Here is a 72,089-nt window from a genome sequence, read left to right as displayed (position 1 = left end):
CGAATTTACTATTTCTAATTACTTATCGTTTATAAAAATAAAATGCAGGTTTTCATGATGACCCAAGTTGCAATACCAAATGATACTATCGGTACCAAACAATACCAACATAACCGACAATTTTTGATACTAGTATTGCGTGATCTCGATATCGATACAGTAAGGTATCGCAGCGAAACCAAGCGATACCAACATTAACGATACTTTTAACACCAATATCGCTTGATTTCAATACCGATACTGTAAGGTATCGCACCGATACCAGAAAATAAATTGAGACTCGAGACTGATTATCTAGTGTCTAGTGATTATAAGAAGAGTGCTTAGCATAAAACACTATTCCAATTTAAAATAAGTTTGAATTGACTTTTAAATTAACTTAAATTTTAGTCGATTAATGTATATGTCAACGGCTTTATGAGTCAATGATATAGCCTATAATTATCGATGAAAAATTAGTTAATAATAATATAATTATTAAATATCGTCCATAACTAATAGGCAAGTTAGGAAGCATATATTCGGGACCATAACAAAAATGTATTCATAAAACATTCTATATAATAAAAAACGTATGTGCCGAAATAATAAAGTTGGATTATTTTATCCAATTGAGTAACTTTCTTTTGAAAGTCAACCAATCAAGGTAAATTATTTTATGTGGTTTGCAGACATGATATTGAAGATATGATCACACCTATCCAAAAATGGTCCCAATCTCAATTTTCAGGACCAAAAAAACGACCTATTGGACATTAATCTGCAAGTTCTCTTGTATCACCAGATGTAAAAATTAAAATCTAATCTCTATAGCCTAAGGAGAAAAACACATTTAAAGTTTTATAGCTCTTTGCGCTACTGATTGCACTTGGAGCTCCGTTGTAAATCTATTTTGTTTTTTTTCACTTTTGGGTTATGGAGTTTTTAAAAAATATCAAAAACTCTTTACATATATGTATTAGCTATAACCTGACAAAAAATCAGCTCTTTAACACTTGTGGTTTGTGTACAGGGACCTAAAGTATAGAGTATAGCACTAAAACCTCTTCAAAAAGAGACAACGGATGCTTAACGTTTTTATTATAACCTTATTATTGACTATGGAAGTTTCAAAATTTAATAGAATGAGACCTTAGCATGTATCTTTTAGGCAAAAAAAATAGGAGCTAGATATCTTTTATCTGTGAAAAGATATAGCTCTTAAAGTAGAAACCTCGCCTTTGAAAAAGCGGCCAAAATGTAGCAGTGTTTTTGTGGTTTTTATGTCTTTTAAAGATTCAAAGTTACATTAATTAACTAATCTAGTAACAATATGAGGTGACTAGTGGATATTGGATTCTATGGTTGTTAGACATCACATCTGTGTGTACTTTGTCTGCAAAAAGAGTGCTTTTTTTGACCTTGTTTGTACAAAAGTAGGAGCAAAAAACACATAGAGAAATTTTTTTCTAGTTGTTCTGAATTTAAAACGCATAAAAACCTCTTTTTGTTTTAGTAGTTAAACCCACAGGTTTGCTTTGTTGTTTTTTCTAAACATTATTAACCAAATATTGGAAATACACACAATAATAACAACTTCTTTTATTTAAATAGGAAATATATCTTTACTGAATTGGGTTTTAATAAGATATCAAACAGAAGAAAATCCCATATAACCTTAATCTCCAACTGAAAAAACACATACACACAGACATGAAATGATTTCCTTTAAAAAAAATTACTTTATGGTGTTGTTGTGATATTTATTACTTTTTCTTTAAACTGCTGTTGATATTTTTTTATTTAGTACTTGCAAAATAAGCTATATACTTCTGAAAAAATTTTTATAAACTTAATAAATATAGTTTTTAATGTAAACAAAAATTTCAGACAAGAATATTTATTATCAACAAATTTTGTCTCAAGTATTTCTAGAATGAAATTCTAGAAATCACTGTTTAACTGTTAAAAAAAAAAGAATTATTCAAATAATCCATTTTCAAAGATGCTTGCTGTTATAGTCAATAACACAATTCAGTAACTGGCTTCCATAACTAGGGTGATCAGGGTTTCTTTTGTACCTTGCTCATTGAGCACTGAAGATTGAATGCAAGGTTTCTGTTGATTGCTCACTAAAAATGCCCAATGCCGAACCCTTTAGAGCAATAAATTCAGGAACATGGTAGAACACTGCATAGGCTTTTGGAGTGACTGAAACTGAGAGTTAAAGATATGAGTTCTTAAAGTCTTTGATATGTTGAACATATGCAGTATTTAATGTCCTTCCAAAACAGGAGCTAACAACACTCTTAAAATGTTGAAATATTTTTACAAAACCAAGCATGTGTTCTGCTTTTTTGCTTTCAACAATTCTTTGCAAAACATCTATGTTCTTCAAAAACTTATGACAATCATTTCCAACAAACTCTCCACCATGATAAGGTTGCAATTTCAATTTGAGAAGTAATGGCCAATCTTTGCCTTTAGGCCATATCTTTAGCATTGATTTTTAAAGATGATTTGCAGTTCCAAGGAGAAGATGAAGTTCCATTGGGGGAATAAACTCAATAACTTGTTTGACATCTTCTTGGTCAAACAATGGATTATGAACAACATTATGAAAATCTTTTGCGCACATTTTTCTATTCCCTTTCTCAATGAATGCTTTGTATTGCATCTTAATGGATCTGAAGTTTCTTGGAGTTCCCTGTTCTTTGAGGTCATCAGATTAAACATCACACCAACAGCAAGGGTGTTTTGCTTGAGTGAGATTGAATGCCACAAATGATATTGGCTAACTTCATGTCACATACAATAATGAAAGGCACATCAATTTTCCCAATTAAACTTAAAATTTTTTTGACATTTTCATAAGTTTCTGAAACATTTTCAGCAACAGCAACAAGTAGCTGACGCTTGACACTTGTTTCTTTCCCATGTTTTACAGTCAGTAAGCTTTTGTCATTTGAGGCTGAAGTTTTTGTGACATTTCGACATCCAACATTGGAGATAACACTCAAGCTGAACTTTAGAAAAGATCCTCCACCATCAATACCTAGTTTGATGAGAGGCAATGAAGTGATTGCTCTAACACTGAGAATTGAGTTATAAAAATCTCCTAAACTCTTGCAATGAACAACATCCACCAAATCTTCAGTTTTTGTTGGTGGCTTTGTAAGTGAGATTTTAGAAACTTTGATTAAACCTTCAACTTTTCGACCAGCCATTGTAAAATTTTCCCTAAATTTTGTTTCAACAATTTTTGAATTCGTAGTCTTGTTTAATGTTACAGCCAGTTCTTGCATCTTTTCATTTGAAAGACCAGTATTGATTTGAACTTGAATCATGTCCAAAGTAGTTAGAGAAGTTCTTGATATGCACTGAGCTCTGGAGGTACCTGGAGTAATAGTTAATGTTTTACCACTTTCTCTGCTCAACCTAATTGTGCCCTGTGGAGAGGATACCTTTTGAGTTATTACAGAGGATGCAAATTTTTCAGCAGTTCTTGAATCATTTGCTATCATTTTCTTTAAATTTTCATACATGGTGGTTTGCGAACAAACATGTGTTATTCCTCTTTTGACTACACTGAGACAGTTTGAGCATAGTTTATCAAAGCTACTTGATGTTTCTTTCAAACCTTGATTGGTTAAAAAAAGTGAGCTTTGTAGAATGTCCTTTTAGTTTGCCAACTTGGCAAATTAAACAATTACAAGAATCCAATCTTCTGGTCTTTGGTCTAATAATCACTTTGTTATAGTCATGAGGCTTGAGAAGAGGCAAGTTTCTATCACTCTTGCCATGCTTTTGTACCATCGCTCTGCAGGAATTGCATATGCCCAATGGAACTCTATCATCCTTAAAGTCAATAGAATTTCCAGAAAAAATATCTAGTATCCTTTCCTTGATGAAATCAGTAATATGTCTATCACATTTTGAAAAACACAAAAAGCATACAGATTGCCGACAATTATGATGAGTTTTTCTTTTATATGGCATTTCAATGGTTAAAAAACTGATCTTTAAAAAATAGTTTCAGTACAAGCCTGTGTTAATAAAAAATCTTTTTAGTTGTTTAGGTTTTAATTAATTTAAAGTTGCGGCTTTTGTAATTACTTAACAGCGAATAGATGTCTGCAAATATAAGTTTATTAGGTGATTTTACTTTATTTTTACATACTCATAGACTCATGTCTATAAATTATTTTGGTTATTTTAGGGTATAAAAAGTACTGATAATTTGATTTTTATTTACCAGTACTAAATTAAGATGCAAGTTAAAAGTAAAGTTTAGGAAACCATTGCTTGCTACATGCACAACTATCTACAGCATGGTTTATTGTATTCAACCACTTTCTTTTAATTATTCATCTTTAGGAAGACTTAAGTTTTTATTTTTATTTTATTTTGTTAGTGAAACCAACTGCACAACAACTTTTTAGAATTAAAAAAATAAATAACTCAATAAACTGCAACTGATTTTTTAGTTTGTTTTCCCCCAATTCAAGATGGTTACTTTTAAAACAATACTTTTAATACGGAGTGACGTCACGGCGACTGGATGGGGATAGTAGTAGTTCTTAGAAAAATCATATTTAAACCAACTACGTCATTTCGAAGTTACGTATAACAACAAGTTAAACTAATTTGCTAACAAGCTAAACTATTCGGACCTTGTAATTACATCGATACTGGTTGATGGCACTATTTTATCAGTATGATAAAACAGATATGGCCATTATATTTATTTTTTTAAACTCTTTTTTAATATATTTTATTATATTTTTGCATATCCATTTTCAAAAGTTTCAACGATATTTGATAAATCTCTTTAATTATTTTAGGAAACAAAAAAAATAATAATCTGCGCATAATGTATTGTGTTTTTTAAAAAATGAGTATACGTTTTGCATCAAAGAATAAAATTTTGGGAATCTTTTGTCCTTGAAAAATTAGTTTTTTTATTAAAGTTAATAAGTATTAATGGAGTGTGCAATAAAAGAAAAGAGTTGCGAAACTGTTGGATCCAGTAACTTAAATATTATTCAGCAATATTATAAAGATGCTCTTAAGTAGTTTTTCTATTTCTTTTTTAATTTAAACATTATTCTTTGTATTTGAACCAAATATCAAAATATGTTATAGTATGTTTATATACTTTTATGTAATTTTTTAAGTAAATAAATTTTAATGAAAGTTACGAATCTTAATATCAAAAAGGTTTTTATTTTTTCACTTGCCCAATACAGTACTGCAAATTTAAAAGATGTCTGAAAAACTTTTATGGATATAGGTCTGTTGCTGCTGGATTAAATCTAGAAGAAGGTTCTGAAAAAATCAATGAAGCTATTGCTTCATACAGAAATGGTATTTTATTTATATATGTATGTATATATATATATATATATATATATATATATATATATATATATATATATATATATATATATATATATATATATATATATATATATATATATATATACATATATATATATATATTGTTAAAAATTTTGAAAATGTTGTATTGTTTTATAATTGTTAAAAAAAACATACTGTTTAATATATAATAATACAATTATGCACACACTTAGGGTTGCCATTCTCCTTATTTTTCTGTAGGAGAGCACAGCGCTAAACTAATTAAAATTTAATTTTTCACTGCGTTCTCCTAAGGGAAAAAGAGGAGAATGGCAACCCTGCACACACTGACTGGAAAGAGAACCTTGTTCCAGTCAGGGGTGCAAGCGTAATATAAAATTTTATATTACGCTTTAATTAAGCTGAATACTAGACAACATTTTTTCGATGTATACAGTAGCTTTTTATACTTGTATAAGTGTTATTTAAGTTAGTAATTTTATGTTTATTTGTAATTTAGAGTGTTATGATGTTACAAATAACTGTTAAATGCTTAAAAACTACATTATAACTCTTCAATTAAAAAAATTAGAACTAAAAAATAATGATCATAAAATAGTTTGAAATTTTATCTATACACATATATGCTAAATTTCAATTTTTGGTTTGTTGGTGACCTTTTTCAACAAGAAAATTGAATTAATGATTTTTTGTATTACTTTTATACAAATATTCATTGATTTATGAGCCAGGAACATGGGTAACAAAAAAGTTGTTATATATATACATACATACATACATATATATATATATATATATATATATATATATATATATATATATATATATATATATATATATATATATATATATATATATATATATATATATATATATATATATATATATATATGTATGTATGTATAAATATAACAATAATATATATATATATATATATATATGCATATATATATATATATATACATATATATATATATATATATACATATATATATATGTATATATATATATATATATATATATGTATATATATATATATATATATATATATATATATATATATATATATATATATATATATATATATATATATATATATGTATATATATATATACAACTATTTTCAAGAAATAAAATATAATTAACTATTCAAAACGTTTACAAAATTTACGGTTTACAAAAAAAACACTTTTTTCTTCAAATTCTTTTAGAATTTTCCAATTTTTTTTCAATGGCAAATTTCAATCGCAAAATATTTGAATAAGAGAATTTTAAAAGACTAAAATTCTTTTGTTTAAATAGATTTCTTTTTAAATAAAATTCCTAAAAACAACTTGCTTCTTTATAGAAAATATTTAATCTTAAATAAAATAAAAATATAAAAAAATGGTGTCGCGTTTTTCATATTCTATCCAATAATTTTTGTTAAAATAATTTTTAGTTAGAAGCATAGGGGCTGTCCATTAATTACGTCAACAAAATAGGGGGGAGAAAGGGTCAGGAGTTTTTGACAATTTTTGACAAGAGGAAGGGGGGGGGAGGTCAAGAAAAGTTGACGTCAACAACGTTACTTTTTTAAATAAATTTATTTACTTCGTTACTAGTTGTGCATATTTACTTAGTTACTAGTCATGCATACTGGACAAGAACAAGGGTATCAAAATGAGACTATTTCATGCCAGGATTAGTAAGCTATCCAATCATAGTCACCTTAGCAATGGGCAGATATAGAAGCACTAGAAAAAGTTCAAAACCGTGCTACAAAAACTATTTCTGAGATTAAGCATCGCACGGCCAAGCAGCGAAGAGTCATGTTAGGTCTTACGACACTTGAAGAAAGAAGAATAAAAGGTGATTTAATTCTGATGTTCAAGTTCATGCATGAATTTGATGAAATAAACTTTAACGTGTTATTCAATCGTCCTTGGTCGTCAAAGTATATTATGCGTGGTCATAATCAAAGACTTGCACAGCAAAGAGTACTCAATTGCATGCGAAGAGAGAAAATCTTCACTAACCTATTTCACCTGCCGCAAATAGTAATTGACGCGACCTCCGTCAACATTTTCAAAAATCGACTAGATGAACATTTAAATTAGTTAAAAGAAAATTTTTAAATGATAACTGAAAATAAACTCTCTCCACATATGTTTCCAGAGTTTTATGTTCTTAAAGTATGGTACTTGTGTCGCAGATGTGCACAAGTATCTTAAGACTGTTAGTATAGAGATGTCTGATGCAGCACATCTTTGTTGGTAATTTAAACATAACATTTATGATTTTTCGAAAGTGTTTAAAATTATTACGGATTATTGTAAATTTTTCAAATGATTGACTACTAAAATAAACTAAGCTAATTTTAAAAAAAAGAAAATTAGGCAGCGTTTGTAGTCTTGTGTTACATACTTACCCAACCTTTAGTATTTTAATGACATCTATATTCTACTTTTTTTAAACCTTGTTGTGCTTTAAAAATACCTGACAGAACTAAATGAGCACACATGAGATGTTTACTTGTAATACTATTATATTTTCAAAGTTTGTGTTTGTTGGCCTGATGTAAAAACATTTAAAGGTTTAGGTAAGTACATAATCTACAATACATTATTTAAATGTTTATACCAGAATCTGCAATCTGCTGCTCGCAAGCAGGTTGCCGACCCTGGTATAAACATTTGATGTTAAAATTTCAATGTTATAATGCGGCTCTCCAGCTCCATGCATAAATACTATAATATTGAAAACGAGATATTAGTAGCTCTTTAAAAACTGGAAAATTTTTATAAGTTATAAACTTTGGATATTCCGTCTTAAAAGATTGCTAATCCCTTGTTTAAACAAATTATCAAATGCATTATTTTGTTATACTAGACTCCATTAGAATTAGTTTGTTTTTGATGTGAAATTGGATTAAATCTAAAGTTAAAGTAAGGACGATTGACTCATGTATATGTATTTCATAACTTACAGATTAATTATATATATATATTTTTTTTTTAAGTTTGAAATTATTAATTGTAATATAACAACTTAAAAATGTAAACTTGTTTTGTTAAAGAAGATCTTGAAGATCTTATCAAAAATTTCAATAGTTACAATTTCTTTATCAGAGTAAGAATTTCAGACAACATCGAAGAATACTCTCCTCCATCAAAGTTCTAATGTTTCTCTTTGTTCTTTTAAATTCCATAACTGGAACAATTTTTTTATTATTAACATAATATCGACTTGCAATTCTTCGATAAGTTAAGTGAATTTAACTTTTTTTACCTTCTATCATGAACTGGAAGAAGCTTAAACCAATAATGTTGCATGTAGTAATAACTTTTACATTCACTTTTTGTTCAGAGCGAACCTTTATAATTTTAAATGGTTATATATTTAAAATATATTTATAAGTTAAAAGTTGAATTAAGTTTTTTGTTGTCAACATTTCACTTTTAAACACTTTTTCTTGAAGTTGTAAACTACCACTATTACTACTATTTAAAAATGTTTTATTTATTTGTCAATTTTTAATTTTATTTTACATAAGAAAGGATGGGGGGGGAGGGTAAATTAATTGTTGACATAAGTTTATAGGGGGTCTCCGAAAGTTTGACAAGGTGTTGACAAGGGGGAGGGGAGAGATAAAAATTGCCATAAAATTGTTGACATCATTATGACAAAAACATTACTGTTAAGAATTGCCAAAAAAAATGATAATTTTTATATATACATATATATATATATATATAAATATATATATATATATATATATATATATATATACATATATATATATATATATATATATATATATATATATATACATATATATATATATATACATATATATATATACATATATACATATATATATATACATATATATATATATATATATATATTATATATGTATGTATATATATATATACATATATATATATATGTATATATATATATATATGTATATATATATATATATATATATATATATATATATATATATATATATATATATATATATATATATATATATATATAGAGTTCAGCATCAGGTTGGCAAAAACGATTTGATACTAAGGCCTTACCATAAGACATGCGGTAGTGGTGTAGTGGTAAGAGCGCTCGCTTTGTAAGCGAGAGGTTTGGAGTTCGACTCCCACCACGTCCCTGGAAGTACCGCGCTCAATTTAGTTTCTCTGCGCAGCGGCCTTGCTCGGCAAGGTTCGTGTTTCAGAGTTAAAGGGTTGAGAGAGGGTTGCACCACGAATAACAACTAAAAAAAATTAATAATAAAAAATGCAAAAAAAAAAAAAAAATGAGTAGCCTCCTCGACTGTAGTGGCCCCCTTTGGGCCTTGGGGAGATGAATAGTCTAAAAAAAAAAAAAAAAACGACATAAGAATGAGGTCAGCAATTTTTTGCCAACCTCAAACACTTTAAGGTCATTGCCGAATGCCAACCCTAATTCCAAGGGGCTGTTTTAACAGTTGTTAAGAACAGTTTTTTTTATCACTGTTTGTGATAAAAAAAACTGTTCTTAACAAGTCTTTATTTTTTTAAATGACAAAATTAAGGTCACTTTATGTAAAAACTGTTAAATTTAATTAAGGAAACTAATTAGGTTTTATGGTTTTTTTAAAAAACCATAAAAACAAAATTTAATAGACTGGAATGTTTTTTATTTTTTAAATAAAAATTAAATCATTCTGAATGTTTTTATTTTTATATTTTTACTGTTAACATAAATTGGCTGGCAAAAATTAGAACATGCGAGGAGTCCTACTATATTAACTGACAAATAGGTAGAACATATAATGAGTGCTGCCACATCAACTAACAAATAGGTAGATCATGCGAGGAGTGCTGCTTCATTTAATGACAAATAAGTTAAATATGCAAAGAGTGCTGCTACATTGACTATTAATTAGGTAGAACATGTGAGGAGTGCAGCTACATCGACTGAAGGTTTTGCATGTATGTATGTATGTATGTATGTATGTATGTATGTATGTATGTATGTATGTATGTGTGTTTGTGTGTATGTTATATGTAATTACAAAGATATGGACAGTTATAAATGCCAACATGTAAATGTAGTAACTATTTTGACTTTTTTTTCTTCAGGTTTACGATTTTGTGAAGCAGGAATTAATTTGCCTTATGCAGCAGAAAATCTAAATAATGAAGATAAGGAAAAGTATAAAAAAGTAGTTGCCAGTTTGACCAGGTATTTTAAAAAAAATTAGTTGCCAGTTTAACCATGTTTTTTTTTTTTTTAATGGTTTATCAGTTTTTTGTTGGGTAGTTTTATACAAGTTTTATGTAAAAAAAAACTTGTTTTGAAATTTTAACTTTAAAAAGTTAAAATTTTAAAACAAGTGCTTTAAATATTAATCATGTATATCATATATTTTTTTCATTTATTTTAAAAATAAAAAATCTCTGAAAAAAAGTTTTTTTTTTTTTTGAAAGTCTATTAAGTTTTTTTTTTTTAATTAGACATTCAAGATTTTACTTTATAACAATTATACATGTGTAGAAGAGGTCATGTTGTCATTAACTGTCAAATAACTGTTTTGTTATAAGAAGTGGGAAGCAAAAAGCTGTGCTTATATATCATAATATATCATAATCATCTTCATCATCACATTCATAGTGATTTTAAATGTTTATATAATAATAAGGTATTAAAACATAAAATTTGTGTATGCAATTTTTTGAATTTTTTTATTAATTAGAATAAGCGAGGAAATAAAGGAACGTCTTGTGATCCTCAATAATGATGAGGATGTCACATCTTTTGATGAACTTAACAATCTTTCTGTTGTTAATGAAATGAATAGTAACCACAACAAAAATAAAATTTGTAGTAAACAAGATGATCTTCCAGTTGATGAATCTAAAGATAAAACATGGCAGGACGTACAAGAGTTGTTACGAATTGAAGAAGGTATTTTTCAATTTTCCAATTATATTAAATTTATTTGAAACTATTACTTGAATATTTTTGAGTTTTTTATTATTTCATTGTTTTTAACTTCCAAATGTATCATTTAAGCTATTTTAAATCTTATACAAAACGTTTTTAATTTATTACTATTAATCTGTGAAGGTGTAAATATGCTACATGTTGATAACAAAGGATCAGTCAGCACTTGGATGTTGCCTTGTAATATTGAGATCTTTCAAATAATAAAACAGTCTATAGGTAAGGAAATTTTTATTAGAACTGATTAGTATTTTTAATGAATCTTTTTTATATCTAATTTTTCCTCGGTTAGAATAGAAAAAAGAAAATTTGGTAAAAGCATTCTGGCAAGTGAAAGGTAATAAATGAGATTTAAAAAGGTGATTAAGTAAATGACAGGAAAAGTTAAACCTAGCTGGTAATCTTCCATGTGATAGTGTTGCAAGTATAATCTAGGTGATGTAAATCTTTTAAATTTGTTATGTTCTGGTCTGTAAAACAGACCAAAACATAATAAATTGTATGTATATATGTACATTAAATATTTTGTCAAGTTTTAATGATAAATGACTAGATTGCATCAAACCTGGAAAGAGTCAAACCTGCGGGTATATTGTGAAGCTTAAGTGAGTTGGTGGTCAGAAAGAATTTTTTAGGCTAGATGTTACAGGAACCCAAGTTGATGTCAGAATCTATTAGTATGTTGTAAAAAAGCTAGTGTAAAGTTTAAGGTTGAATGAGATTATAAGGGCAAATATAAATAAATAACAAAAATAATAGGTAGGAGAATGATTTGAGGCCGGTTTTTTTTTTGAGCATTTGTGTTTGGACACCCATTTTGCATAGGTTTTCCTGTACTGCAGCTTGTTGTGAATAATGCTATGAACAGTTCTGGCTCTCTCTACTTGTGTTTATTTTTTTATTTATTAGTTCAACATAGGAGCGCCTATTGTCCCGAATTAATGTGTCAATCCAAGATTTGAGCAGAGAAGTCCTAACTTAGACCAGTTATTCAAATGGTTGCTTGTCAGAAACTCTTGTACATCCACTTTGAAATTGTTGTACCCATTTAGTAAACATTCAAACAATTCAAAAATTTTCTCCATGCACTTTTAACAAATCTTTCGTGGATTTATCACCTTTCTTACCTTCTGCGACTTAAAATCTGCACATTGAGATGTCATTGCAACTTAAAATCTGAACATAGTACAGTATGTTTAGATGTCATCGCATGTTTGTCAACTTTGTCTTAAAAGTTTTGATTTAACTATTTTTGAGTAATAGTAAATTGTATTGTTAATTATTTAATGACCCTTGGATATATATATATATATATATATATATATATATATATATTTATATATAAATATGTATATATATATATGTATGTATGTATGTATGTATGTATGTATGTATGTATGTATGTATGTATGTATGTATGTATGTATGTATGTATGCATGTATATATGTATATATATATATATATATGTATGTATGTATGTATGTATGTATGCATGTATATATGTATATATATATATATATATGTATATATATATATATCTTTTATAGCTGATTTAGATAAGCATTTGCTCACTAGTTTTGCTTATCTTTATAGCATACAGCATTTTCAGAAAAAAAAGAAAAAATAATGAATGAAAAGATTTCTGCCCCATCCCAAACCCTCAGTCGATGTAGCAGTACTCCACTGTAACTCAAGCTATTTGTCAGTCAATGTATGTACTGAAGCCCCCGGCAGCAGGCTATTTCAGTATGACCTTAAAGTGCTTATCTAAACTAGCAGTTTAAGTTATATATATATATATATATATATATATATATATATATATATATATATATATATATATATATATATATATATATATATATATATATATATATATATATATATATATATATATATATATATGTATATATATATAAATATGTACACACACTTATAAAGATGCAATTTCTAATATAGTTAACAAAAAATAAAATTACTTTATTAGACTTTAGTTTTTTAGAAAAGGAATAGAAAAACAAAGAATAATAAGAAATTTTTTTGCAGTAATAAATCTTTACTCATCTAAATAATACGTAAAAAGTACGTAATCAAATTTAAAAGCACATTTAGTTTGGTAATCTGATGTCATATTGAATAAGGGAGCTGCAAAAAAGCACTATTTTTTTATGCTACATGTTTAAGATCTAATTGCTCCAAATTCACAGGTAATTTTTTTTTAAAACTAGTTAAAATGAAATTGTTACATTATAAATTTAAGTATTCTTTTAAACTGTGTCTATTATCTCAAAGTGCAAAAAACAATATTAAAACTTAAAAAAAGTTGTCTCATGTATTTGATGAGTTTTTATACAAAAAAATATATATAGTAAATTTTATTAGTTCAAAGGTTTGAGAATCAATCAATTTTATTTAAATTACACAAATAGTTAATAAAAAAAAGAAAATATCTTTTAAAGTTACTCTAATAGATTTGTTTCTAATTTGCATTATCAATGAAATTGTACTGTTTAGAAATATCTTTGACATTTTTGCATCCATTAAAAAGTTCTTTTGAACCATCTTTTTGGGTCTCAGTATAAGTAGATTTAATAAGTCTCACAAAAAGTTTGTCTTGTTTGGCAACATTTGTTACAAAGGCCATATTTTTACAAATTTCATAGTACAAAATTTCTACTGTAAATATTATCACTTGTGTTTGGGTGAAATGAGCTGCCTGCGGCTGATTCTGTTTAAATCAGTGAAAATTCTCTACAAAGTCAACATGGAAACAGTATTAAATGAATCACTCTTGGAGGTCATTATTGCAAATTAGTTATGTTAAGTCGACTCTAATTAGTTTGCAAACCTTTTTGTGATGTTAAGTTAACATACTTATATATTTTAAAAAAGCTATGCAAATTTAAGTATAACATATTGACACAATAGGTATTAAATCTAAAAAAAGAAAAAGATTTTTATTATCTTGTATTGTTTTATATCAATGTCAATTATCATTTCTTGTTATATCAATCATTAAATTATTTGATAATTTTATTTACTTTAGATACTATAGAGATATGCTTTGATGGCTCTACCATTTTATCATATATTTTTTTATTTAGAAAAAATATTTTCAGCATAGCACTAGTATTAGTTCATTTAGATTTTTTAATTTTATAATGTTTTTATTTAGAAAAAATATCACCAGCAGGTTTCATTAAATGTGGAGATTGGATCTACCCTTTGGAGCCTGGTAAATCACCAGTTCTTAAAACAAAAAAGAAAACTTATATGTTTCCTGATTTAAGTGAATCTAGTCAGGTACAAAACTCTTTTAAAGTCTCTTTCATTCTTTTAATTTTTTCTAAATATTTTTCTGTTCAACTTTTAGCTTATTACTGACATTATAAAAGATTTTTATTATAAAAATATTTAGCAACAAGTTTCTGAAGCTTCTACTCTTCCTTGCATAGGTATAATTCTTTCTGAAATTGTTCCAGAAAAACTTGTTAAAAGATTTGAGAGAATTTTGTCTTGTTATTGTGATTTTCGTGTTGAAAAACCAGTGCGTCCTCCTTTGCCGTCGATTCAATTAGGTAAATATTATAACTAAAAATTTTGATATGTTTATTAGTTATGCTACAAAATTTTGTTAATTTTTATCAAGTTAGTTTAATCATTTTATAAATTTTTTAAAGATAAATTTATTATCTTAAATAGATTTAAAAAAATTGTTTCAATCTGAGTTTAACTAAATTTGGCTGCACAATTGAATGGTGAGATTGATGGTACATTTTTTTAAGACCTAACTTACATAAAAAATTTTTTCTTCCTTTCCATTATGTTTTTATATTACCTCTTACTTGCATTTTACTTGTCTGTTTGACTAATCTACATATATATTGGTTTTTCATGCAAAAATAAACATCAGTTTATTTGAAATCATCAAGTTGAACTATCCAAAATGTTTTCCCTTACATGAGGTGAAAATATAACCTCTTGTAAGAAAAAACATTTTGGACTCAAAATTTTATTTTTGATTTATTCCATGTAAAACAGGGCAAAAATTTAAAAATTATTACTTACTCCCTTAGACATTATTCAAGTTTCAACCATTGCTACCAATCAATTTATTAACCAATCAATTAAGCATGAAAAAGTGCAAAATTTGAGTATCTAACCATTTAAAACTTTTTGATATTCAAAACCACTACAAACCATTCAAAAGTTTTTGAAATTCAGCCTAAAATGCCCCTTTTTTTTTTTGTCTGTGTACTGACATATGGATTTTGTAGTGGTAGCTTTTCATAAATAATTTAAACTCCATTGCAAGAAACCGACTGGTCAGTTTGTACCTGATTATTTTTGATGTTGAATACAAAAATATGGAGAAAATAAGTCAAAGTGAATTTATAATTTTTGGTTGTCATTTCTTTTTTTCTTTTTTTTTTTTAATGGTCATGTCAAATTTTCTGTTCTTTTACCTTTTTTTAGTTGTACTTTTTTTAGTTGTACTTTCATTATTTTCTGTTAAAAATTTGTTGGGCTCATATTTTTTATTATAGATTTTTTAAAGGTTTTGAAATGTTTTGAAATGTTTTGAATTAAAAGAAAACATTTTTTATTATCAATTATTGATTTATATGTTAATATTTTATTTTAAATGATAATGTGGAAAAATGGGCTAACAATAATCAATGTCATCATAACAACTTGTCTCCATCATAAATATGTTTACTTGAAGTGTTATGAAACTAAAACACATTGCAGTCTAATTTATATCCAGTGAAATTTTTATGCAATCCATTTTGTAGTAATATTTTTCATCTCTCAAATTAGTATTTTAAAGGTGTTGACTAATACAACAATATAATTGTTTTGTCTTTACAAAATCTACTTGGGTACAAAAAAGGTAAATATGCAGTAAATATACAGTATAAACATATGCAGATACCCCTAATACTTATGCAGTAAAGACAAATCTGTAGTAGCAAATAAAAAGCTTTGTCTACAATGCAGATGTAAATTTGCATCAAATGATAAATCAGAATTAAATGAGATGGATATGACATTTATTGAAGGTGATATGAAAAAAGAAATTATGCTGAAGGAAACAAAGTCACTGCTCCACAGTGCTTTGTGTTAACCTGAAATGTCTTATCTAAATGTTTACTTAATCAAACCCTCTTCAAAGCCTTCACTTGAAAAAAGAAAGATAAGACAAGTCAAAGAAGAAGTTATTAAGAACTTTGCAACTGTTCTGGATGTCACTAAATCTGATCTTGCTGCGCCAAACATCATTGAAGTTCCTAAGGAAGTACAAACCAAACCTGCTAATCTAGACTATTTTTGTTGAAGACATGAAAGGAAACTTAAAGTTTATAAATTCAAATTTTGATCCCAAGACCTATCAGATAAGTAATTAAAGAGTTTTTTAGTTTCCAAATTTAAAACCAAATTCTAAAGGCAAAGTTTTTTACAATGAAATTATTGGAATGATTGTTTGCAACAGAGAATCAAAAGTTTGCTTGACAGCATCTGATAAAACTGAACTATTAATAAAAAAGCTTCCATTAATAAATATCACAGACCTTCTGTGTGAAAAGCTTGATAATTGATTTATTGCAATATCACAATTAAGATTCTGATTGAGAAAATTTTTTGTATTATTTTTTTAAAGTACCAAAAGTTCTAAGAGTCTCTTTTTTTAAATGGTTTCATTTTTTTCACTTGCATATATGGCAAGCTTGTGTTAAAAACTTTTAAAATTAAAACTACTTTTAACAACATATGGTACCACAACTAATGACTTTTAGCAACATATGGTACCACAACTAATGACTTTCAGCAACATATGGTACCAAAGCTTGTAAAAAATAAACTTTTTCAGAATCTTTTTTATCTTTTGAATATAAAGAAAATTCTGAGGTTCTTTATAATCAAAATAGCCACTTTAACTTTTTAACTATAACTTTTTTCAATTTTCTTATTTTTCAACTTGAACGAGGGTTTCCAATTGATGATAAAAAAAATGGTAGTCACTTAATAATTTAGCAATATCATGTGAATTAGTTGTAAGATTTTGTCATTTTGTATACTTAGAGCTTCATTAGTTTCTTCAACTGATTGTTTCCTTATATAACTGTGAATGGTTTTTGCATTTTTTTTAGAACTTATTACTAAACTTGTTTTATCAGCAATTTTCTCTAACTTTTTTGACAAATGATTCCTAAATAATTTATAACTGTTTTTTATTGTGATGTCTTTCCATTTCATATTTCTTATGCTTCATAGATTGTTTTGTTTCTAATAATTTTATTAGTTCCTTAGTCATCCAAGATTTTATTTCTCAAAATAAATGGTATGCAGATAGTTTTTAAAAAAATTCATTCCAGCCAACATTATATATTTGCCTTTGTTATAGGCATAGTAAAATCTGGTGTCATTTTCTTCATTATTAAACTGCTTTCCTATGTCTAGATACCAAGGTAGGTAATGTTACCAAGTTAAAACATAATGACCACTATTATTGTTTACAAACAATGGTTGCCATGGTTGATTTTGTATGCCAAAGGATGTATAGTTAGTTATTAAATTGAAAACAATTATTATTAAATTTGATAACTTGTACGAAGCAGTTGGTTAAAAAACTGAATGGAAGATTCATCATTTTGTTTATTGGCTATTTAACTATTTTTTAAGTTTAACTACCATTTCTGATACTGTAGTAAAAATCTCCATTTGAATTAATATTATTTTTTACTCTAGGTATATTTCTCCTGTTTCAAATTAAATCTTTTAGTTTAGGTTTGATCTGGGTTGTTAAATACTTTTTCTTTTGAGCATTTTAACTTTAGGTTTTCTTAATAATGCATTTGTTGCAGCTTTGTCTCAGCTGTCTTTCTCAGTCTCTTTGTTTCAGCTTTGCCTTTAACATTACAATAAATAGAGCATTATTACCATTGTTAGGCTTCAGTTTTACAACATTTTCCAGTTTGCAACAGAGTTGATCATATTAATTTCATCACTTGATTTTGTAATCTTTATCAAATAACTTGCTCCAATTCAATGCGTTTCTGGTTTTCCAAAATTTTAATTCTTTCATGTAATAATTCATTATTGTTTTCAAGCTTTTTTATTCTCTCCCAGATATTAATATCCCTCCTCTTCCAATCAACTGTTCCATTTGCTAGCTCTTTTATTAATATTCTAATAATAGTTTGTATTATATATAATTTATTTAAAGTTTTGTTTATATAATTTGTATAAAATTCTATTTTTTTTATTATATAAAAACATTTAAGCACTTATTTTAATGTCTTTATTTAATAAAATATGCAAATGATTTTTGTTTATTATATTGTTATAATAATATATTATATGTTATCTAGTGTAGTTCATACTATACAATGTGGTTTATTTTTATTTTATTTTTAAAACTAGATAACTTAAACATATATTTTAATACTAAATAACAAAAACATATATTTTTAAAACTTGAAAAGAAATTCTATTTGAATTTTTTCATTGTCGTTTTCTAAATCTTATATTTTTTTTAACAAAAAATGATTGGTGAAACATCAATCTGTTATACTAGGAAATTCATCCTGATTGAAAAGTATCATTATATTGATGCTTTTCAATCAGGTGAAAATCAACTTGTTGCTCCAAGTGCACCAAGTGAAGATCAAATTGTTGTTGTTCCAAGTGCACCAAGTGAAGATGTTATTGAAGAGATAATTGCATCACCAGCATCAGGTTTTATTCAAAATAAATGGCCAGACAGGATTACTTCTGGAATACGAATTGGTTCACAATGGATTTCATGGGGTTTTGTCAAAGGTGCAGAGTGTGCCACTTCTTTAGTAGAAAAAGTTAGTTTTGTTAGAATTTTAAGTTGTAAAAATGTTTTATAGCTTTCCTTTGTAAAGTAGAACCAAAATTTCTGATTTCTAATACTTTAGGGAGCGCAATCATTACGAAAAAGAATTAAACCTAACAAAGAGCTCACTTTAGTTGACCCAGATCTTTCACGCAACATCCGTCATTTATATCAAGCTACTGGTTCTATTGTACAAATAAGCACATTTTTGCTTTCAACACTTGGCGCCATGACTGTTCTGCTAGGCAAAAAATTGGCGCCTCATATAGAGCATCATGGACAAAAAGTGAGAAAAATAATTTAAAAAATACTTATACTGTAATAAATAAATATAACAATTTTACATTTATTTTTTAAATTATTTTTTATTTTAATATTTGCTTGTATTGTTTAATGTTTCTTTCAGTTAATTAACAATAATTTAATATTTATTCACATCTTAATATTTATTCACTTCTTAATATTTATTCACTTCTTAATATTTATTCACTTCTTAATATTTATTCACTTATTAATATTTATTCATTTATTAATATTTATTCACTTATTAATATTTATTCACTTATTATTATTTATTCACTTATTAATATTTATTCACTTATTAATATTTATTCACTTATTAATATTTATTCACTTATTAATATTTATTCACTTATTATTATTTATTCACTTATTAATATTTATTCACTTATTAATATTTATTCACTTGTTAATATTTATTCACTTATTAATATTTATTCACTTATTAATATTTATTCACTTATTAATATTTATTCACTTATTATTATTTATTCACTTATTAATATTTATTCACTTGTTAATATTTATTCACTTATTAATATTTATTCACTTATTAATATTTATTCACTTATTAATATTTATTCACTTGTTAATATTTATTCACTTATTAGCTTCTTCCAGCTAATTATCAATATGAAAGTAATGAAAAAAACAAACAAACAGTTGAAAATGTCAAAAAAGTCGCCTCTGCAAGTTTAGAAGGTATAAAAGTCTGATTTTTTGCAAGGTTAATAAGTGATTTTTTTGTATTTCATTCAGAATTTTTGCTATGTATTAGGGTTTGGCTTAATATTTTTGGCTCTTGAACAAGCTGGTGCGAACTTGTATAAAGGAATATCTTTAGCAACTGTGCAAACACTTGAGCACAGGTAATCAGGACATGTATTTGTGTGTGTAATATCTATAAATACTGTTATTATTTTTGTTTTTATTATAATTACTATTATTAATATTACATTTGAATTAAGGTGGTTCGATGTGGTAAAATTAAATCCAGTAAAACAAAACAAAATTAATTAAAAGAAAAGCATTTTTGTTTTAATAGTAAATTGGAGTAAAATTTTGACCTTATTATTTTTCTTAGTAAGATTTTTTTTGTTTAAGGTATGGTAATGAAGTTGGAGAAATAACCCAAGATGCAATGGGTGTTGCTGGAAACACAATGCAGGTATTTTTTAAAGAGATTTATCAGAGACATAAATGGTTTTGTTTTTGAAACATTTTTATTTTTTTTTTGTTACTTGCAGGCATATTGGAATTTAAAGAAACTTGGTGCAAAGTAAGTTTTATCAAAAAATTTTATTCAAAAAATTGTTGTTGTTTTACCTAACTGTTTATCATAATCAGAGTTATGCAATTGGGGCATGCAAAGCTTCTTACCATAATGAAAGCAAGTCGGAGAAAGAAAATTCTACAAAAACTCTGATTTAAATGTGGGTAAGGGTAGATAGAGCTCACAAATCTCAGGTGGTTATTCTCTAGGGTAATATCACAATAAAAGTACTCAATCTCAGGTGGTTATTCTCTAAGGTAATATCACAATAAAAATACTCAATCTCAGGTGGTATTCTCTTGATCTCTAAAACAGTTTATTGGTAGGAAGGCCAACAAATTGTAAAAATTGCTTTTAAGTAAGAAAAGGGCAAAAACCTGTCCAAACAAGTAAAATCATGGATATTATACTTTAAAAAATAATCACTCTGGTTCCACAAATTTCTTTTAAACTAATATACTAAAAAATATTTTTATGCAGAATATCTAGATCCTTGAGAAAATAAAAATTCAAAGACATTTCTCATGACAAATAGATGAATTAATATATGTCCTGGCAAACACATACTGATTCACCTATTTTTTATGAAATTAGGTTTGAATCTTTTTAGGTTTGAGTCTTCTTTTTTTGTGATTTTATTTAACGCCACTTAGCTTAATCAGCTTTTTCTTTTTTTATTGGTCTCTTTTTTCCAAGACTCCATTCTAAGTTCTCCTTTTAAATCATATTTTTAACTGAGATTTCTGACCTTATTTTCTTGTCTGCTTTAATACAAGCATCTCTATTTCCCATGGTTTTTCTATTTGTGTGCAGCCATATCCTTTGTAAGTATTTCTTTTTAACCAAAACAAATCTCCTGAGAATATATAATATTTTATTATTGCAAGAAACTGATTTGAAAAGTATTGTTGCTAGCACTGTTTTCATAATACTTACATCTTGCATTTTATATCCAAAGTTAGGTTCTTAAGAAAATAAGAACATCTTAAATAGTGTTATTACATTACATAAAGTGGTAATATAATTACCACTTTATAGTGGTAATGACACTTTTAAGATTATGACAGCAACAGCATTGTCATTAGCTATTAAACCTAATGATAACACTCTTGCTGACCAGACTAGATCAGACAAACAACAGATCAATTCTTAATTATCCCAAATGTTCTGAATTCCTCAACTAAAGTTATTTATCACTTAATCCTTCTACAATCTTCCTTCTATTGTTACATAGTAAACAATGTAACTCAGGAACATCTATGCCAGCCTATTTGATGAAGAATGGATGTGATACTATTTAGTAGAAATTCTCTGCCTACCTTTTTTTACCTTAAAAACTTTCTACAATATAGTAGTCTAATGCATCTGCCCAAGATGCAGTAGATTACTATATTGATCTCTTGCTTTAACTCATTAAAAAGCAGATGAGTATTTTAAATCAGTTCTTTCTCTTCTTTTTCTTCTTCTTCTTCTTCTTCTTCTTCTAGTTTTTACGTAAAAAAAATATTACAAAGCAGCAGGACTTGGAACAGTATGTGGAACTATAGTTTCCCATGTACCATATATACTAATATATGTGTGTTAAAAAATAGGAAAAACTTTTCTTGTTACTTTATTACTTACTATGTTTTTTAAATAAGTTAATGTTTTATATGCATCATGTTTTGTTTATAAAATATTACTTTGTTCACAGAATACATAATTAAATACAATTTTTGTAAAGATGAGGAGGATGCAGCTTTAAACCGAACTAGCTTTAAAAAAATGCATTCGTAAGTTGTTCTTGTATTCAAACTAAGGAAATTAAATATTTTGTGAAGATAAGCTGTACCATCCCAGCTGTCACTTGCTGCCTCTTTTTCTAACATTGGACATAAATTGGTCAATCTATATGATTGGTTTGTTTTTGAACACAAAATGTAAACATTCAGTATAAAAGTTATATTGTTTTTCTGACCACTTTTCTTATAGATAATAAGTTTAATGTTATTTATAAGATAGAATAAATCATAACTTTTACGATTAAGCAGAAATTGACAAAATATCAGATTATTTTGTTTAGAAAAAATATTTGTTTTTTATTATTTATGATTGATTTATGAATGTTGGGACAGTTTAGAACATTTTTCATGACACGTCTTTAATTCATTTTAAATTTCTCTCACAATAATTTTCTATTATGCGGGCCTAGATTCTAATTTTTTAAAAATAAAAATGATTAGAAATTATTTTAAAAAATCAAAATTATATTAGCAGTTATGCTGTGGTCAAAAATTTAAACAGTTTTATGAAGCAGAACCAAGTTTTTTAATTTTTACAATATAAAACACAATGCTCATTATTAGCGCAATACTGAATAAAGAAGTATTAAAAAGTTTGTTACCCAATATCAAGCCAATATGCTTTGGTAAATCAAGACCAAGATAGGGTTTAGAACTGTTTCACAAGTGTTTAATAAAGACTAGGAGAGAATGTTGAAAGACTGCCTTGTTAAAAGCTCTAAAATAAGTTATGGCTTGACATATAAACAAGCAAAGAATTATCATTTCATTATGCTATGAAACTTAGCGAATGTCCTGCTAAATGGGTAGGAAATAAGAAAGCAGGTATGGAAACTAGAAAATACAAGCTTGCCTTGCTCAGCAAGCTTGTCACCCTCAGCAAGTTTTAATTAGCACAATGTAAACAAATTGACAACTATGAAAAAAAACGAACTATAAGGCCATTGTTTTTAAAAGGACCAGAACATATAAAAAAAATTTATTATGCATCTAGTTTTTAGCACATCTGATAGCATAATTATTAAAAAAACAAGGTGACATCACTGATGAGCAAAGCCAAAAAGTTGTTTCCTACGTCCTTCAATCAAACCACACTAAAACATCTAAATAACTAAGACTCCAAATGCTCTACCTCCTAAAAAAACAAAACAAACATCTTTTACATAAAACAAAACTTTTAAAAGTACAAATTTTAAAGATATTTTTTGATGTTATTATTTAATTGTTGTTATTATGTTAGATGTTATTATTTAATTGTTGAATTAAATTAACCTTTAATTATTTTGATTTTTAACACAGTTTTTGTTTGTAAAAGATTTTTGCTGTTATAAGTATTCTTATAAAGATTCTTATAAACATTAAAATAATTGTTAATAATTTTTTATTAACAATTGTTTTATTTTATCAAAAACTTAGACGCGCACACAATTTTTAAAGAGTAATATTTAGTTTTATAAATTAATTTTTTTTTGTATTTGTTTCCATGTTTGTTAAAAAAAGAGTTGTTAAAATAAATTGATTTATTAAAAAAAAGTTTAAAATGTGTTTAAAGCTGCATCCTTTTCCCCATTTAAAATTATATATAATTATATTTAAAATCAAATAGCTTCAATGACCAAAGTTATTGAAATGTGCTGTTAATTGGGATGTTTTTTGTAAATTTGAGCCTCTGGTTTCTGATAAGTTTTTTAGGTGTTTTTTTGACCAGTGGTGGATCAAAAGTTTTTTTGTTTTGTTTTTCAAAACACTTTAGTTATCTGTCAAGAATCTTAAATCCTTTGAAATTTTAGAGTACATTAAAGGTTTTAGTTAATCTTACATTAATGTTTTGAAAAACATGCTCTGATCTTTTTAGCACAATATATCTTATATAAAAATTAATTTTTATTTTTTTTAGAGCTGTTGCTAAGCGAGTCGTGAAAGATACTGGAAAAGCTTGTGTTTTAGATCACAGCAGTGTGCCTAAATAAAGTAATAATAGCGTACTACGTGTTCAAAACAATTACGAAGCATTTAGCAGGTTGTCAATTGCTAAATTGTAATTGTATTCATCTTTGAACTATTTAATTTGGCTATTATTTATTCATTTTTTAAAGTTGGATAAACCCAGAAAAAAAAGTCAAATATAAAATTTTTTTATGACGTCATTTTGGTAAAAGAAATAAATTTTTGCGTTGTAAATTTTAATGAAACTAAAGTAATTATAAAGTGCGTAAACAAATTAAACTGAGAATTATTGATCGATTTTTAATGATAGCATTTTTTTATAACTAAATAATTTTATCGCTGCACTTTTTGAATTGTGTAAACTTATTTTTAAAATAATAATTGTGTAAATAACGTTTTTGTTTATTAAGTTAAATCTATTTTTTTTTTTTTTTTTTTTTTACAAAAGCGCTGTATTTTTCGTAGCTTTGGATTTGGTCATACATTTTTATAAAGATGGTTTTCTAATTAAATTTAAAATCTTTCAATAAATTTTAAGCTATTAACAGTTGTGCATAAGTAAATCAAATTTTTGTTAAATGACGAATTTCGGGTGCTTTTTCGTTCCATCGTCTTGATTTTGTGTAAGATTTTCATTTGTACATATTGGTACGAATTATTACGCGTTGGCGTTGACTTTTTGTAGTTTCGTTTTGTTTGTCTTTTGACAACTGTACTAAATTGGAAAGGTTTGAAATCAAAATACAATGTGCTTTACTCTTTCACTTCTACTATTCATACATGTGATATAATTCAACAGTAGTAAAAGAGATTTATAAATTTAAAAGTACATAAACATATTGAAATTAAAACAGATTTAACAGTTGATCAGATTGAAAAACAACTTTTTTTTAATGTCTTTTAAAAGAGAGCTACAACCTAAATGGTATAAATGCATGGAACATTTAACGTCGTTTTCTTTAGATGATTGGAGTTCTGAGTTTTTTTTATAACACATTTTTAAATCGTTAATTCATTTTATCTATCTTTTTTACCAATAAAGGTTTCTATTTTCAGGTGACCTGGGAATAAAAACTGCTTCTACTCACCAATACTATTCAAGGTCACCAAAAATTTTACGAACCTAAGGTCACAGTGGCAATTAGACATGCTTTTTTAGGATTTTAGAATTTTAAATAAAGTTCTTTTATTTACTTTATTAACGAAATTTAAAATAAAGCCATAAAGGAATAATTGTGTTATTTTCATTAACTTTAACTAAAAGGACGTAGTAAACAAACTAAATGGACGTTGTAAACAAACTGAATGGACGTAGTAAACAAACTAAAAAATTCCTCCGATTCTCAAGAATGGAAAGTGTAAAATAAAGAAGCGATAAAAAATAACATTGATTATAACAATATAAACAAAAAGGCCTTGTGAAATGAAAGCTACGTTCAGGAACAACAATCTATGGGTGAGTATAATAAAAAAATCTGCCAAATCTAAAAGATATGAATATATTAATCGAAAAAGATTTCTGTCAAGAAACAAAGCACACTCAAAAAAACCTGAGAAACAGGTTTCATATACTTTTGCATGCACTTTGTACGACAAAGTAATTGTTGATCCGTATGATTTTAAAAATTTTTCAGATTTTTTTTTTAATGCTGTTTACCTCCCTAAGGCCGAGGGACTGCTATAGTCGAGGAGACTATTTTATTTGGGTTACATTCCTCATAAAAAAGATATGGAATGAATGACGTAATGAGTTGAAATTAAATTATCATCGCTCCTGTTACATATAACTATCAATAATACTGACATCTACTGGCAGAATCGAATTTCTAACGAGTTTAACTGGTATTTTACTAATGTGAAGTTAAATATTGTAAATAAAATTGTACCGCCAAATAATTTATTTAAAACCTATTTAGATTTCTTCAATAATTTACCATGCGACAGTGGATTCACGTTAAATGAAATCGAAAATGCTTTTTCTACTTTAAAACCCATGAAGTTCAATGCCAGGCTTCAATGAAATTTCAATATGGTTAACTCAAACAAACAAACAAAAAACATTATCGAGCCTTTGTTTCATATATTAAAACTCTCAACAAATGAAAGAATATTTCCAGATTGAGCAGCCGTGGCACAGTGGTTAGAGTTCTGACTCAGAACACAGAGGCCCGAGGTTCGACGCCGGCTCTAGCTCTATAAGCGACATTGGTAAGGAAGGAGGCGTGAACCTCTAGTTAACTTCTGGGAGCACCTAAATAAACTTAAAAAAAAGATAAATTAACAATAGCAAAAGTATAACCGATATTTAAAAGTAATAAAAATTTTGTTATTTCCGACTATCGCGCTATATCTTTATAACCTGTTTTCTCAAAAGTATTAAAACATGTCATGTATATTGGTTATTTTACAGAAAATAAACTTTTTAACTCTAGATAAATGTTGTTTCCAGAAAGACATTTCAGCAGAGCATGCTATTATGGAGCAAGTTGATCAAATAGCCAATGGGATAATAATTTAATTGATTTTGTTACTTCAAACATGATAAATACATTTTTAAAAAAGTTATTTTTCATTTTTTTTTTATATTTTGGGCAAAAACATGCTAAAATCTTGGCAAAGGGATTTCAAAAAGTAAAATGTATTATGTTCTAATTTTTTGCATTTTTTTTTCTTTTATGTATATAAATGTCCTGAAATTTTTGCTGAAAATTTTTTTATTTTAAATCATTGCAAGATTTTTCAATGCGCTTAATTTAAAATCAACTTTTGATTTAATAGACCAAAGCTTTTTCTTTTTAAATATTTGTTTATTTAATTTTTTTTTATCTCAGGATATATAGCTCATTATAATGAATGTCTATACAAAATTTGTTCTTGACAATCTGACAACCACAGCTCCCGCAGTCAATTTTTTCCAATGCTTTTATTAACTCCTCGTCTCTGTTTATCTGTGAGCATCAAATCTTGCAATCATTTTTGTTTGTTTATGCGACACAATGGTCGCAAAAAGTGACCAACGGAGCCGTCCAGTTACGAAAACCTGGGAGATGTGAAAATAGAAGTAGATTGTAGATGATGTCATTGAGTGAGAATCATAAATGAATGTAAAGAGTATTCTGCAGGAGGATTAAAATGTTAGGTCTCAGGGATAGGGTGAACAATAACTCACGCTCTAGTCATCCTAAAAAAATGATGAAACAATGTTTAGTCTATGACTAAATATGTCAATATAGATCCACTGGTTTATAAACTGCAACCATGGCTAAAATTATCGCACCGTACAAAAACAATAAAATAAGTAGATAACAAAATAATAAGAAAAATGATAAAAAATGATAGTACGGGCAATTTAAAAAGAAAAAATAGGCTAATAAATGTGCTACTATTTATGGTCTAATCTCTAGATAATAAACTGAAAACTGATAATCACCTGTGTGAGATAAAAGTATATAAATGTCGTTAATGTAACAAATTCACAATATAAAGCTCACAAAGCGCTATAATACGTGGGTGTAAGAGGTAAAAAAATGTTGGTGCCATGGTAACCAATCAGAATTAAGTAGTGGATAATGGTGATCCCCCTCCTCAGGAATGCACTGCGATCACCAATGACGTTTCGGAAAGCCCGAGACCTGCACTAACGCCACTCGTCAGGGGCGTGTCCTTGCAACAGATCTCACCGCCTGCACTCTACGTCATGCTAGTCAATATTGCAATATAACAGGACTACACTACAAAAACCAAAAATTCCAATCCCTATCCCAGTTTTTAATACAGCTCCAACATTTTTAGAGATCTCATGAGGGTGGTAAGGGATGCGCGTGGTGTGAATATAAGCAAATATGTTAATACATAGAAATATCATGTACACTTACATTAGAATAGACAAACGTGTACACATCCATGTATGCGTATGTATAAAAATAAACAATTTAATGTATGGAAATAACACAAACCAAATAGAAAATAGAAATTAATAATTATGAGTAACTTACCGTTTCTTTTATGGCTGAAATGTGTCTTATAAATATAATAAGTAAATATCACTCATAATCATCGAAACTAAGAATGTTTGTCGTTAGTATAAAAGTTAGTAGAAAATATGGTAGAAAATCTGGTGACTCCAATAGTATGAGAAATATAAATCTTGCCTGATAAGTAGAGACAAAAGTTATCACACAAAACAGACTCAAATAAATTAAAAAATGATTAGCCAGAGATAAAAAAAATACAGACATGTAATCAGTAGGCAGAGAATAGTGAAAAAATAAACAGATGAGACAATAAATGCGATTTTTTACTAATAGCTTATAACCACTGAAAAACGTAACGTTTAAAACCAATATTGTTGACAAAACGACCTAACGAACGTTAATGAACACTGTATAGTGCTAACCAAACTAACTTAGCGACGTCAGATCAAGAAAATTAGTTAGAAAAACCTTATGAGATTGTGATATGCCTAAACTTATCTAGTGGTATAGTTCAGTACATACAAACCAAGAATACATTTGTTATAAAAATACGCTAATACGTTTTTAGTGAAAAATTTTCGCGCTGTTATGCTTCTCATAAATATGCGGTCTCATTCACACGTAATAACACAAATCTGAATAAATATACAAGGGTAAGGTCAAAAAAAGATTATGAACAAAGTATATAATAAAGAACAAATATTTGATAAACTGATTTTAGAGACGGTTGATGTCTACAGGTGTGATGGTGTAGTGCATTAGTATGTATCGTTTGGTCGTCTCGTCTGGTCTCGTTATGTTTTCGTTCACTTTCAAATCGGGTGAATAGAAAGCTAAACACACTCACTCCTTGCGCTTATGGGCTAGCACATCAGAGCCAGACGTAAGACCTACAGAATGGATTTCAATTGATCGAATGCACACATTGGTCACCGTAGGCCACAAGCCATCGCTCTTAGTCAAAAGAGCTACTGCCCCGTGCTGGTGTGGAATGATGTGCTATGGAGTGAGATTTATCTGTGAGTATCAAATCTTGCAATCAATTTTTGAGTCACTTCCTGATGATAGGTTTTCTTTAAATGTTGCTTACATACTCTTGCTTGATGACAATATAATATTCAATAATTAGTTGTGCAATGAGTCAATTAGTTTAGTTAATTTTAATTAAGTTTATTTTTTATACGGAAAGAAGAAGAATTTTTAAAATAACTATACTTTTTTTTTCCACTTAAATGCGTGTTTAGCTTATTTAAATAAGACATTACCTACATAAACGGAATGTCAGTGGTTCGAGAGCAGCCTTTTCCTGAATTATTTTTGTTTTTTTACACACGCATACAGACGAGTGTTAACAAAATAAAATAGTAATACCAGAAAAAATTGATTGCAAAATGTGTGTTTTAATAACATATAAAAGTATTGGGTTTTAAAAATTCTTTTTTAATTTTACTTGTTTTTGACTTTTTTAGTAGTCTACCACCTAAACACAAGATTCGGGCTGTTCTAATTTGAAAATAAATCTAAACCCTAATCCTGACCTCAAATAAATATTTCTTTTATCTGTGGAAATGTCACACGGGACATTTTTAGAAATGAATCAACCCATGTTCAGACGTAATTGTGACAAGCGCAAAAAAGCAAACAAATAATTTTATTCTACGGTGTCTTAATTTCTGTATTTTTTCTGGCATCTTTATTTCTGAAATCAGTTATACTTTGAATAGTAAAAGGGGCTCTATGAAAAGGTTGTGATGAATTGGTATAAGTGCGCCAAAGTCATTTGGAAATATTGGCATAAGTGAAAGCTGGCATAATAGCAGAGCAGTTGCAAAAACTGGCATAAGTGCAAGCTGGCATAAGTGCACAAAAATAATTTCCAAACATTGACATACGTTCGAATTGGCATAAGTGAAAACTGGCACAATAACAAAGCAGTTGCAAAAACTGGTTTAAGTGCAAATTGAAATAAGTGCCCCAAATAAAATAGTAAAGGATGTCCAACTTACAGACATTTTTGGCCCTTTTTTTTTTAAAAAACACATATTTACGCACAAGGATGTTAGAAAACAATTTAAAACTACATTTTACAACTTAAAAATAATTTTGAACTCAAAATATTTTTTTATACAAATATATATATATATATATATATATATATATATATATATATATATATATATATATATATATATATATATATATATATATATATATATATATATATATATATATATATGGGGGAAAAACGCCTGTGATGACATACCAGTCATATTTTCATAAATATTGGTTATGGCAAAAAAGTAATCAAACCAACATGTCTATATTAAGTTTACATTAGTTTTAGTAAAAATACGTCCCTTATGCACAAATAATGTTTCTATAATCAACAAAAATTGATTTTGGGATGTGCTGTTGTATTTTAAATCCCTTTAATTATTTAAGATTGTGATTTTATTATTAACTGCGCAGAAATGAAATTTTCATGCATTTTATTTCCGTGTTTTGTGCATTTATCGGAATACTTATTTTAATTTTACTTATTTTTTTCATAAAAACAACATATTTGTTAGTGAAGTAAAAAGAAATTTTTACATCACTAAAAAATTTTTGGTTCAAAAAACACATATAATGCAATATCTTTTATACGCATGCGCGAAATTCTACGCTGCAGCTGTGTGGCACAAAAGGGTTAATTTGGATGATTACGCATAACTTCTTGGGTTTCTTAGGGAAGACTCTAAGGTCAGATGAAATTGTCAAGTTACCCTTGATGCTAACCAGCCCCATTTTCCCTTATGCCATCATAGGAGCAGTATTTGCCTATGATGGCATACTTGTGCTTTTTTTTAAATAAAAATAACTAATAAAAAAAATAAAACTGATTAAAACTCCTACGGTTATTATTGTTCTACATGTAACAAAAAATGTATATAATGATAATAATAATAAATGCAAACAATGAAGCTTCAAAGTTAAGTACGTCTTAAAATTCAATATAGAAGATGTTTACATCATAAAACAAAAATATAAAGTAAAATGAGTGAAAAGATAATTGTTTTATAATAAAAACATTTAAATAAAATCAAATACACAAGTTTTCAAATACACAAAAATACAATCTCTCCTTTCTTTTCCATTTCGAGTCAACTCTAAATTCAAAATAAAAACAAAAAGTTTTTGAGTAAGGAAAGATTTTAATATTTAACAAATTAACAAATAATAAAAAACACTCATTATGTGCAATGGTTTTAACAAAACCATTGCACATAAAAGACGTAAAAAGTAAAAATCAAACCATGTCATAAAGACGAAAGAGTCAAAATCAAACCATTACCATAAAACGGGGTCAGTACTAGGGACAGTAGGATGAAAAGAGACAGAAATCAGAAAAGTTTTTTCGGAAGTCTACAAAGTGACGGCGGCATCTAATAGACCAGTGAAATATTTTTTCTTATTATACATGATTCAGACTCATATAAATGGTAACATTTTGATTTAACTGCAACATTAGCTAAAGAGTACTTAACATGCGTCTAACGTTAGATGGACTCCATTCACCCCGAAGGAAAACAGTTGTAACGTACATTGTCCAGACCACTGTTATACCTGGTGTGGTCAAGGTATGTATATATAAGACCTATATAGACTCTCGAAGGATCATGGGAAAAGCTTTCTCTTTTATCGCAACACCAGATATGAACTCTTACATAGCGACTAGTTAAGAACGAAAAAGACAACAGAGAAAACTCTATTAAAATCAATAATATTGCAATAAAGTTAACTCAAACAAATCTATTCAAACTAAGATATTAATTCAGCTAACTTGATACAGTTAAGAAAAAAACAAAAGGGATAAGCAACAAACTGAAAGAAAATAGTGAGATACTGAAAACAAAAAGTACGCTTAGGGAAATTAAAGACTGATTAGGAAGGATGAAAGTAAGAACCGATGGGTTAAAAGAATGCGAAAGTGAAACTGAGAGTGTCAGTGAATCAAATGTAGAGAAACATTTTGAGGATTCACATAAAACACAAAATAAAAAGTGACAAAAAAGTTATCAAAACGTCGTAAACCTGTTAAACTATTGTTGGTATTATAAAACCTGAGAAAAATTTAATAGAAAAAGACATCTACATAAACAATTACTGTGCAGAATCTACACGTATAAGAAAAGAACTTTAAGAACAACTTTAAAAGATACAAGTTAAACTGGATGTAATACCTTATAAAAAGTTTATTATTCGCGAATGAAATAAAAGAGAAAAGTAGCTAGTTTATGTCTTTATTTTATTTCTCTTGTATAAATTATCATTTTATAAATCTGTGATCTAAGTTTAAAGAATTATAACTTTCATTGGTAATGAAATATATATAGTTAAACGTTTACAAATAAGAAATAATCTATTTTAAGAAATTAGATATTAGCTTTTATAAGAATGGTGAGGGAATGGAAACCATATGCTCTTACTATTATGATTCCAACTTTTGAGCAATTACTGCTAACATAGATGTTAATGCTATCCAACCTACACTTCAATACTAAGAGGATGCAAAAATATTTTGAGAAATTTAGAGCCAAATTAAGTTTTTCAAATTAAATTTCTAACAGAAACATCGTGCCGAGATACAGAAGTTAACCTTCAAATTATTAATTAAAAGTATATTTAGTTACTCATAATTATTTGTCCATTAAATTAGACGTTCTAAAAAAAGCAAGCGGAGGAGTGTGCATTTTCATCCCTCACGGTGGTTTAATTTTAAGCATTTGCGGACATTTATTATGCGCATGCGTTACTTTAAAAACAACAACAACATCGTAATTTTGATTTTTTTTTTTTTGTAATGGTCTTTTACCGTAACCTAATAAAAAAGGTCATATCTTTGCTTTGAAGATGTATAAATCAGATATAAACTATAAACTGATAAAATGTGTGGCCAAGGAAAACATATTTTATTTGAAATACTTAATTTATTAATTTTTATGTGACAAAATACGCAGGAAAGTCGAAAATTATTTTATGGTCATCCTTACTACTAAAACATAATAATTAAGCACTTATTAGAATTTTTATGATTTAAAGCTATATATATTTAAAAAAAAGGTGGTTTTAACTTTATAATAAAAAAAAAATCAGAGTCCGGTTACTTTTTTAAGTTTAAAAATTTTGTACATCAAATCTTATATTTTAGCAATAAAAAAACACGTAAAAATGAGTCACATGAAACAAAACTAAAAACATTATGCAGAATATATGGAGAAAGTCTAGATAATGATGGTGTTCTTTTGACAAAACATATTGTTAGAATAGAATTTTGTTTTTTTATCCGAATTGATAAGGACCACCCAAATAAGCATCCTCAAAAAATGTGTTATAGATGCTTTTCAATATTAAGAAATATTAAAAAGGTTCAAACACTGAACTAAAATTACGATCTTGGCCTGAAAATTGCAATGTAACTGAATGCGTTTGCTTTAAAGCCAATAAAGGAAGAAAAAAAAAGATAAGTGGAAGACCTTTAAGTATTAGTTATAATGAAAATATTTGGACCAGACACAAAATAAATAACATACAATCTAAACTTTTACCTCAAACAAAATTTAATCTTAAACTGCAAGATATTAACTTCACTTTAAACCCTCATGTGCATCTTTGTGTGTGTACTATTTGCAACGAAATTATGCATAAACCAATTATTATAAAAAACTGTCTTCATTCATTCTGTGCACCATGTCTATTACCACTTATCATTGGCAAACTAATATCAAAAGCAAAATGCCCTAAATGTTCCTTTTCAATTCCAAGTGATGGGTTAATTTCATCAACCAATGTCATTGAAATGATAGAAAATTTGCAAGAAGTATGCAAGCAAGGTTGTGGTAGATTGTTTAAAGTCAAACAACTGTCAGAACGAAACAAACATCAAAAAACTTGTCGGACAACTCCGATATCAAGTTTAACAACATTATCAATATCATCGTCATCAACTTCACAAATAAACTTTTCAGATATATTTGCATTGGATTCAACAAGTGCTATACCAAGAAATATTGAAGATGCTGCTCTACATGTAATAAAACAAAAAATGTCTCAAACAAGTTAACAAAATGGTAAAGGTAAAATAATATCTAATATATACTTCCTAAATTTATAAAATCTACTCTTTACCAAAAACAAACTTTACTTAAATTTAAATGTATAATACAGTATAAATATATATGTGTGTGTGTCTGTGTGTTTAAGTGGAATAGATAGCTAATACTAACATCATTAGACATAACTAGATACATAATTAACAACAGTTACTACATATAATACATATTTCACAATTATTTTATATATTAAATTAGGAGATACGTATCCTTGAACTTTGCAACTCTATACCAAACCTTGTAGTTGAACTTGGGTTCAACGACACTGATATACATAGAGAAACTATTAAAGTTTGTAAAAACTTCAAGGTACTTTTCTCTAAATTTAGAATATGCCACAAGCTTATTAACTCCTGCAATCAGTTCAATGAAGATAACAAACAGGACCTTGGTATGTCATATGTTATAATTTGGCAGAACACAATAAATAGAGAAAATTATTTTTGTTATTTGATCTTTATCTTTGTTTTTTTAAATCATTGTGCTTTTAAATCATATATATATATATATACATATATATATATATATATATATATATATATATATATATATATATATATATATATATATATATATGCATATATTTATATATATATATATACATATTATTGGTTATAGAAAATCGAATCAAAGATTTCATGAAGTACTTCCGTGAAAACTGGCCAAACGCTTCAATCACACCCAAGCTTCATTTGCTGGAGTACCATGCATTACCTTTCATTAGAAAATGGGGAGTAGGACTAGGTACTTATGGAGAGCAAGGTGGAGAAAGTCTTCATGCTGAAATCAACCGCATGAAGAGTACCTACTGCTATATGAAAGGAGTGGGTAGATTAAAAAGCATAATGAATGAGCATTTCATAAAAAACAACCCAACTGTAAAAAAATACCAAAAAAAAGCTCAGTCAAGAAAAAGAAAAATTGTAGATACTAAAAATAATACGATACAATACTGCAAAATGGTTTAAAGAAAATAAATGGCAGTATTAAAGCCTATATAATATTTCTGTCAGTATTTTTAACCCTTCAAATAAAAAGAAAACTTACCAATCTTTGAAAGCATTATATTATTACAAAAAAAAGTAACCGGTTTTTGATTTTTGCTTTAAACAATTCACGAACTTTTATATTAAAAAAAAAAAATCAAGGTAGTCACTAAAAAATTTAAAACTTTAGAATATAGACTATAATGTAAGCACAAGTAAAACTTCGCCTTAAAAACAGCTTTGTTTCACTTTAGTCCTACTTCTATTCTCTTTGTAAAATTATTTAAATGATAGCTTTGATGACACATACCATACCTAAAATATTGTTTTGATATCATTTCTTATAGACTATTTAGAAATATCTACAAATAAATCTAATTTGAAGTTTAGCAACTTTATTAGTAATTCTTTGTTTACTTGCGGACATTATTGTTTACCAACATTTGAGCAGAATATAACGCATGCGCATAATAAATGTCCATTACTAAACCACCGTGCCCTTTTTAAACTTCGTAAAGAGTTGTAGGGTAGAGCAGGGCTAGTTTAGCAATTTTTACAGATCTCATAAACGGTGCGTCGGATTTACATAATTTTTTCACTATTTGAAAGATAATTTAACCTGCTAAAAAGTTGTTAAGAAAAAAGTAAATTTTTTAATTTTTTTAAAAAGATAATGCCTAAAGTTTGCGGAGTTCCTTAACCTGCCTCAGCGGGGCAAGTTGAGCAGAAGTGCAGGGTAAGTTGAGCAATCAACAAATGAATAAATTATCATGGTACGAAACTTGGGTGAATCATCAATAAAACTTTCACTAAAAGTAAGCGTGTGCTTAATTTAGAAACTTTTTTATTTTATACACTTTAATGACGTAAATATGAGAAGAGAATAATTTAAATAGTAAGAAAGCGTCATAAAATATAAAAATATTTTTTTATACAATTATATTGAACTTTGAAGCCCGATTTAAAAATTATTAGTTTTAAAAATAGATATAAATAAAGTATATCTTAAATTATTTTTTATCAAAGTTGTTTGTGCTCGAAAGTTCAGTTTTATTTATTTTTTTCGAAACTGCTCAACTTACCCCTACTAGACTAGGTGACACATTTAGGTTTTAAAAAGAACAGTAAGACTAAAACGGATAGTTTTAATCGAAAGTCTAATAAATTGTTAAAATTTCAACACTTAAGTCAACACTGTTGTAAGCAATCAATGTGATCAACATCACCAGAAAAACGTAATTTTGCTCGTCATATACAGTCCGCATTAAGGTAAAATCATTTACTAAATACTTAAAATGTTTAATAACAAAACACAATATATTTAAAAAATGATTTTGTTTTGTGAGCAATTTTAATATAGATATGCTCAATTATCTTAAAAATAAAAATGTGTTTTTAACGATACTTTTTATTTGAAAACGATTTTATTCCGACAATAAACACAGCAACTCGCATCGCAAAAAATGATAATTTCAAAAACATTAAAATAAGAATTGTAACTGACAACTCAGACTAGTTTTAAAATTTCTCAAAAAAGTTTCAAAAAAATATTGAAAAAAGTAAAAGTTAATGTTTATTTAATAATACCTTCTTAAATGACTTTTAACAATCTTATATCCACCACAAATTGGTTAACCTATTTTAGATATTAAAAATACTGATAAAGATCATGAAAGCTTTTATTGCATATTTCAAAGCTGCAATAATAAAGCCTTCACAATAATTAGAAAGTTTATAAAAACAAAGTTTATATTTGAAAGTTTATAAAAAAAAAGTTTATAAATAACTGTGAAACTACTAAAGACTAATTTCCAGACTCATTAGTTTCCAATACATTTAATCATTTATTTGTTTAGTTCAAAAACTTTAGCTTCAAAAGCAAAGGTCAGTAAAACTTCGAATCTAATCTACTATAATAAACGATATAGGACAATACTATATAACTATAATAATCAATATATAACTATATAAGACCTCTTTTACTTTTATTATATATTATTGATTTAATAAATCTTTTAATGTAGGGTAAGGTGGAGTTGTATCAAATACCCGAAAAGCCAACTGTATTACTAGAAAAAACAACTTTAATTTAAAAATCACCTACTTTGGGAAACCTCCCAAACACACAGACACACCAACCTAAAATTGACTCTGCTTCCAAGTATTGCTGAATGGTTTAGAGCTAACAAATTGTCACCAAAATTAATTAAAACAAAGTATACTTTTTTACGTTGCTACCAAAAACGACATAAAATTCGTTTAACACTTGCAAAACTTTTTATTGAGGATTGGGATATAAAATGAAAAGTATATCAGTGTATAATATACACTGATATACTTTTCATTTTATACCGCAATTCTCATTACAAAGTTAATACACTGTATATTCTGTTTTATAAGAAAAGATTTAAGTTAATAGTTATTCTTTTATATTATTTATGTCAATTTTTTTTTTTTTTTTTTTTTTTGGATCAGTGCGCTACATCAACCAGCTACAATTGCAAAATATTTTTTTTTAAATATGTTCAAAACAAATTTTAAGGAGTTTTAAGATTCAGTAAGAGAAAGGTTCTTTACTTAAAATATAAAAATGATGTTACAATAAATGTTTCTTGTTATGTAACTTTGGAATTCTTATTAGTAATGTGAAAAAAAGCATTTGACTACATTGCGTATGACCAATATTATATGAAATTTGACGCCGCAACTCAATTTTATCTTTAAGTTAATTAGGTGCTTTATGAAATCCTTACGGTCTTATCACAGAGCACAACATTTAACCTTCCTTACCAATGTTGATTATATGACCAGACCCGGTTTTGAACCAGAGACCTCCATTTCTGAAGCCAAAGCTCTAACCACAAAACCACGGCTATCCATATGTTATATCTAAGAAGATAATCACAAAAAGTTTCCTCGCACTTTTTCTAAAGAGTATTTAATTCAATTAAAAAAAAGTTTTTTTTATGTGAGGAGTAAAGTATATACAAAACTTAATTTTTTTCTTTTAAAACTCCTGAAAACGATTAAAATTGTTTGAGAAACCCTAAAAACAAAAAAAACAACCGCAAAAAGTTTTATGACGTCAATCAAGAAAAGAAACAAACTTTTGCGTTGCAAACCGAAATCATAATTAAGTAAACGCTGAAGTCAAGTAATTTTGAAAAACAGTGCAGTAAAAAAATTTTTTGATGAAGTTAGTATTTATTATCTTTACAAACTGTGTTTTGGTATTGATATATATATATATATATATATATATATATATATATATATATATATATATATATATATATATATATATTGCGTAATATTTAAATAAACTTAATTACGGTAAAATTCTAGAACAAATTACAAAAATATATAGGTACACCAGCACAAGTTTACGTAAATATACAGAATGTACATGTACATGAGAATTATTTGCATTTAAAAGATTAAAGAAAAAAATTTTTAACTTTTTTTAAATTTTTTATTAATACTTTTTCACAGAATAAGATGTCTTTATGGTATCCTCTAAGAAGATATTTATGGTATTCTTTAAGAAGAACCCATTTTCCGAAGCTAGAGGCAGGCTCAATAAAGGTTTTTCTTGATATTATATTAGAAAAATATTTTAAATAAAATATTACTTAATTTTATATAAGAAAAATATTTTACGCAAGATAATTTTGAAGATACATATTAAAAAATACATTTTTTTCAATATTTTTTAAATTTATTTTCAAAGATGTAAAGTCCTGAAAATAACTCCGGGTTTGAAACACTTTTCGTTCCTGGTTTTTCGCGTCAAGGAGTTTCGAAAATGTTGAGAAAATCAAGTCCTTAGGTCCATAGTTGTGGACTTTTTTTGAGAAATGAATATAGAAATTCAAAGTTTTTGAAACTATATTTTAACTCAAATTTTCTAGCAGCCATTTTAATTTGGAGTTTCTAGCTGCCATTAATATATTTTGCATAAACACTCTGAAATGAAAACAATATAACTTTCTATATCTTAAGTGTCCTGTTTTTTAAGTGATCCAAAAGTTTTTCATCATTTTTGGAGCTCACAGACACTAAAACTTAAGTAATAAACAAAACTTAAGTGATAAATAGTAAATTTGTGACTTTAAAACCAAATTTTCAAAAGGTGGTTTTTTGACTATCAAAAAAAAAAAAAAAAAGACAAATTTAAGTCTCAAAAGAAGTAAAATTATATAAAACTTGGTAATATCTACATTTCATCGAATGAAGTAGTTAAGAGTTTTAAATATTTTTCTTTTTTAAACTGAAAAAAAAAATTTTTTGTTGAGAGAATTTTTATCTAAATATAAAAAAATTAGATTAAAAAAATGTCAATAAAATGTCAATTTAGAAATTTAAAAACAAAACACCATTTAAAATTTGACTTGTTGAAACATTGCCGAAAACTTTAGGGCACTTTTTAAACTTTACTTGGTTAGCTGTTGTTGTTGTTGTTGTTGTTGTTGTTATTAGCGTCGCTGTTGTTAGTTTACTTATGCTCATCATTAAATCAAGCTTAAGTTGTTTTCTAGCTTGCTTTGTTGCATTTTTGCTGTCAGCATCTTTCATTCTCAAGAACTTTTCATGTTTATTGAAATACTTTTCATCAAATATCTTAACGTCTCTATATTTTTTTGTTTATTTGTTTCAACGTGTATGACGTGTTTCATTTGTTGCTAAGCTGCGCACAGTGGGACAAAATCGAGTTTTTTGTGCCAAAATTATTTTCGTTGTTTTTTTTATTAGAATAGCTATATTTATATATAAAATGCATAAATAAAGTAATAAACATGTAATTATATAATATTAAAAAAATATTTTAAAACTAATTATTTTGGTGAAAAATACGAAATATTTTTAATGGACAAGACAAGTTTTATCAGTGTAAACATTAAAAATATTACTTTTCGATGCATGTATTTGTCATAAAATAACTTTTTTAGATTTGTATTTACAAAACTTATATATTATAACAGTAATAAAAGATTTTGTAGGTATTGTTTGTGTACAAAACATCTTTTTTACATGTTCAGTATTTCTCATCAACTGACCATTAACCGAAGACCAATCTTTTGTTATAACTTTTTTTATTGCAAAAAGTTGAAAAATATTTATGATGCATTTTACATACATTTAGCATGAGATTTACATAATCAAATGTTTGGAGAGTATTGGAGGATAGTTTATCTGATATCTAATAGTAAAGGTTAGTCGCAAAAAAAATATCGAAAACTGTCTGTTTTCGATGCATAAAAATAGTGATCGACTGAAACCGAAATTTGAGCCGAAACCGAAAGTACCGAAATTTCGGTTCAGTGAAGCCGTAGCCGAAACCGAAACCGAAATTTCGGCCAAAATCGAAACCGAATTTTCGGCCGAAACTTGAAAATGAATGTTTAAAATCCCTGAACCTTTTATGATCACCGAATTAAAGCAAAAAAAAAAACTATTTTACATATATCTAGCCAATCACCATGTAACATAGTTTGATAAAAACTCTAATATGTCAAGACATTTCAATAATTAAAGGTAATAATTGAAGTATTTTCTCTGCGAAATACATATTTTTTCATGTTTTCTGGCAAAAGTCTGTTTCTTTCATTTGAAAGAATTTCTCCAGCAGTTAAAAACAACCTTTTAACTTCGGCAGATGTTGGTGGAGGTCTAAGGAATCTCTTTGCTACTTTTGCCAAACCAAACTTTGCTTTTAATGTTGTTTTCTAATATAAATCCATAAAACTTTTTTTGTTGTTGTTATTTAGGTGCCCCAAGAAGACCTATAGGTCTTGTCAGAGAGCACCGCGGAAGTGCATTTAACCAGGAAGTTCATGCCTCCTTCATTACCGTGACGCAAAAATATATGCGAAGCTCGTTTTGAGCCTGGAACTCCTGCTTAAAAGGCTAGCGCTCTAACCACTGCGCCACGGTTGCACAAGAAACTTCAGACCTTCTTTGAAGTTTGAATCAATTTTTGAGATTTATAGGACTGCCGGTAGTTGTATTGCTTTTTCAGTTAAGAGATTTTTTAGAGTAAACCACTTTATAAATGTGATGAAAGTCCGCTAAGTGATTGAAGTTTTGGGTTGTGCGATCCACGAGATATTTTCAAATTGCAAGTTCCGTATTTGAAATCACTAACTGTCACGGTAAAATGATTCCATAAACCAGTTTTTTATCGATTATTTTCCATTGTAAAATTTAGCACTGAGAAACTTTTGATGAAACTATTGGTTTGGGTTGCTTTACTTAAATGTTAATTCATTTTAAGAATGATTTGAGAATAGTAACTTAAAACTATTATGTAACGTGATTTCAATTAAAATTTTTACAATTGTTATAATTAAAAATTGATTTACTAACAAACGATTACAATTAGGAAACTGTCATGATCCTACTCTATATTAAAACTTAAAAAAAGTCTTTTAAAAGTTTCGGTTCATTTCGGTTGCGGTTTGAACCGAAATTTCGGCCGAAACAGGAAAAGTAAAAAAATTGTTGAAGCAGAAATTTCGGTTTCGGTTTCGGCCGAAGCCGAAAGTTTCCGTTCACTGCATAAAAACTAATGATTACATTTACGCTTAACTATTTTAAAAGCCTGAGCGAAAAAAACATTCTTAATTAAAATAATATAGTTTAAAATGAAAGTCAATGAAGTTAATTTAAAACAATAATAGCGTAAGAAAGTTGATAAATAAAAAATGCAAAATAACGTTTTGGAACACATGTCAAATTAACGTGTAAATAATCGCATAAAATTACGCTTAAATTAATATTTTATGTTTTTTTAACTAGATATTTCCTCTAATGAACATGTCTTCACCATAATGACAAATTTTCACTGTGCAATGCTGACATTGATTTTTTGGTATTTTTTGGCACACTCTGTCCCACTGTGCTGCGGCAAGCTGTTAGACTAATTTTAATTGTTTTTTATTGATTCCAGTGGTTGGTAGTTGACAAAGTCTCAGATTGAGGTGACGGTGTTTCAAACGTATTAGCAATTTGTAGTTTTGACTGATAAGCTTGATTGAATATTACTCTTTGTGAAGTCAATTTTGCATTTTGAAATTTGGTGACTATTTGCGTACATGTAAAAACTTTACAAAAGCTGAAAAGATTTGCAAATAGTTGACTACTCTATCCGCCTAGGGTCTGTTTTTTAATTTTTTTTATTTGTAGATTTAAATATTTTACTCGTCATCGATGTAGAATAAAAGAAATTATTTGACTTATTTTGCAGACCGTATCTGGTACGCATATATGAATTTAAAAACAACAGATTTGTCAGAATTTAAAGAATATTATTAATTTTTTACAAGTACATTGTAAAATTATTTGTTCATTTACAAAATATATATACAAATACAAAATACAATAACAGTTTATCAAAAAAAAAAAAAAAACGATTTAAATTTTTTTTTTTTAATTTTGAGTTTTTAAATTTAAGTTTATAAATTTAAGTTTTTAAATTTAAGTTTTTAAATTTAAGTTTTTAAATTTAAGTTTTTAAATTTAAGCTTTTAAATTTAAGTTTTTAAATTTAAGTTTTCATTTTTATTGCATAAATATATATTTTTAATACTCAATTACAAAAAAGTCACAGCATAAAGTTTTAAGCCAGTGTCACTGTTTTTAGCCAATCCATTTACTTTAATTCTTTGTCTTTGATCCAAACTGACATAAGTTGCATAGAAAATTGCTGCTGATGATAATTCTGCATTGAACTCCACCTCGTTTAATAAGGAAAAACAAACTGCAGACCTAATGATTTATTATAAACTTCTATAGATGTATTACTTTGTGACTGTTTGTTCGATAACGTTTGACATCTTGTTAACGTTGATTGAATAATTATTTGAAAACTGCGTCATAATCAGCAGTTACAACTTTAATATAGTATACAAGTATAATGAGTATATTGAGTGGCATGCAGATTACTGATGATAGCATTGCTGCGTTTTGTCATAATCGTTTTTGAATAGTTTTCAAAACAGACAGCCAGTTCGTCTAACGCGTTGTGTTTTCAAGTTGCGCATTTTGTGTGTTTGCAGCTTAGCGTCTTGATTTATGGCTGGAACCTAAAATCATACGGTATTTGTTTTGGCTTGGCGATATTGCGCGTGTTATGCAGTTATTTCGAACCAATAAACTTTAAGTACTTTTGTACTTTTTTCTGAAAGTAATTCTTTATAAATTAAAAAATAAGCCTTCGAAGTAATGAAAGTGAAAGTAAGAATTACGAGTAATATTTACAACTGTGTTGTAAATGGTACTCGTAATTCTTACTTAGTCTACCTGTTGACAAGAATTTATTAGAAAACTTGTTTTATTAATTGGCGATCATTCTAAAACAGATTTCTAATGAATTATGGAAAATAATACGCTACAAAATAATGATTTGCACATTAAAATAATCAGTTTTTTTCTCCAATAGCAACTTTAAAGTATCTGGTTACCACAAAAATTGCACACAAGAGATATAAAAAATTTTTTAAATGCTTATCACATTCACCGTCATCATCCAGTATGCATTTGTAATTGCTTAGTGGTTAGTGTCAGTCAACCACAGATTTTTGTTTACAGATAGTCAGAAACTTGTAGTTCAAATCCAACTGATTTTTTTTCATTTTTCGAGTCTAAAAACGTTGTGAAATTGGGCATAAACTTCATTTTCCAAAACGCTGTTAACATTATAATATTAGCAGTTATAATTATTAATAGCTCAAACAAATGAATAGCACAGCAATCATTACCATAATTATACCATAATTTATCGATAATATTGCTAATTTAAACTTTTGTTTGTCATTGTTCAGATTTTGTTTTAAAATAAAGCTTATTCAATCAATTTAAATTCTAATTTATAATAATGCATTTGTTTTCTATTATGCTTTTAATCTCTTAGCAACTAGATAAAATTTAAATATATATGGAAGATGCAGCGTTGTTTGAAGGTTTTATAAAACCAGAATAATCCTGCTAAATATGGAATAAATTACCTCTGAAGATGAATTTTAGTGTAATATAAGTGTCTAAATGTCATCTTTATTTTTACTACAAAGTTAGCAATCCGGATAAGTCTTGCCCGGTGGGAAATCGGCTAGCCACTAGCTAGCGATATGATTGTATTGTTAAAGACAGCGTTTTAGCGACGAGAATTGCTAGCTAGAAAAGTTAGCAAAAACTCCTAATTTATTTCTATACTTGTTTGTATTTATACCATGCAACTATTTTTACATAATATTATCTCATATATTTATTATAATCGCAGACAGCTTCGACGAAAATGTTGATGCAAAAATAAACGTTAATAAATAAATAAAAAATTGGCTAAATTTTATTTTACTTTGTTTACTTGGAATCTATAAACTTTGTTTATTTTACTCCGTTTATTTTGTTTAGTTCCTACATAAAAGTTGTTGTTAATTTTTTATTTAATTCCATGTTTAGTCTTTTTTACTGGACTTTTACTCCGGGTGAAACTAAAGTTACCTCAGAGTGAACTAAAGTTACCCCGAGGCAACTTTGAGCCACAAATATAAGTTTTTTAGTTAACACAAAATTTGTTTATCAATACGAATTTCGAAAAAAGATGGGTCTAGTCATTGATCAAGCAAGAATAGAGTAAGTACTTCAAACAATAGCAGCAATGTAGACAATTTTATTTAACGATGTCTCAGCTAATACAATAAACATAAATGATCTTATAAAATAGCTTCATGTTATATTTTTCTGAGACTTTTCAAACTCCCGAAAGTTAGTAGATTATACAATTTACATACTTTTAACTTTTAAACTCAAAAAATATTATTAATAGAAATTAGTTTTAAAAAGTAAATGCTTCACTCTTTCCTTAATATTTTGGGTTGGGTTGACATAAGTTTATTGCAACTTTTATGCAAAGCTACTGCGATCCCTAATCTGATTAATTTATTTGCACATCATCTGAGTCATTCAAACATATATACGACATTGTGTCTCTTCCTCTACTTTGTAACACCACCAACCAATATCGCATGTCTATTAAATGATGTCTGACTATTAAATGACGTATGACTATTAAATCACTTATGACTACCGTTGGAAACATAAATAGACCTCATTTTGCGCGTTTAAATATTAAGTATTAATTGGCAGAATTTAAAAACCAAGGTTCTTGAAACCAAAAAATTGACTTAAATGTTTAGTTTACTTCTCAGAACACAACACAATGTTACGAATATTTTCTAATTAAGTTAAATCGTGCAATAAATGAATCCTTCGTTATAGGAAATATGTTTGTAAAGTTCAACCATTCTAAATGAATAGCCAGTTGCGCCATTTTCTTGCAAAAAAGAAGGAACTTTGGATTTTTTTCCAGTAAACCAGATCCCAAATCATACCAGTTCTCAACATGTATAAGAAGATTCAAAGTTAATTATCTGGTACAAAATCAAATTTAAAAAACACTAAGAAAGTACAACACGTAATAAGATATTGCTATTTAGCTATGTAAAATTGAAGCAAAAAATAAAAAAAGCAAATTAGCGCTATGCATGATTTCAACGGTGACATTAGTAATTCGGGTCTAAAGATAAAATTTTAAACTCATACTATAAAACTGCTTTTATTAAAAAAGGTCTCATTTTTTCAACGTCTGAACTTCAGAATCAAACAACCAGTTCCGAGGCTCAAGTTCATTTAGAAAACTTAATTGTGAGGAATAGTTTTCCTGTTTTTTAGAAAAAAATTATACGTCATTAACCTGTCAGAGTCCAAGGATATTATTTCTTCATCTTTGACTTATCAGCAATGGCTTGACGTTTTTACTAAAGCTTGACAAGTTGGTTTTTGACACTGTTCCAAACATAAATGTTTTAAGCATAAGTTAGAAACATTTGGTGTCACTGGAAAACTGCTTTGTTAAACTGGTATCCTTTTTAGTAATCAAAAGGAGCATGACCTCGATATCACTACCACGTTGAACTGTAAGTTTGATACACGCGATACCAAAATAGCATCTAAAGCTAATACCTAAAATATAAAGTTGTAACAATTTTAAAAATTAATCATTAAACGTATCGATGTATCTAGAAACGTATCGATGTATCTAGAAACGAGCTACATAAATACCTTTAATACTAAAACAGTTCTGCGGCAAAAAACGCTTACGACTTCCTAACTTAGACACGTTGAAATTCAAAATAACTTTGTTTGACTGTATTCAAGATTTTAAAATTGTTATATTTAACTGGCATGTCGAATAATTGATAATTAAGTCTAAGTACGGTTAACGAAATTGTTTATAAAATGAAATAATTGATAATTGTAAAGTGCGTGAATTTGTGAAACCCTGACCAATGACATAGCAAGCTCTTGGAACAACCTTCCCAAAAAGGTGGTTTTAAAAAAGTCTGCTTACTTTTTCAGAACCCATTGTAATAAGTTTTTAGATAAAGAACTCAAAAAATTACATAAACTGTACAAGCAATTACCTGCTTACACTGCAAATAACAGGGCTTGTATACCATGCTTTGCTCCAGGAGTTACCTCCTTGTAGTCAATATATTTACTTAGATAAATTACATTTAGAAAAACGATACATAAAATTAAAACAATTTGGTTCCGGTTTACCATTTGGTGCGATTGAATTATTTCAAGAGCAAATTACAGAACACTTAAAATATATTTTTAGTCTAACTTTTTGGTTATTAATTTTATTGCTGTCAAAATTAAATAAAGAATGAACATTTTACAATATTATGTTGTAAAACCTGTAGTTTTTAAAAATTACCAATTTTTTTTCCAAAAATATTGAAAAAAACTATTTTTTCTAAAAACATACCTCTAAAAATAATATTTTTTACAGATTTAAAAAACTTTATTTTAAGAGGCTTTATCTTATTTTAAAAAATTTTTTTTAGAAGAGTTCAAAAATATACTGGGTTTTAATGTGCTTAAATTTAACTGTTAATATTTTAGAAAAATATGACGTTTTGGCAAGTACCTGTTCAAGAGTATAATCCAACTGATCATGCTTTGGATAAAACGGATAACACATTCTCTCTTCTGAAACATTTTCCTTTTTTTGAAAACCTTCCTGCTTTAAATGACACAATGACAAGAATAAAGTATAAAAACAAAGATCTTTTTGAAAACTTCTCACATGTGACTCATCCGGTTTTGAATTGGTCTGTTTTGAATAATGATGGATTCGTTGTTAATCTTGATATCGAACATTTTAAACCGGAAGAGGTTACTATGAAAGTAGAAGGTATTTTTTGTTTATCTAAATGTTGCTTTACTAACTTATTGAAGTAATATAAGCTTTTATTTAATATTTCTTATTATTTAGGACGATTTCTTGAAGTATGTGGCAAACATAAAAATACAAATGAAAACGGTTTTGAATCTAGTGAATTTCTCAGAAAGTACACTATTCCAGATGATGTAGATCCAACTGCTCTTACTTCAACTATCAGTGAAGATGGAATTTTGCAAATCCGAGCTCCCAAAATGTTACCTTTAACAAAAGGTATTGTGGAACCATCAAAAGAGGCATTTAAATATTGTTTAGATGTAAAAGGTTTTAAACCAGAAGAGATTTCAGTTCAAATGAAAGGTAGAAGCTTACTTGTTCATTGTGAAACCAAAACTGAAAATACTAATGAGCACGGGTATAACTCGCATCACAAAGAGCTTACAAGAAACATTTTTTTACCTGATGATGTTGATCCATCACAACTAAGTTTAACTTATAGCAAAGACCTCAAACTAACTATTGAAGCAATACAAAGTTTTCCACAACCTCCATTACAACTTGAAATCAAAGTAGAAGAATAAAGATGGCTTAAGAGTAGAAAAGTGACAGTTTTCTTATGTTTTTTTAAAATATTTTTTTTTATTAATTTTAATCTTCCAATCTTTATCGTGTTTCTTAAAGTTCTTAAGAAATATTAAGAAATCTCTTATATAATATATATATATATATATATATATATATATATATATATATATATTTATATATATATATATATATATATATATATATACATATATATTTATACATATTTATATGTATATATATATATATATATATGTATATATATATATATATATATATATATATATATATATATATATATATATATATATATATATGTATGTATATATATATATATATATATATATATATATATATATATATATATATATGTATGTATATATATATATATATATATATATATATATATATATATATATATATATATATATATATATATATATATATATATATATATATATATATATATTAGGGTGATTCTAAAAACAACATTTTTTAAAATTGTCTGCTGCCACCCCCTAAATGTGTTGTATGTAATAAATTAATACTAAATTTAAAAAACTTTTAAATAAAAAAAAATTTTAGGGGTCGCTCTTAAACATCAGACGGGTCCCTAATATTTTGAAAAAAAAAAGTTCTTCAAAAGCATATCATGTTGGATCTCAAAGGAAGTGAAATTTTATAAAAATTCTAAAAATAATAATGATTTTATATAAAGATTACAATTTTAAATTTTATGGCTTAAAAACTACCATTTTTTAATTAAAAATAAAAAAGTAAAAGTTTTTATAGTTTTTTAAACTCCCAATGTAAATTATTACAGCACCTAAGGTCATATTAATCTTAAATGCTTTAACTATTTGCTTAAGTGGTACTTTAAATTGTGTCGAAATATTGTTAACAGGATTGCTTTTAGTTTAAACTTCAACCAATAAACTTCTCGATATCAGTCTAAGGGTATTATGGAGTCAACAATCACAAAGTCTAATTTACTCAATATAGACGTGTCTCACTTAAAGTATTTTTTTATTTTATTCACACTACAGACGAGAAGGTCTACTCTTTTTTTTATTTTTTTTTTTGCAATTCTCTGTCTCTCTTAATCTTTTATTTTCAATAACATAACTTTTTATTAATTAGCGCATATTAGCAATTATTTAGAATTAAATTACAAAAAAATGTATAATATATATTATTAATGTATAACATTTAATATATAATACCACAATTATAAAGCAAAAATTAGTTTGCCGGAGCAGTATTTTTCGAAGTTGATAGAGTTAATTTTAATTTTATAGCTTTTGATGTTTTTTGCATTAACGCTGTCAGACCGCAAGTTATTCCAAGTATTAACAACTCTGAGGGATTAAGAATATTTACGTACATCGAGTTTACACTTTAGTTTACGTAATTTGAATTTGTGACCTCGATTGTAAATATAGTTGTTTATTAAAAAAACTCTACATATTTAGGCAAACTTAATTAACGCAAATCAATCAGCGTTATTTTATGAAAGCAATCCAGCACTTGAGATTTCACAAGTTTTTATTCCGACTTTTTAAAATAAACATGGTGCCGGGTACCCCGACTCGGATCCGGTATTTTCTTCCGGGTACCTAGAATCAGGGACTCGGCATAAACTAGTTCCGGTACATCTCAATAATATACTAATATTTCTTGCTACTAATATTTGACTCCCCCACAATGCGATTTTATTTTTTTCCGCACAAACTGCATTTGTGATTAGCACGATTTTCAAATAAGAACTTTTTGCAAAACATTCTGATTTAAAATATGGATACTTAAATTTCGAATTTTTACAATTCCTGAAAGTGTCATATCAGAAACATAAAAATTCCTGCGTCCACCACTGAGCTTCTAATCATATTTCAAACCTATTAAACTAAAAAAAAATTATTTTTTTTTTGCATGAAAAAATTCGTTTTTTTTAATTTTAATTTTTAATTTTAAATAGTAAATTTATATTGTGTAGAACATTTATAGGTCAGTTCAAAAAATATTTTGAAATCTATCAAACCATTTTGTTTTTTATAGCTGTTTGAAGTTGAAGAAAGTGAAGATAAATAATTATCTTAAAATTGCACCAATACTGTTTTTTAACAATAACTTTGAAAGTCTGTACTATAAAAATTTCTTCTATCCTGATCTGGAAATTTAATTTGTGAATCATTTCAAAATTAAAGAAAAATTGAAGTATAAACATGTTTTGTGTCGGTTTGTTAGGACATAAAAAAATTGTAAATTACGCGAAAATAAATATATTTGACTAAAAACACAACGAGAAAAAAAGGCTGCAGGAGGCCGCAAATAAACTCAATTGTTTTATACAATATAGACTTTTTATTACCACGTGTAAAAACTCCACAGTCCGGTTATCCCCGGAAATTGAGTAATTTAAAATCGAACTTAATTTGTTTTTACGTACTGATATTCGAGGTTGCACTATTATAAAAATCAACTTTTACAAACGATTCAAGAATACTATTGATAACTTGTGTCAAAATGTTATTGATAAAAAAAGGAGAATTAGAAGAAACTTACTAACTTTGAACATCAAATTAAGTTTATTGAAAAAAACAAAGCGAATTCTAAAAACAATTAAAGTGAGATATAATGTAACTTTAGAAAATGAAAAAGATAACATCAAGAAAATTTTAAATCAAATTGAAAGACACGTACAAAAACAATCAAAACTGAAACAAAATAAACTTGTAGCCAAATTGGAAACTTTGAGAAAAGAAGTTGGGATAAAACTGCATAGGAATCCAACTGCAGAATCATCATCCGTGGATGATATAGAAGAAGAGGGAGCTAAACCGGCTGAAAAAGGAAGAAAAAATAAGATGAAAAGGTAAAAATTTAACTTTTTCTTTTTTTTTAATATCTTCGCTTCCAACAAGGCTGCAAGCAGCCACTATTAGAGTTGGAAGTTACTCAAAGAGAAAAGATGAAGTTTATAGAGCAAGATAACTATTGACAGACAACTTAAAAGATTGCGAGTTATATGAATCAGGAAAGCAAGAAGAAGGAAGCGAATTCCAAAGAACTGATGTTCGAGGAAAAAAACTTGACAAATAAAGGGCCGTCCATAAATGACGTCACCATTTATTAGGCATTTTTTGACCCCCTCCCCCCCTTTCTTTTGTCACCGATTGTCCTTTTTTCCTTTACCTCCCCTCTCCACCCTCTTAAAAGGACATCATAAAATTGAGCATCCCTTCCCCCCCCCCCTCCCTCCACCAATAAATATCATTCAGAATCTGATTAGGTATTTCCATGTATGTTTTTGTACTTTTGCCTTTCTGAAAAAAAAATTATTTAATATTACTTTGGTCTTATCCGACATATTAAATTTAATCAAAGTGTTCATTGGAACTTACCTCATTCATCATCTATCCAAGGATTTTTTAAGTGATCGTCAACTAATATAATGTGGAAAAGAGCAGTTCGGTTCGTCTGAAAAAGATTATTTCATTCGGAATATGAAGGCCCTCCGTTTCGATTTCGTCCTCATCGAACCATTCAGCAAAGGCCGCGTTCTCTTCTACTGCAACTACGGTCATTAACTCTTTTTTGCGCTTGGCGGCAATGCGAACAGGCGTGACTTGCAAAAGAGTAAAAGCTATTTGGTTAATAACATTGGAATGAGTAAGGTTGACATGCATTTGAGCATGACTTGGGAGGCAAAGTACAAGTTATAGTGCTTGCAGATTTTCTGAGACAAACTTGATTGTACAGAGGGACAAAACAGATTGTAAGGAGGAGATTTGAATGATTTCAATGATTGAGAAATGGTGCTTTGAATATTGGAAGCGATAAGAAAAAATACAGAAGGAAAATGATTCTTGCTGACAACGTCTGAAATGGATAAGCTTTCAAGCCATTTTCTGACTGGCTGATTGAAAAAGGCAGAAATTGACCAGAAATAACATGGAAGTAAGATCTCCTTTTCAAAGCACAACATTCGGAATCTTCACATTTCACAATTTGCGTGAAATATTGACTGGTGCGCACATGAGAGGTAAACCAGTCCTGATCCTTTGATAAGAGATGATGGACATCGAGCTCCGTCTTTTTGTCTGAATCGATATACTCGGCCACCGTTGGAAACTGGTCAATCATCAGAACTGAAAAGACCGAGGCATAGCTCTTTCCAGCAAATTCAAAGTTCTGTTTCTCCAAAAAAAGATCCACTGTCCTGCCTTAAATATAAGTCGCAATGCAGATAATTAACTCCTTAAGTCTTGTATATATATATTGTATTTTGATAAACAGTTGATATTAAAAATGAATTTGAACACCTTTAGAGTCTAGATGAGGTCCACAATGATCATGAGGTTGGATCAATCCCGTCAACTCTTTACTCAGTGGAGCCATCCTTTTTTCGGCTTGATTGAAAGCACTCCGTCCTGGCGCATTCTTCATGATGAATAAGGCATCCAAATCATTTGTAACGAAATGATGAATTGTTGTAAAAAAAATAGATATTTAAATTAGAAGAAACATAACTGTATGTTTCTTCTAATTTAAAAATTTGAAAAAGAAGGCTATACCAGTTTCGATGACTTATCGTGGATTTTCATCTGGTCCACCATCAACACTGAAGACAACCACTGGCTTGACCAACTTGGTCAAAGGATCTTTTGTGATAGAATCAAACTCTGACAGAGTCAAATGTCGTTCAAAGTCCAATCCGTGAGCATACGCTGCCGATGATGAATGCTTTCCAGATCAAATGGTGATTTCAATAGGGATCAGAGCTTTGTCGTCTTGACTTATAAAGCACACATCCTTGGGGCCTAAAAAAGAGCAAACTTCTTCCACATTCTTTATAGTTGCTGTACAAAATGGGCCATCCACGTGACTTGAATGGAGGTCATTTTGAGCCCGCATCAACTTAACTGGAACCGTGTGGACGTGTCTCTTTCCTTTAAGCGAATCGCTCCGTTTTGGAAGCAAACGAGTATATAAAGCACTTCTACTAAGATTGTAACCTCTCTTTTCGAGCTCGGCACCAAGCTCATTCAACAATTTGAGGCACTTTAAAAGGAATCAAAAAATAATCAGTAAATTAGTTCAGAGGCTGAAAAGTTATATTGAGACCTAATATAGTCCATTAGAATTATTTATTATCTAAAGTTGTACTCTCACCCTATACACTTCAGATTGTCTTTTCTCGTGGGAAGCAGATACATGTTCAGCAAGTTAAATGATGACACGCAATCTATCAGATTGTTCTACTTCAATAGTAGGGCGATCGATTCAGTCACGTACTTTAAGAGCTTTTTTTCACTTTCTCACCGGGTGGTTAGCGAACACCTACAGTACCGAAAGATCTATACAAATAAGTTAATGTTCATTTTTTACAATATTTTTATTGTAACTTATTATTATATGATGCAATAAATATTACCTTATTCATGACAGTTTTCTTTTCAGCCCTTGATTTCGTTTTGACCTCATATTGCCAATCAACTTGTTTAGATTAATCGTAAGCTCCTGGACATTGGCCTTCTTCTTTTTAATGGTTTCTTCTTCAGCATCGGTCCATAAGTCACTTCTTTTTCTGCTCTTCATATCAACTATTTCTTGATTAAAACAACGATCTCTGCTTTAATTGTGTCTTGAGCATGAGTCTTGACCTTCTTCGTCTCAATTTGAACTGTGCTCAGGATGTCGTGTCGAGAGGCATCTGACGTGGTATCAGCGACATCTATTGGCTCAATAAATTGATCTGAAAAAAGCTGGAACTCTAAAGAGGAAGAACTGGCATGGGAAGGAACAGGTTGCTTGGTTGTTTCATGGGCCAAAAATGAAATTAAAGAACCTTTTTGTTTCAAGACCATTGAGGTAATCTTTTGGATCAAAGTCTTTACTTGAACCTCCAAATCTTGCTTTTCCTTGATCTTATTCCATATTTTATGGACTTTTTTTTGACTATAGGCTTTTTTCTCGAACGGATGAGCATTATTGTAAGATTTTATAAGCGAATTTAGAAGACTATTTTTATCCATCTTTTAAAATACAGACAACAAAGACCTTTGACACTTTTGCCACACATTGAAAAAATAATAAAAAATATGCTTTATTTAATGATTACTGCACAACCAATTCCCTTTGGACAATCATTTGTAATATTCGCTTTAGACAATCATTATTAACTGCTACACAAGCAATTCCCATTGGACAAATATTTGTAAAACTCTATTTAAAAATCATAAATGATATCAACACTAAGTCCGTGGGGACGAATTTCGTAAAAAGAATTAACACGAAAACCCGTAGGGATCAACTAATGATATATATGATACGAGAAACTACCAAGGGTTGGGCAATATATAATTAAGAGATCCTTTTCAAGAACAATTACCCCCTCCAAGCAATCAGAGAGTGTTAGCTTCTAATCAAGACGAGAATAAATAGTAGTATCATAGCGAACAATGCCACTTTAAATGTAAAAATATCTGGAAGATTGTTTACGTAAATTAAAAAGAGTTTTAGGCCAAGAATAGAACCTTGAGGAACCCCTGAAGTTAAAGGATATGAAGAAGAGTGCTGTCCATTGAAGACAACTTTTATACTATAATTGGAAAGGAAAGACTCAATAATCTTAAAGAGTTACCTGATACACCGTAAAAAGCTTATGGAGAAGACCAGCATATCAAACTTTATCAAAAACTTTAGAAATGTCAAGGCCATACAAGAAAGGTGGAATTACAGAATTGCCTTTATTATTGATACTTATAAAGATTCTACAGAAGTCACGAGAGTCTAATTTTTGAGATGAAATACGAGATTTCATGACCTGAGAATAGTGGGCTTTGGCATTAGACAAAATCTTTTTACTATGGTTTCTTACAATAGTAAACAAACGTCTGCTTTCTGGAGAATTGTTTTGTCGATAGATATGGAAGTTATGGTTTATATTAGAAATTGCAGCAGCACAATGTGAGGAAAACCACGGAGAAGAGTGAGGCTTGACCAGGAATTGTCGAGAGGGAGTAAAAGATTCCATGCCAGCCTGAATCCAAGAAGTTATGTAAGAAGCACATATTTCAGCAGGAAGACGAAAGATTTCTACCCAAGGGCGATCACGAAGAAAAATATGGAATGAGTCCCAGTCAGCTTTAATGTAGTTGTAAGAGGTACGATGATAGGGGAATTCTGATGATGAAGAAAAATAATATAATAGTTTTACAAAGATCAAACCGTGATCAGAAACACCTAAGGGTGAATGTGGAGAAACTGAGCACTGACTAGGATCAGAAACAAGACATAAGTCGAGTAAATAAGGTTAATGATTCGGGTTGTCAGGAAAGCGAGTTCCAAAGTTGACTATTTGAGTTAGAGATTGAGAAAGGCAACAGTTGTAGGCCTTAACACTTGCAGAATCACTGACACAAGAACCAAGCCATTTAGTGTGATTAAAGTCACCAACAACAACGATATTTTCTGATGAATAAAGAGAGAGTGCTTGGTCAATTTGATCAAGAATAACATCGAAAAGAGATAAGTTGGTGTTAAGAAAAGAATACATATAAAATACAAGTTTAGAAAATGATCTACAACTGTACAAGATGATTTGTCGTTAACATAACTACTTTCTCGTATTTCAAATCTAAATTTAACTTGCATCCAGTTTTTAAACCATGTTAAAACTACTGACATAATTTATGCATTCATTAATGATGTCAGAAGATAGAGAAGGGGGAAGGGGCACTTAAAAGTTTGACTACAAATAGTAATCAGGAAGCGGGTGTGTTGAGAACAAAACAATGTCAGTTTAAAAAAAAAACTTTTTTTAAAGTTTATATTTATGCCATCTATAAAGCAGACCTGAAAAAAGATCAATAAAAAGTCAAAATAACACCATTAAAAATCGATGGTATATGCGCATATTTAATTTTATTTTAGGAAGGGGAAGGTAAATAACAAAAACTGACACTATTTTTAAGTGGGAGTTGTCAGCCAATAACTGACTGAGTTTGACAAAGGGGTAAAGGAGCTTCAAAAATAGAAAAATTACTGACATCATTTATGGATGGCCCCTTAAGCCATGAATTAAATAGATTTGTTTTTTAGATGTTATTTTGTAAACAAAGATACGCCTGGTCAATTTATTGACAGAATTAATAGAAAATACTTCAAAGATAACAACTAATGTAAAAAAAAATCTTATTATAAAAATCAATTTAATTGTTGGAACAGCGTTTCCCTTTCTTTAAATAAATGTTTTGAGCTGCATTGCGTCGTTTCAGCCATTTTTTATTTTTTCTTATTGACATTTTCCACGACTGAGCCTTTTTGATTGGTTTATTAGGCTCCATATTTTTATGAAAAGCTACCTCTTGTTGTTTTGTGTCTTTGATACAATTTACAAATCTTAAAGGTGGCAATGTTGTACAAGCAGCAATCATTACAGCAACACCAATAATATTATCGCTAAACGACCTAGAAATTCTTTGAAGGGACTCTGTTGTACTTTTAGGTTTAACTTGGTCATTGAGGCTAGTTGTTTTAGATATGCCAACTTTATGACTTTGAAACAAATTTTGGGGTGAAAAACACAAATCTGATTCTTCTTTGTAAATATTTATGCGAAGCATCCATTCTGGTAACAAGTTTTCTTCAGACTTCAAACTTGTTGAGAAAGGCAAGTAATCAAAAATATCAATAGATCTCATCCAACTTGGTAAATGATGTAAAGACTTTTTTGATTTATTTAAATTTTGACTTACTTCATTCACATTAATAGTTCTCGACCATTCTTTACGCAATTTACAAGTCTCGTCTAACCAATGATTTTGCATTTTACAAGTCTCGTCTAAACAATGGTTTTGCATCTTGTATTGTTGCATTGAATTAAATAAATCAACATTAATTTTTTGCATCCAAGAGGGTAATTTTTGAATAAGTTTTTTACTTCCTTGAAAAAATCCGACATCAATTCTTTGCATCCAATATGGAATAACATGAGTTTTTTCCATTATGTCAATAGTTAAGTACTTATTTTTTTCATTTTTATGATTACTATAATATTTTAGAAATAGCTGTGGTGTTCCTTCAATACAGAGCGTGTTTTTTTTACACTCTATTGCCAATGTTATACTTTTCCATTCAATGCTTTTAGGTAATTCAACGTTCCATTCCAACGCTAAAATTTTTTTCCATTCAACAGCTAATAAACTTGCATTGTAAACCCTCTTCCATTGATTATAGGCTTGGTTAAGGACAACTGCATACTTTTGAATGTCTTCGAAACCTAAAGAATTTTAAAAGAACTTAATCTCTAAGGATTTGTTTTTATCATTTATAAAAATTTATATTAAAGCTATAAGAACTAAACACTTCTTTTAAATACTTTTTTTAAACATTTCTCTTTTAAACATTTTTTAACTTAAACACAAGCAAAGCATTTTTTATAGTAATGCAAAAATTTTACAGAAAAATATTTTTAATTTGGAAAAAAAGTATTAAGTTTACCGATTTTTTTTTTTGAAACTTTCAGCATATTTCCAATTCGATATTTTGATGCAGATATTTCAACAACTTCTATGTAATTATTAATCAAAGTTGGTACAAAATATCTTTCAGTTAATATATGTTTACAGAAGACTACGGTTCCTTTACTTTTGAACATATTATCGGTAGTTGTTGGGGAAAGTGTTTGTGCTTGTGTTAAATAAAATGCTGAGTCAACATTAAGTGATTTACTGAATCGTAACCTTGATACATTTTCAAATGCAAGCCGTTGTTGACGTTTTTTTGAAATTTTAGAGCAACTCATGATTTGATTGCGTAATTCTTCACTTGTCTGAATGAATATTTCTTGGTTGTTATCTTCTTTTATTACTTCAATCCACATCCAATCTGACTCAGAAACATCTTTTGTGACACGCACTACCGTTTCTTTTGTTCCTGTGAACCACGACGCAATCCATGAATACATTTAAAATGGAATGGAGAAGCTGGTACAAAATTGTGTTGCTTTGACAATGTGCAGGTGTTTACTAAAAATCAAAAAGAAAGTGCAATTTGACGTCACTTAAAAAATATAAAAATTGACGTAAACTTTTTTTTAAACAAATTTATTTAAAATTCTAGTTCTATTATATTTAGAACGTTCAAAAAATATAAAAGTAATTTTTTAGAAATTTTAATATGCAACAAACTATTGGTTATTCAAACCTCAATGAAGATATATATACATATTTATATATATATATATATATATATATATATATATATATATATATATATATATATATATATATATATATATATAATTCAAACCTTAAGGAAGAGTTATATATGTATATATGTATATGTTAATAACCAATAAAATGTATTAAAAACCAATGTGGAAATGACCAATATATTATATACCAATATATACCAACCAATGTGTTATTAACCAATATAAATAAAGTAGTTGTCAAACAAATAAACACTGCATATGAAATAAATATTTCTTTTATTGTTACTATTAAGTAATTTTAATGAAGATACACTAAATTTAAGTTCAATATTTTTTTAGCATTAAAGGCTTTTTAAAAAACTTACTACTGATGCTTTTTTAAAATATCCTCTAGCGCTAAAAAATATGAAACTTATATATAGTATATATATATATATATATATATATATATATATATATATATATAATATATATATATATATATATATATATATATATATATATATATATATATATATATATATAGAGAGAGAGAGAGAGAGAGAGAGAGAGAGAGAGAGTAAAATGGGGTAATTTCGCTACTTTAGAAAATTCGCCACCAACTTGTGTATATCTACTTTTATAACTATAACTTTACTCAGGAATAAGATTTTTTTATAATTCAAGTTTCTATCAAAAGTAAAACAAATTTCTTATCAAATTATGTAAAAAAAAATCTTTTTTTTGCGAAAACTTGATGAGAAAATTAATTGACAAAAATAATCTATAAAAAAACAGGAAATTTAAAGTTCTCATAAAAATCAAATTACTTATTTCCATTCAAAATTTAAAAGACTAAAATAATGGAAACTTTTCAAAGAATCTTTGTATTGTTTTTTTCTTTCTAATTTTGATCGGTTCCAAAGTTATTACGGAAATACTAAATGGGGGAATTTCGCCACCTGTTTATATTAAATAGAAATGCGCTTTGATTGGATAATTATTTTGCTTCCTCTTGTTTTGATAATTAATTTATCAGGTAATGTTGGTCTTATGCGCTTTTGATTAGATAATTTACTTAATATATCTAATTTAAACAATTTAGGAAAACAATTAATAAGGTAAAAAAATAATTAGTATGCGCTTTGATTGGATAACTAATATTATCTCCATCTTCTTGTTTTGATAATTAATTTCTCAGGTTATGTTGGTCTTAAATCAATTCAAATTAATTAAATCAATTAATTATCAGCAACAACACGGTGGTTTAGTAATGGACATTTGTTATGCGCATGCGTTATATTCTGCTCAAATGTTGGTAAACAATAATGTCCGCAAGTAAACAAAGAATTACTAATAAAGTTGCTAAACTTCAAATTAGATTTATTTGTAGATATTTCTAAATAGTCTATAAGAAATGATATCAAAACAATATTTTAGGTATGGTATGTGTCATCAAAGCTATCATTTAAATAATTTTACAAAGAGAATAGAAGTAGGACTAAAGTGAAACAAAGCTGTTTTTAAGGCGAAGTTTTACTTGTGCTTACATTGTAGTCTATATTCTAAAGTTTTAAATTTTTTAGTGACTACCTTGATTTTTTTTTTCAAATATAAAAGTTCGTGAATTGTTTAAAGCAAAAATCAAAAACCGGTTACTTTTTTTTGTAATAATATAATGCTTTTAAAGATTGGTAAGTTTTCTTTTTATTTGAAGGGTTAAAAATACTGACAGAAATATTATATAGGCTTTAATACTGCCATTTATTTTCTTTAAACCATTTTGCAGTATTGTATCGTATTATTTTTAGTATCTACAATTTTTATTTTTCTTGACTGAGCTTTTTTTTGGTATTTTTTTACAGTTGGGTTGTTTTTTATGAAATGCTCATTCATTATGCTTTTTAATCTACCCACTCCTTTCATATAGCAGTAGGTACTCTTCATGCGGTTGATTTCAGCATGAAGACTTTCTCCACCTTGCTCTCCATAAGTACCTAGTCCTACTCCCCATTTTCTAATGAAAGGTAATGCATGGTACTCCAGCAAATGAAGCTTGGGTGTGATTGAAGCGTTTGGCCAGTTTTCACGGAAGTACTTCATGAAATCTTTGATTCGATTTTCTATAACCAATAGTATGTATATATATATATATATATAAATATATGCATATATATATATATATATATATATATATATATATATATATATATATATATATATATATATATATATATATATATGATTTAAAAGCACAATGATTTAAAAAAACAAAGATAAAGATCAAATAACAAAAATAATTTTCTCTATTTATTGTGTTCTGCCAAATTATAACATATGACATACCAAGGTCCTGTTTGTTATCTTCATTGAACTGATTGCAGGAGTTAATAAGCTTGTGGCATATTCTAAATTTAGAGAAAAGTACCTTGAAGTTTTTACAAACTTTAATAGTTTCTCTATGTATATCAGTGTCGTTGAACCCAAGTTCAACTACAAGGTTTGGTATAGAGTTGCAAAGTTCAAGGATACGTATCTCCTAATTTAATATATAAAATAATTGTGAAATATGTATTATATGTAGTAACTGTTGTTAATTATGTATCTAGTTATGTCTAATGATGTTAGTATTAGCTATCTATTCCACTTAAACACACAGACACACACACATATATATTTATACTGTATTATACATTTAAATTTAAGTAAAGTTTGTTTTTGGTAAAGAGTAGATTTTATAAATTTAGGAAGTATATATTAGATATTATTTTACCTTTAACATTTTGTTAACTTGTTTGAGACATTTTTTGTTTTATTACATGTAGAGCAGCATCTTCAATATTTCTTGGTATAGCACTTGTTGAATCCAATGCAAATATATCTGAAAAGTTTATTTGTGAAGTTGATGACGATGATATTGATAATGTTGTTAAACTTGATATCGGAGTTGTCCGACAAGTTTTTTGATGTTTCTTTCGTTCTGACAGTTGTTTGACTTTAAACAATCTACCACAACCTTGCTTGCATACTTCTTGCAAATTTTCTATCATTTCAATGACATTGGTTGATGAAATTAACCCATCACTTGGAATTGAAAAGGAACATTTAGGGCATTTTGTTTTTGATATTAGTTTGCCAATGATAAGTGGTAATAGACATGGTGCACAGAATGAATGAAGAAAGTTTTTTATAATAATTGGTTTATGCATAATTTCGTTGCAAATAGTACACACACAAAGATGCACATGAGGGTTTAAAGTGAAGTTAATATCTTGCAGTTTAAGATTAAATTTTGTTTGAGGTAAAAGTTTAGATTGTATGTTATTTATTTTGTGTCTGGTCCAAATATTTTCACTATAACTAATACTTAAAGGTCTTCCACTTATCTTTTTTTTTCTTCCTTTATTGGCTTTAAAGCAAACACATTCAGTTACATTGCAATTTTCAGGCCAAGATCGTAATTTTAGTTCAGTGCTTGAACCTTTTTAATATTTCTTAATATTGAAAAGCATCTATAACACATTTTTTGAGGATGCTTATTTGGGTGTTCCTTATCAATTCGGATAAAAAAACAAAATTCTATTCTAACAATATGTTTTGTCAAAAGAACACCATCATTTTCTAGACTTTCTCCATATATTCTGCATAATGTTTTTAGTTTTGTTTCATGTGACTCAGTCATTTTTACGTGTTTTTTTATTGCTAAAATATAAGATTTGATGTACAAAATTTTTAAACTTAAAAAAGTAACCGGACTCTGATTTTTTTTTTATTATAAAGTTAAAACCACCTTTTTTTTAAATATATATAGCTTTAAATCATAAAAATTCTAATAAGTGCTTAATTATTATGTTTTAGTAGTAAGGATGACCATAAAATAATTTTCGACTTTCCTGCGTATTTTGTCACATAAAAATTTATAAATTAAGTATTTCAAATAAAATATGTTTTCCTTGGCCACACATTTTATCAGTTTATAGTTTATATCTGATTTATACATCTTCAAAGCAACGATATGACCTTTTTTATTAGGTTACGGTAAAAGACCATTACAAAAAAAAAAAAATCAAAATTACGATGTTGTTGTTGTTTTTAAAGTAACGCATGCGCATAATAAATGTCCGCAAATGCTTAAAATTAAACCACCGTGACAACGCCGCGAAACTACAAGAGAAAATCCGCCACCAATTATACCGAAGAGCTAATGAAAAAAGCCATTGCAAAAGTTAAAGCTGGCAAACTGAGTTTCAAGCGAGCTGCAGAATTAAACTACAGTCGTCCCCCGGTTAACGAACTTAATTTGGAGTACGAACTAGTTCGTTAACCGAAACGCGTTTTCCCATAGGCCGCCATTAAAGAATTTTTAATTGGTGGATTTTGCTGAAATAATGGGGGAAAAAATTCAAAAAATTGTCCAACTTGATAAATAAAATAGGCAAAGGTGAAATGATTGAAACCTGAGATTTATGCACTTTTAAAAACAACAAACAAATTGAAATTGTGCATGAAAATTGCTTGTCAAAGTTTTAGAAAAAACTAAAAATTGAACATGAGCATTGCTTATCAAAAAATGAAAATTCAACAAGAAAATTGCTTGTCAAATTTTTACCAAAAATTTGACATTTTGAAAAATCGCAAAATCGAAAAAATCGCAAGTTGGAAAAAAACCTAGAAAAAAGCACAAAAATGCATGAAAAATATTAGTGAAACAAGAAAAGAAAAAAATGAAACAACAAAAGCACACCCAGCACAACCATTCACCTCCCAGGCTTCCATGACACTCACAAAACTGAGGGGGAAATGCTGGACGGCGCGCCCGACCTTCACGCGCGTGTGCACGCCATTTGGCGGTCCCGGTTCGTTAACCGAGTTCCGGTTCGTTAACCGGGGGAGGATTTTGGGCAAACTTTCGGTTCGTTAACCGAAAGTTCGCTAACAGGGGGGTTCGTTAACCGGGGGACGACTGTATATACCTCGAAGGACATTAGGAGGAAGAATTCAATTTCCCGAAAGGATAGATAGGGCTGTTAAATTAACAAATCTTAGCTATGTGAATGAAAAATCTTAGCTATGTGACTAAAGAAAAAAAAAGAAAAAATAGGTAAAAAAGGTGGAGGGGGAACATACCCGATACCTCTCGGTATCAATGGCCATACCCCCACTTATTGAATATTGTTAGATTTCTTTAATTTAATTGATTCTAAATGTGTTTTTTAAGATTTGTAATTTAAAAATTTCTAATTTAAAATTTTTTTGTTGTAAATAACATAGGTGGCGAAATTCCCCCAAATTAGATTTTATTGGGGTAATTTCGCCCCATATAAACATAATGGCATTGTAATGCTTACCAAAAAATAACTATTTTGTACTATGAACTTACTTAAACCTAATTAAACTTGGAGTTGATGATTAATTACATCACAACTTTAAGAGCTTTATTTGGCTTATTTACATAAAGACGGGATAATAGTCGTCAATAATTTCAAAGTCATTTAAATGGCTGTTAATTATTGAATTTTTTAGAAACTATCACATTCATAATTTTTTTATTTTTTATTATGTTCCAAATTTTTGAATATCATTTTTGTATTTTAGTATAATAAGTAAATATATATAAGCTATTATAGTCAAATGTTTTGAGCACTTTACAATCCTCACCAAAAGACGATTACAGTTTTTATAGTTTAAACTATATTATTATTTTATTTTTTACTGCAATTCTTAAATTGCAATATGCAATGTTAGAAAATGATCACAAATTTCTTTGCTTAAAACACTCTTTAGAACTAAGGGACCGGTGTATAGAACAATTTGTATGAAATCTAAGCAGGGTATTAAGTCCTTTAGAGCAACAGACCCCAAGATCTCTGAAAACATGCAAAAATAAATTTTATTTAAACAGCCATCTTGTTCTTACAAATTTTAACCAATCAGATTGCATTTATAGAGCATAGGAAGTTGTCGTACAGCCAATCAAAATAATGAAATGAAATGTTTAGTCAGTGTGTTGGCTCCACGAAAGCATCCCTGAGTCACAAATCGCCAAAGTTTCAAAAATGAGTGGAACCTAATTCTAAGGGTATTTTCTGCAGTAATTTTTATTTTTCTACTCTAGAAAACAAAATAAACAGTTTGTAAAAAAAAAAAATTGTATTTTTATGAAATATGAGATTGTGTCATTAAACAGGTTAAAATATTCAAATGCCTATGCTCCTATTCTTTTATTTCAGATGGTGAGACATTACAGAAAAAAGAAAGTGGGTGGTAGGAAAAAACTGCCAAGTATAAGCTAATGGCTTACGCCTACAACTCTGTCTTGAAAAAAGGGATATTAGTATGTTAGGCAGCAAAATATTTTAAAGTAGATAAAAAGATACTGTTAAAAAGAGTCAGAGGAGAACTTCTAGTTGATGCTCATGTTGGTAAGACAACAGCTCTCTCTCTTAAGGGTGAGCTTGAACTGGTTGAGTGCCTAAAACTCTCAGCTGAATGAGGATGGGGCTCTACTAAGACCGAACTCTGGAGATTGTCTTGGAATTCTGCATTAAAACTAACAGGGGACACCATTTGTCAATGAACGTCCTGGAAGAGATTAGCTTAAGGCATTAAGTCACTTCCTGACAAGTCCTCTTTCCATAGCTGCAAGAAAACAAAACAACGCAGTTCTGCTAAAGTCAGGGCTCAAAATCCTGAGGTTGCAAAAGACAGGTTTGATTTAGTGTATAAAGAGAACCAAAGCTGGCGTGAAGAAGCGTCCTGAGCAGATCTTCAATGTCGATCAATCGGTATTAATTACTGACTCTAATTCTGATGTTGTGTTTGCAGAAAAAGAGGTTAGGCGTATATTAAGTTATTGGGGGTTTGATCGGGTGCAGATCACGGTCAACTGTGCTCAATATTGTGCGAAATATTAAGAAGACATAACGGTCTGGTTATAGAGCACTGCGGAAGGGCATTTTAGTAGGAGTTTCACGCCTCCTTCCTTACCGATGGCGTGAAATATGCTTTCAAACTCAGTATTAGCACTAGGTCTAAAACATACCAGAACTTCAAAACCTCTTAAGTATTTTATCATGATTTGCAACCTATCATATATTCTTAAACGGCTTAAAATAAGGAGGAGCAAATAAAAAACTTCCAAAGTGTAATATTTTTTTTATCTACTTTATATCTACTGTACCAACTTTAGATGGTCTTAAAAAGGTTATTATATCTTTCGGCCACTCTAAATAACCATGTTTTCTTAGAATATTTAATAGTTCGTTTAAATGACTTTGATAACTTTTGCTTTTCGAACATTGCCGAATCTTCTGCTGTTTTTGTTTTCTTTTGTTGTAATGTGGTATTATGAAATAATGCCACATTACAACATGAATGTATTAAAAAATTTCATAATTATAATAATTAATTCTCATAATTAATTAAAATAATTACAAATCGAAAATAAAAAAAGTTAAGAATAAAAATTTAGAAAAAAAAAAAATGTTTGGTCCCTAATGTTAGAAATGTAACCTTAATTTAGATACATTGAAAAATTCTATTGTGCTTCAAAATAAATAAAAAAATTCAAAAGTTTTTTATTTCAGTTATCCATTTTATTTTGACTTATCTACTTAAAAGGCATAAAACTGCAAAAAACATTTTTATTTAAAATTTTGAGATGTCTTTGCTAAGATCTTTGCATGTTTTTAGAATGAAGCCCCACAATTTTGCCCAAAAAATATGAAATTTTTTTTTAATGCATTCATGTTTGAAGTAAAAAAATCAATTGGAAAAATGTCAGATACAAAAAATAATTTTTTAGATGTCCACCACTTTAAAGTCCACCACTTTAAAGTCCACCACTTTAAAGTCCACCACTTTAAGACAAAGAAACAGTTATAATAATAATAAAATAATTTTACACACATAAAAAATATTTATGTAAACAACTTTTCTTAGAGATTCAGATAAGTAGTTAATTAAAAACAAATCACACTAGTATAAAAACGTTTACAAAAAAAAAAAAAAAAACAGCATTTACCACAATATCAAAAAATTAAAAAAATTGTGTTTCCGCTTGTAAAAATTGTCATTATAGCAATGATATAAACTATTTCACGATATAAATTTTTCTTTCGCTGACCATTTCTTTTAAAGTGCTTTTTAAGTTCATTTTCTCTGCCTTGAACAACCGTATATTTATTTGGTCTTTGAAATATTTATTCTTTACGTGATCTTTGAATGATTTATTCTTTACGTGATCTTTGCCTTATATTTATGATGTATATATTTGTTTTTTTTAGGTTTTGAATTTCAATTAAATATGATTCTTAAGGAATAGTTTTAAACCAAGTTTAGCTGCTAAAAATAAAAGCAAAAGTTTTTTGTAATGTGTTTAGCAAAACATTGCTCACCTAAAATATCTACAAAAAAATCTTTATAAAAGATATCACTGCTACTTGCACAAATTTACTCAGACCAGAGCAAAACGTTTCTTAAGATTTTAAAGCTGGGGGTTGTTATAATTTAAATATTATTTTTTTCCAAAGAATTTTTTAGTAAATATATCCTCGTCGCTTAACAGTTGCAATTTCTTTACAAATTCCCCTTCTATACATTTTACATTAGCTGGCCAATCACAAACAGTTTCTTCTGAATTAAACAATAAACCTGCCGGACACACTTTTATTATAGGTGAGCCATTTGTGCATATGACAAATGAATAACAATCATCCGGATATGGGTATTGACCGTCTATTCTATGGCTGCAGTATGAGGAGTTTAATAAAGGGTGTTTTTTTAAATGAGACTGGTTTATTTCCTTTAAAGGAATAGTACTTGACGTTAAAAAGTTTTTGCGAGGAAAAGTTTTATTTTCATTTGTTTTTTCTTTGTCGGATTGAATTTCGATTTCTTTAGAAGAACTCTTCTCCATTAACTTAAGTACGGCTTCAGTTGAAAGATTGGTTTGAGCAAACTTTCCAATCAAGCTTTTTAATCCTGTACAAAAAAATCTTATAATTTGAAACACAAAACGAGTTAACACAATTGTAAATGAATTACCATTTTTATTTTTTTATTACAACAATTTATTGTATTGTTTTAAAAAGAATAAACTATTGTTTTAAAACGTCGTCTAAAATACAAAATATCATCAAAAAAATTTTAAATACTTTACATTTATTCTCAAGCAAGTAATATTACTTTTTTGAGATTTTATTTTCTTATTTTTTGAAACTAAATTATGACTAGTTAAGTAAGTTTGTATTAACATTAAATATATTTAGAAAGGAAAGAAGAAAAAATTTTAAAAATGAGCGAACAAGAAATTGACAAGTTACACTAATATTGTTTTTTATTGCAAGTATAGCCTTTAATAACAATAATAGTATAGCCTTTAATAACAATAAAAGTATAGCCTTTAATAACAATAGCCTTTAATAACAATAGCCTTTAATAACAATAATAAGTATAGCCTTTAATAACAAAATAGTCGAACCCCAGAACCCTCATAGTTTCGTATCTCCTTGATGATGCCTCAAAAGTTTATTGACATTAGAAACATTTACTTGTGAAAAGTTTACTTTGCTAGTGTGAACTTTTTTTAACACTAAGTAATATTATCTACATTTTTTATAGTGCGATTCTAAAAAGTTAATAAAAAACAATTAAAATACTGGAATCGTATTGCAAACACTACTAGAATAACATTGAAAACTTTTTTAAAAAAAGCAATGAATAGCTAAAAAAATTCCGATTATTGGTTAAATTTAAAAATGGCATTCAACAACTTATATTAGCAAGTTATTTGTATGTACAATTTTGCAATTCTGCAATATGACTGAAAGTATATATTTAATATATATGCTCATACATATTAAATATAGAATATTATACACACACAGATATATATATATATATATATATATATATATATATATATATATATATATATATATATATATATATATATATATATATATATATGTATATATATATACACACACATACATGAATAATATAAGTAACATTCAAAATATAAATAATACTTTTGAAAATATACCCTTATAAATTTTTTTGCGTTCATTTGGATTTTTATAAGTCGGTACATTGGAAAGAAAATCTTCTGGCATTTGATCTGAATTCTCTTCAAGCGGTACAAAACATTTCAACTTTGGTGAAAAATTTTGGTTCACTAGAAAAAAATCATTCTAATTAATTTAAAAAATTTATAACATTAAATATAATGTTTGAAATATATATTCGAAAAATGGGTTTTTGCGGAAAGCTTGAGTACAAAGATATTGTATTTATGTAGTTGATATCTTAAAGCAAACAACAAAAGTACATGTCTATACGTAAACTAGGTTAAGTAAAAATCTATGAGGAGTTGGAAAATTGGGGCGCGCAAAAATTGCTTCTTCAAAAAAATTATGTAAAGTTTAAACTTTTATAAAAAGTTTTGAGCTTTTAGATAAATTGTGAAGAACTGATAACTTTGTATTAAATATACTATTAACAAAGTGGCTATGAATATTAATAAACAAGTATTACTTTTTAAATATTCTATAAAAATATAGATGACTTGGTTAAAGAGACAAGATTGGAGGATGTCAAGCAGTTGCAAAAGCAAGCTCACAATTTCTCCCGTAAATTTTACACATTGCTCCATTTACAAAAAGGAAAAAAATTTTATAATTTTATAATAAATTTTATAATGTTAAGTATATTTGCAGAAAAATCAAAATGAAAAAAATTTGAAAACATAATATTGTCAAGATATTGACCATAAATGTGTAATTTTAATTTAATTTTTTGTACGTAATAAAAAAGTTCACAACCCCCTGTAAATGTAATAAAACAATAAAGATTCTATTTATAAAGTTAAAGCATATTCAATTAAAGCGAATAAATAAGGAAGAAAGGTCAATTAGTAAAGGATCAAAAATTACAAGAAGAGAGATTCAACAAAAAAAATGAGGATAAATGACAGCCGTTTGAAAAGAACATTTAATTGTTTCTCGAATGATAAAGAAGAAAAAGTGTTCAAATAGTTATTTTGAATGTACTGACCACATGGAAACTCACTGAACATGCTGATGCATTAAAAAAAAATAAGGATTTCAAAAAAAGCAAAATTATATGAAAATTCTAAATACCGCTGCAATAAAATGCGAAGTTTCAAAAATTGCTGCAGCTGCAGATATTTCAGGGGGTCCAGATTTGGTAGAAACTAAAATGTAGGATTTTTTTATTGCTTGACAAAAAAAAAAGTAAAGGAAAAATTACTTGAGTACATAGACAAAAACTGTGCTGGAATAATCTGTTCTGTTGAGTTTTCTATTGTAAAACCTAGAAGCTCGCCAGTAATGGATGTAGCTCTTGCCTTTATAGGAAACGAGTTAAAATTATTGTTTGGAAGACGGTAAAAGTTGTTTGATGTTCTATCTAAACAATTCCAAGCTTCGTCTTGAAACAATTCAATGGCAACAATAGGCAACCTAAACGATGTTTTGTATTTTATTTATAATATTTTAAACTATAATTTATTTTAGATTATCTAATAATTTTGTAGCGAGTTAATAATTTTAATAATAATTTAAAAAACAACAAAAATAATAAAATTTTAACAGATTTTATCATTAATCTTATTTATTTTAATTAACAGAGAGAGTTTTTTAATTAAACAGTTAATAATTGCATGATTAACATTTCAATCAAATTGATTTTATTTTCTTGTTTTACTTTTTTGGATATTTAGCGCGTACTTATTTGTGGTCAAAAAATAAAAAACAAAAAATACAAAAAAAATTTAACTCCTCAAAAATATCGTATTATTTCTAAAAATAACCACGTATTTTTCTTACATTCACAGAAGAGTTATGTCAGGTGGTATTTGATATTTAATCTAAACATTTATTTAGCATAACTAGTTATTTCTGTTAAGTAATAACGTTTTACGTAAGCAAATAAAACATACCTTGTATTTTTTAGTTGAATTTCAGTTCTTCCGTTTTTATTCGCACAGTTACTTATTTTAACTCTTAACATTCCATTGGATCCGGTTAATGGCGGACATTCTATTGCTTCATAAATGACATCATGTATACCGTCCCCATCCTTGTACATTCGTATATCTCCTAATATATTTTATTTAAAACAACTTGATTTACAGAATCTTTATTTAAAACAACTTGAGTTTACAGAGTCTTGTATAAATAAAAATATTAAACTGAGCCGTTCCTACTAGGAGTGTTTTTATTAAAAAAGTTTTTGTGACTTTTCAATTGAAAAACACTTAACAAAGTTTTCAACAACTTGGCAACAAGGAGCTATATATAAGAGTGTAACATATTGGGAGGAAAAATCAGCGTCGTATTTGATATTTAGGAAATTTTAACATTTAGAAAATGTCGGCGTTTATTTTAAAAATACAAATAAAAAATCCAAACAGTTTTTTCATTTTTACACAAATTAGTATAAAATTTAATAACATTAATACTCCATTTTTGGTTGTCACACATGTTGTAGGTACGACCCTAAGCAGTACATACCTATATTGCAATGCAAACACTCGTCGACCACAGTCGCAAAATATGTCTTGTCAGCGTCGTAAGAAAACCTACTTCTTTTAATTTCGTATCTTGGACTAATTTTGAGACAACTACCGCACATAATTGATGAAATAAAATCTTTTGGACTAACTGCAACTGGAACCCAGCCATACATATTTTGAAAAGGCGGCAATGGATCCAGTTGACACGCAGTTAATCCTATCGGATATTCTCCCATAAAACTCAACTAAACAAAGGTTTAAAAATAAATTAAGATACAAGTGTAACAAATTAGATAAGTGACCGCATAAATCTTTAAAAAAACGTGAAACTTTATTTATATTATGTAGTTATCAATATTCTACTTTGTCAACAAACGGTAGCTCTTCCTTATTAAAAATTTATTTAAAAAGAAACAAACTCTTACTAATTTTTACTAATATTTAAACATTTATTTTATAAAAAAAAACTGAACAGCATTTTTAAATCATGCTAGTTAATTTGCCAATATGTTCTGGACTAAAGTATAACTTTAAACGGTTGCTTTATTAGCATGCATATTTTTTATTGCAAGCATACACATTTATTATTGCAAGCATACACATTTATTATTGCAAGCATATAAATTTATTATTGCAAACATTTAAATTTATTGTTGCAAACATATGATTTTATTATTTCAAGCATATAAATTTATAATTTCATGCAATAATTTATAATTGCAGGAGATTTATTTAAAAAAAAACTAATAATTACAAATACAATTTATCTCGTTATTAAAAATTTTTCTATTTGAAAATAGTTTTTTCTAACCATGAGCGAGACTAGGTTTTTTCAAACCGAGACGAGACCGAGACGAGAAGTTAGTACTTCTCGTGAGACCGAGAACGAGACGAGACGAGAAATTTAAC

At 27.9% G+C, this 72,089-nt stretch overlaps 4 protein-coding genes across 5 annotated transcripts in view; 2 read left to right on the top strand and 2 right to left on the bottom strand.

Annotated features, from left to right (window-relative positions):
* Positions 1-4,821: 4,821 nt before the first annotated feature.
* LOC100208538 (spartin) lies at positions 4,822-24,896 on the top strand. The gene is made up of 14 exons (XM_065810246.1): positions 4,822-5,051; positions 5,273-5,346; positions 10,473-10,575; positions 11,087-11,298; positions 11,461-11,556; positions 14,514-14,641; positions 14,757-14,916; positions 18,968-19,194; positions 19,285-19,488; positions 20,114-20,204; positions 20,281-20,371; positions 20,607-20,670; positions 20,750-20,781; positions 24,454-24,896. The coding sequence occupies exons 1-14, from the start codon at positions 4,963-4,965 to the stop codon at positions 24,524-24,526; spliced, it is 1,644 nt and encodes a 547-aa protein (XP_065666318.1). The 5' UTR covers positions 4,822-4,962; the 3' UTR covers positions 24,527-24,896.
* A 13,867-nt stretch (positions 24,897-38,763) lies between these two features.
* LOC105843824 (major egg antigen) lies at positions 38,764-48,522 on the top strand. Its single transcript, XM_065809689.1, has 4 exons — positions 38,764-38,811; positions 39,108-39,200; positions 47,583-47,874; positions 47,956-48,522. Exons 2-4 carry the CDS (start codon positions 39,114-39,116, stop codon positions 48,441-48,443), a joined length of 867 nt encoding a protein of 288 aa, XP_065665761.1. The 5' UTR covers positions 38,764-38,811; positions 39,108-39,113; the 3' UTR covers positions 48,444-48,522.
* An 8,106-nt stretch (positions 48,523-56,628) lies between these two features.
* LOC124813925 (uncharacterized) lies at positions 56,629-58,494 on the bottom strand. The gene is made up of 2 exons (XM_065810245.1): positions 57,949-58,494; positions 56,629-57,727 (listed from the first exon to the last, which is right to left on the bottom strand). Exons 1-2 carry the CDS (start codon positions 58,412-58,414, stop codon positions 56,658-56,660), a joined length of 1,536 nt encoding a protein of 511 aa, XP_065666317.1. The 5' UTR covers positions 58,415-58,494; the 3' UTR covers positions 56,629-56,657.
* Positions 58,495-66,520: 8,026 nt separating this feature from the next.
* LOC124813378 (uncharacterized) overlaps positions 66,521-72,089 on the bottom strand; it is a 19,147-nt gene continuing 13,578 nt past the window's right edge. For both annotated transcript variants that reach the window (XM_065810243.1, XM_065810244.1), the window contains exons 3-7: positions 71,179-71,425; positions 70,605-70,764; positions 69,914-70,125; positions 68,688-68,819; positions 66,521-67,624 (exon numbers count right to left, since the gene is read on the bottom strand). In XM_065810243.1, the coding sequence (XP_065666315.1) occupies positions 67,158-67,624; positions 68,688-68,819; positions 69,914-70,125; positions 70,605-70,764; positions 71,179-71,425 (1,218 nt within the window). In that variant the 3' untranslated portion in view covers positions 66,521-67,157. The remainder of the gene's footprint in view (positions 67,625-68,687; positions 68,820-69,913; positions 70,126-70,604; positions 70,765-71,178; positions 71,426-72,089) is intronic.

The sequence above is a fragment of the Hydra vulgaris genome, chromosome 11, assembly GCF_038396675.1.
Source record: "Hydra vulgaris chromosome 11, alternate assembly HydraT2T_AEP".
Classification (NCBI taxonomy): domain Eukaryota; kingdom Metazoa; phylum Cnidaria; class Hydrozoa; order Anthoathecata; family Hydridae; genus Hydra; species Hydra vulgaris.
This window is presented reverse-complemented; position numbering and strand designations above follow the sequence as displayed.

Bases quoted from the DNA above. Each gene is read 5' to 3' on its own strand.
- LOC100208538 (XM_065810246.1), top strand. From the start codon at position 4,963: ATGGAGTGTGCAATAAAAGAAAAGAGTTGCGAAACTGTTGGATCCAGT. The intron at 19,489-20,113 runs GTGAGAAAAATA...TTCACTTATTAG, and splicing joins TAGAGCATCATGGACAAAAA to CTTCTTCCAGCTAATTATCA. The intron at 20,205-20,280 runs GTATAAAAGTCT...GCTATGTATTAG, and splicing joins CGCCTCTGCAAGTTTAGAAG to GGTTTGGCTTAATATTTTTG.
- LOC105843824 (XM_065809689.1), top strand. From the start codon at position 39,114: ATGTCTTTATGGTATCCTCTAAGAAGATATTTATGGTATTCTTTAAGA. The intron at 39,201-47,582 runs GTTTTTCTTGAT...TTAATATTTTAG, and splicing joins TAGAGGCAGGCTCAATAAAG to AAAAATATGACGTTTTGGCA. The intron at 47,875-47,955 runs GTATTTTTTGTT...CTTATTATTTAG, and splicing joins GGTTACTATGAAAGTAGAAG to GACGATTTCTTGAAGTATGT.
- LOC124813925 (XM_065810245.1), bottom strand. From the start codon at position 58,414: ATGTATTCATGGATTGCGTCGTGGTTCACAGGAACAAAAGAAACGGTA. The intron at 57,728-57,948 runs GTAAACTTAATA...AAAATTCTTTAG, and splicing joins AGTTTCAAAAAAAAAAATCG to GTTTCGAAGACATTCAAAAG.